Here is a 72,089-nt window from a genome sequence, read left to right as displayed (position 1 = left end):
CTGTGATATTCTCACCTGAAAATTTCTTGCTGTGATTTTCCCACCTGAAAATTTCTTGCTGTGATTTTCCCACCTGAAAATTTCTTGCTGTGATTTTCCCACCTGAAAATTTCTTGCTGTGGTTTTCCCACCTGGAAATTTCTTGCTGTGATTTTCCCACCTGAAAATTTCTTGCTGTGATTTTCCCACCTGAAAATTTCTTGCTGTGATTTTCCCACCTGGAAATTTCTTGCTGTGATTTTCCCACCTGAAAATTTCTTGCTGTGGTTTTCCCACCTGGAAATTTCTTGCTGTGATTTTCCCACCTGAAAATTTCTTGCTGTGGTTTTCCCACCTGGAAATTTCTTGCTGTGATTTTCCCACCTGAAAATTTCTTGCTGTGATTTTCCCACCTGGAAATTTCTTGCTGTGATTTTCCCACCTGGAAATTTCTTGCTGTGATTTTCCCACCTGACAATTTCTTGCTGTGGTTTTCCCACCTGGAAATTTCTTGCTGTGGTTTTCCCACCTGGAAATTTCTTGCTGTGATTTTCCCACCTGAAAATTTCTTGCTGTGATTTTCCCACCTGACAATTTCTTGCTGTGGTTTTCCCACCTGGAAATTTCTTGCTGTGATTTTCCCACCTGAAAATTTCTTGCTGTGATTTTCCCACCTGGAAATTTCTTGCTGTGATTTTCCCACCTGGAAATTTCTTGCTGTGATTTTCCCACCTGACAATTTCTTGCTGTGATATTCCCACCTGGAAATTTCTTGCTGTGATTTTCCCACCTGAAAATTTCTTGCTGTGATTTTCCCACCTGGAAATTTCTTGCTGTGATATTCCCACCTGGAAATTTCTTGCTGTGATTTTCCCACCTGAAAATTTCTTGCTGTGATTTTCCCACCTGGAAATTTCTTGCTGTGATTTTCCCACCTGGAAATTTCTTGCTGTGATTTTCCCACCTGACAATTTCTTGCTGTGGTTTTCCCACCTGGAAATTTCTTGCTGTGGTTTTCCCACCTGGAAATTTCTTGCTGTGATTTTCCCACCTGGAAATTTCTTGCTGTGATTTTCCCACCTGAAAATTTCTTGCTGTGATTTTCCCACCTGGAAATTTCTTGCTGTGATTTTCCCACCTGACAATTTCTTGCTGTGGTTTTCCCACCTGGAAATTTCTTGCTGTGGTTTTCCCACCTGAAAATGTCTTGCTGTGGTTTTCCCACCTTTTGCTTGTGTTGCAATCGAAACGTCGTGATTTATTTTATGTTATACCTACGTGACTTTACCGAAAGAACCAACGAGTATATAATGGTGATGTTGGCTAGGAGAGGCCTTCATCCAACAGTGGATTAATCATGGATGATTTTGATGATGATTAGTGTTACGCTATATTCCAGACTAATCGTAGAACTTTGCTGGTGCTGATTTGTTGTTGGCCTGCTTGCCATTTTGGGCACTTGGGCCTGTAGTCGGTGACTGTTAATCAAAAAATAAAATGTGGCACATTAGGAATGGATCACTCTTTTAATTATATCCTTGTGCAGCAAGGGAGTAAAGTGTGGTTCTGGGAAGGTCCTGATGTGCTGTGCAGTGCATCAATGCATGTGTGTACAGCAGCATGTGATGACTGAGTTGGGCCTGTAGGTGGCTGGTAGGGTTAATGAATAACCGCACGTGTAAACCAGCCACGTGGTTAATGGCGTCTCGGAAGAATTGCTGCGTGTAACACGCGTTGTTGCATTTTACAGAGTGACGGTGCGGTTCTTCACAAGATTAATATTAACCACAATAAATAAATGTGCTTGCCCTCGATTTGGAGCACCTGCCCACGTCCTTCATTTCGAGTGTGCAACAAAAAACCCTAGTGCAGGCAGAGCACTCGCAGCTTTGGCGAATGCCTGCAGCAACGGTGGCCTCAGAGGTCAGTAACGCAGCGGTGGCGTGCGTGCGTGCGTGGAGTACAGGGCAGGCGAACAAGAGCTCCGTGCTGGTGGAGTTCCACGAGCTGGCGTTCCGCTTCCGCTCCCCGGGGGACCTGCGTGACGAGGAGCACGACGAGCTGTGTGCCGCGCTGCACGGCCGCGTGCTCGCGCAGGAGCGCGTCGAGCTGTACCAGCTGCGCTGCTGCTTCACGGCCTTCCAGAGGTACCGCCACGGAACGGATGGCGGTCGACCGTAACCCTCGCTCGGTGTCGTCGTCGTCGCGATCGGCCGTGATCAATCCACCTGCTGGATGTGCCCCCCCCCCCCGAGCCGCTGCCACCTCCTAGCGACGTTGCGATGTAACGAGATCTGAGCCGCGCCTCGGGTCCGGGTACTCGTGGGTGACCCGCTAAGGGTTTAGGGTGCGCTGCCCATATTGAAAAAAAAAACAGAAACTGTGCAGTGCTACGTTTCAAACAACAATAAAAAAAATGTTTTTACCGAAACTTTCGTGAAGAAATTCAGTTTAGATTATTAGCTATGTAACAGCTACTATGGGGAGGATTAGCAGAGTAAATAATGTGTTTTACACGTCATTGCTTCATCACTACGAGAATAAGTCCAAAAAGTTAGGACCAAGCAGGACTCTGAAACAATCCCTCTGCCGTTATCGATTTATTCACGTGGATAATCGCTTGATGGAAGAAGGGACATTGCTATGTTTTGCTAAATTATCACCTGGGCAGGCGAGGACATGTTCGACTTACGATATTTTTGACTTACGATGGGGTCGTCGTAACGCATCTCCATCGTAAGTAGAGGACTACCTGTTTTCGGTTTATATTTATACAGTTTATATTTAGACAGTGGACATCGCACTCGGTCAAACGTGCCATAGACTATCACTGCTGTGCAGCTGTTAACTTGCGACTTGTATGAAATACGTTTTGTGGTTATTTTGCCACCCACCCTTGCAAAGCAGACGGTGGTATCGAAAAATTAATGAATAATGCAACGACTCTTCCTGTCTGTCTCGCCACATAAAACAAAACACAAGTATTTATTGCACATCCCATTGGCCGCACGGCCTTCTCGGAGTGCATCATTTCAACAGCATTGGTTCAACACAAGCAACGTTCTGGACGGGTTTCGACAATCAGTGTCTCATCAGCAGTGTCAGCCTTGCTTGAATGCTGGTGAACCGCCTGATGTTTATCAGCAAAGGCCATCTCTATTCAATATGGGTCCTAGTTTGATACAAAACGACACAATACACAACATCAAATAATCGTTGGCATCACTGTAAATATGGTAGGGTTCGTGATTACGTGGTTGAACATCGAGCGGCACCGATAGTGAGAACTGGACTTCAGGGATACGGCTGCTTCGGCCATGGCCTGTTCCATTGTGACTGAGCATTTCCCCGGTGAATCTTGCTCCTGTGCCGTTCGTGGCAACCGCCCGCCCGGTATGACTCTCTCTCTGCATGTTCAGCGTGGCCTTCGAAACATGCGGCCACTGTGTGGACGGCTCCGGTTTGGTGAAGCGGAGTGAGCAGCTGAAGCGAGTGCTCAAGAGCTACTTTGACGAGCACTGGGATCTGGAGAGCAGCATGACGTCCGGCGCAGGCGCAGCAGAGGAGGATCTCATCCCAAAATCGGTAAGAGGCTCTGGGCACGTGAACACGCGCACTGGCCCCACGCTCGCTCGCTCGCCAGAGGTCGCAACCGGGTACCCGATACCCGTACCCTACCCGATACCCGGCTACCCATACCTGGCTGGGTATGGGTACTCGTTTGCGACCCTGGTGCGGCCGGGTATGGGTACGGGTAGGCCGTGAGTCACTGGTGAGTCACCGTTTGTCACTCATTTCCCAACGTCTTGTCTCTTCTCACAATTCAAGTTCCTAGAATCAACCCACCCGCGCCTGCAACATGGCTTCATCCCAGAGGTCGCAATCAGGTACCCGATACCCGTACCCTACCCATACCCGGCCGGGTACGTGTAGGGTACGGGTACGGCCGGGTACGGGTACCCGTTTGCGACCCTGGTGCGGCCGGGTACGGGTACGGGTAAGGAATCAAAACCAGTTTGCGACCTCTGTCGCTCGCTAATGCCGCTGCTGGTGGCAGGACCTCCGCAAGAGGGAGCTCAAAAGGTTAATCCGGTCTAATCTTGAACGATGAACGAGATGGATTTGAAGAGTTGGCATACCCAGACTTTACCGCACTACACACGACCTGCCGATCAGCTCGCTGTGGTGAACCCGTTTGACGCTGTTGGGTGGACGGAGAGGGCGGAGGGGATTTAAGAAACTTGTGCTATTGTTTCAACTGCAGGGAGAAGGAACCGGCGACCTCCAAATCATATTCTACAGAGATTTCACAAACCTTGTCTTCAACGCAGTTTAAACCACCGCTGTACATGATGAGGGCTCATCTCGTGATTGTTTTGCGTTGTGTTATTGTCGTTTTTCTGAAGGTTGACTCGCATTGGTCGTGATAGCCTATGTATGAAATTGGAGTCTTGCATTGAACTCGGACCCACGTGTAACAGACTTTGACTTTTAAACAACTTTTATTGCCGCCAGCAGCAAAAGCACTGGAGGCGATTTCAATATGAAATACACAAAGTCACCAGCAAAGAAAATAAAACAAACGTTACAAATCCACGCGCTGTGGCGCTGAAAGCACCGCGCACAATACAAAAGAAAAGTCACGTGGTTGTGGTGTCATCACGTGTAACAGAGAGAGGGGGGGGGGCCTTGCTTGTGAATATCTGGCAGTTCGGCAGCATTTAAGCTAGCCTGGCTCTGCGAATGAGACAAATAAATATCGAAACCGTTTCAGAGTTTGCTTGTGATGAACCAATGCTGCTAAATGTATGCACTCCCAGTGGGCCGTGTGGCTGATGGTATGAGTACAAAAACAACAAATTTATATTTTTACATGAGAGACAATCATGGGGAAGGAGGGGAAAATTGTCTGCGTATTTCTTTTGTACTGATATCCTCTACAATGACACCCAAGGGTTATTTTGTGAGAAATGTGAGATCTTCTTGGTTCTTTCGGTAAAGTCACGTAGAAGGGAAATAATAAAATAATAAAAATAAAACATTAAAATACAATTCTCACGACATTTCGGCCACAACGCAAGCAGCCGTCCTCAGGTGAAGAACAGGTCTGTCGGAAAGACATTCAGACGCTGTCTTTTCCGACAGACCTGTTCTTCACCTGAGGACGGCTGCTTGCGTTGTGGCCGAAACGTCGTCAGAATTGTATTCTATTATGTTGTATTTTTATTATTTTATTATTTCCCTTCTACGTGACTTTACCGAAAGAACCAAGAAGATGAATCCCTGCAGTCACGAAAGCTTGAAATCGAAATGTGAGATCACCAGACATTTTAAGTTCGCACAACGAAAGCGATACGCGGTGATGTGTCCTGCAGATGAAGGAGCAGGTCAGCAGGGATATCAACACCTTCTTATGTCTGCATCATGACCGCAGCTTCTCTGCCCGTGCCATCGCTCGCATCTTCCACGGCATCGGTACGGTCGGGGTGATCACGATCCAGCACTCACCGTTTCACTTCACTCACTGGCAGTCAGTCAGTCATCCCCTTATCATTCTTCTATTGCTACTGTTACTGTTTTCGTAAACTACACTCACTCACTATGAGACATCTCCTTTACCAGTGGCAAAATATAGTCATAGGTTTTTACCCTTTCAACTGGTACAAAAACTGACACCTTTATACAAGGCATCATGTTTGCAATAACCACAACACAAGCAGTCAAAATGCAAACAAAAAGAAACAACTCTGATAATGATATGCACTGTCCTTGAAGTTGATTGGTCCACACCTGAGACAGCTTTTCTTAGAGCCTAGTCTCCATTGGTGTTGAAAGGGTAAAAACCTATTACTACACTCACTCATTCCTCCATCCATGATGAAGACTTGGTCTACCAGACCGAATGTCCCGTTTAATCCACACTGTTCAACCACCACACTGCAGGTCACAACAACTCACTCACCCACCCACCACACTGCAGGTCACAACAACACACTCACCCACCCACCACACTGCAGATCACAACAACTCACTCACCCACCCACCACACTGCAGATCACAACAACTCACGTACCCACCCACCACACTGCAGATCACAACAACTCACGTACCCACCCACCACACTGCAGATCACAACAACTCACTCACCCACCCACCACACTGCAGGTCACAACAACTCACTCACCCACCCACCACACTGCAGATCACAACAACTCACGTACCCACCACACTGCAGATCACAACAACACACTCACCCACTCACCACACTGCAGGTCACAACAACTCACCCACCTACCACACTGAAGGTCACCTCTGTGCTCTTTCTGCTCTTCTCTCGCTCTGCTCCTCTATAGAATGATCTCCCATCCTCTCTGTTAAGAGGCTCGTACCAACGTCGTTCAATTCTAGACTTTGATCTCAAAGCAATCACATCACAACCACCTTCACTCACCACCAACGCCAAAATATTACCATCACCACCATCACACTCAATACCATCACACTCAACACCATATTCCACTCACCACTAAACCATTAACATCACCATTCTGTGACCATAATCACGTTATTATATCAACATTCCAAGGCCCAAAACATGAAGCGGCCAGAAATAAACAAACGACATTTATGGCAATGGTGGTGATGGTAATGCTTTGGTGAATAGTGGTGAATGGCGATGGTTGCAAGTGACACTTGCTCCTGCTGATGCTGCTGATGCTGCTGATGCTGCTGATGCTGCTGATGCCGCTGATGCTGCTGATGCCGCTGATGCTGCTGATGCTGCTGCTGCTGCGCAGGGAGCCCCGCGTATCCTGCCAAGGTGTGGGGCCGAGACCGGCGCTTTTGGAGGAGGCACCTGGACGTTGACTTCTACTTCGTCATGGAGGTCGCCAAGCGGGAGATCCTGCGGCTCCGCTAAGCCGACACGCGCTGCTCACGGCGCTCCGCGTCTCTCTCTTGATCTCTCTCTCTGCGCATCTCTTGATCTCTCTCTCTCTCTCCATCAGCGAGCGCCACGCACACGGTGGGTGGGGGTCATGGCCATGGTTGCCCAGGTGGCGGCACTTGGGTTTTCGGCGCAAGGAGCTGCTCACGTGGAGTGGGGGTGCTAGGCTAGGGGGGGTGCCTGGGGGTTGTTGCACACGACGGAGGGGCACTCAGAGGTGGGGATTTAGGGGGCAAAGTTCACATCACCGAGAAGCTGGTACTTCCGCTTGTAGTTTAACACGGCAATGCACCCTTTGCATAGTTTAACACGTTCGCTTTCACGACCAATATCCATGAATGTGTTTTTTTGTGTTGTAAATGTGTCCAAATATAAATTAATGCTTTGTCATTTATATGACTATATTAACCCCTCTCTGATAGGCTCACAGTGATGACATCACCATTTCTCTTTTTAAGACTGAAACAGGACTCCTTTACATTTCTGATGAAGTTGCTTGTAATCACCAGCGAAACGTCGTACTTGAATTGTCAATGTTGTGGGTTTACTCTCCAACACACCGGTGTGTTGGAGTAGTAACTAATTAGCACGTTTTCTTTACGTGGCAGACCTTATTCATTGGCTGTCGGGTGGTGGCGGCGGGGTTTAATGACCCATTTATATTTACGCGATCTAACGCAAAAAAAAACCCTTTATGTATTATGGACTCCATGTATAGTTTTCAATAACCGAGAAACATGACCTGCATTGTTATTGTAAGTTTGCAAATAGAATTTTCATTACAAAAAATGCCGTTCAAAGAGTTTTTTTTGCACAAATGAGCACTGGAGCATTGCTGCTCATCTCGAGTTCCCAGCCGTGAGCCAGCGTTGTAAACGCTGCCTTCATATCGTGGGGGTGAGCACTGGCGGAGCCAGTGGGGGGGTGACACGTGCCCCCCCAATGATCCGATCGAATCCCTAATTTTGATCGGATCATTGAGGTTTATTCGTAATAAATCAGCATTTTGTGGCCCCCACTGCCACTGTGTAGCATATTATTATGTGCCAGTGACTCTGAGATAGGACAATAGTCTGAGTCCAAAGTTGGCAATAAGTAACGGCAAAGCAGTGATAAGTGACTCACATAATTGTGCGCAGTTGCGTCTACAGTACACGACTTCCCTGAAGGCAAACACCTTCAGCGAGCGCGATGCCGATCACACGTGGTTCGAATTCGACCCTCGATCGATGGCTGCGCCATCGCCACACACGCGTCAAAAAAAAAGCAAGGGACAAGTCTTTACTTACTTACAACTCCTCTATCACTTTTCATTGCTGGAGAGGTTGGCCCCCCCCCTCTACCTGAAAATCCTGACTCCGCCATTGGGGGGGTGAGTATTGCGTCACAACATCGTGGAAGGTGGCGGCAGCTTGGGGCGGCCCTCAATCAGCAGTGGATTGAGCATCATTGTCGGTGCAATGAGGAGATTGCAATGGGTGGGACGCGTGTGCGGGGTGGAGGAGGGTACCGAGACGGAGGCCGAAGGAGAATCAAATGATGATGATCTCAAAGATACTCTTAGGTTTTTTTGGTAAAGTCACGCAGGTAAATAATAAAATAAATAATAAATAATATATATATATAATATAAATAATAAATAATAGAGATAATATAAATAAACTATTTCTTTTATTAAAATAAATAAAATAAATAATAAAGATAGTAATAGAAATAAAATGTTTATTTTATTAAAATAAATAAAGTAAATGTTTTATTTCTATTATTATCTCTATTTATTATTTATTGTATTTTTTTACCTACGTGACTTTACCGAAAAAACCTAAGAGTATGAATCCTTGCAGTCACGAAAGCCTCAAATCTACCTCGAAGATAATGGTAATGATGATGCTCAAGCACACGTTCATGATCGGTGGTGACTTCACAACAACTGCGGTATCTTATTTTTATTGTTTTAAATCACGGTTGTTAAGCACAGGCCCAAAGCCCAAAATGTCAAGCGGCCAGCAACAAACAGCACTGTCACAGTTGAAATCGATAAAGGGTGAAACGCATTTCTTGAGTTGAGCGAGGGCATATTGTTGTAAGAGCCTGACAACGATGGGAGGAGAGAATTCCCAAGTGGAGTCGTGAGAGGGAAGAAGTTGAAAGATAATTGTGGTGACCTGCAGTGTGGTGAGTGGGCGAGTGTTGTGACCTGCTGTATGGGGCCGTCCATAAATGACGTCACGCACCGGGGGGCGGGGGGGTCAGACATTTGTGACGATGTGTGACGAGGGGGGGGGGGGGTTTGAGAAATGTGGCGTCATGTAAAAATGCGCAACTTTAAATAAATATAGCAAACACGTTCTACTTAATTAAATAGACTTTTCAATAAATGTTTTCTCCTACAACATCAGAGTGCAGCGGCACATTAAATACGCACTACAATGACAATAGTTTAAATCGATTTGAAGCATGTTTTATAATGGGGGGGGGGCAGAGCTTTGTGACGTCATATTTGAGGGGGGGTCTGACTTTTTGTGACGCCGTGTAACGAGGGGGGCGGGGGTCAAAAATAGCCCAAAATCGCGTGACGTAATTTATGGACGTCCCCTATGGTGCTGGTTTGAACAGAGTGTGGATGCGACGTGACAGTCAGTCCGGTGGACAGAGTCCTCAACATGGGTGAAGGAATCAATGAGTGCAGTTTACGGGGACGGTACCCATGGCAGTCGCGATAGAAGGATGACAAGGAGGTGACTGACCGTCAGTGGCGAGTGAATCATGGAGCGCGTGAATTTCAATGAAGCTCATTGCCTCGCGTTGACGGCGTGGTAGGAAGCGATGGTGACATGCGGTGACCTTGACCTGACACGTGGGAGTTGGAGATTCAACGTCCCGAGTTGGAGGACAGGGACACCGTGAGCTTGCGTCACGTGGGTCCTGCCGGGGAGCTGCCTCCTCTGGTGCCGTGTGAGATCGAGACGGAGCAGACTTGGGGTGATGTTCATGAAGTTGCAAAGTGAACATCACTGCAAGTCTTAACCGCCTCATCCTCATGGCCCTGTGCCTCGCGTCACTCGGTCTCCGACGCCACGAACCAGCGCTGGATCCACGAGAGGGATTTTAGGGGCTGCTGCTGCCGCTGCAGTGCCACGGAGTTTGAGACCCCCGCGGAAAAAAACAAGCAGCGTCACCTCGGTTAAACGCAACACTGCAAAAGGTTAATGTGCCACGATGCAATCGCTCGCTCCCTCGCGCCGCTGTTGGTGGGAGCAGGGCCGGATTAAGATTGTGTAGGCCCCTGGGCTACAGGTACTGTGAGGCCCCCAGTAATATTTTCAAAAGGAAAGAAAAGTTAAAGAAAAATCAAATGTATTTTTACAAGGCTAACAACAAATAAAATTTAGCATTCACAAAGCGAAATCACTTTTCAATTACATCTCTGGAGGCCCTCCAGCGCCCTGGGCTGCAGCCCCTAAAGCCCCGTGCCTTGATCCGGCCCTGTGGGGGAGGAACCTCCACTCGAGCGAACTCTGGAGAGCATTTGCTCCACTTTTCCAAGTTGACCAGACGTGTTTCAAGAGGTGGGGCGGTACCAACGCACAACGCGGGCGGAGCGAAGGAGACGCGCATCCGAGGGGAGCACATTGTAGCAGATGTGAGGGCTGCATCCGTCTCCACGCGTCTCTCCCCCCCACCTCCCCCCCACCCGGCGTCTCGGCGTCGTCTCCTTCACGTGTTTGAGACGTGGAGCACAGGGCAAGGTGCGTTAGCCGTGTTACCGCTCGCCGCTGTTACCCGAGACTCGTTTAAGGCTTCCCCCCTGTGTTAACTCTTCGTGCCAAGGTGAGTAAAATCTGTGTTATTTTTGTGTATCACCTTTTAAAGTATGGGTACGTGAACTGTTTCACTCTTTCAACATATCCGGTTACTGTGGAAGAGTAGACCAAATACCCTCTAGAGATCCTTTTATTGGAGGCCCCTTCTGCCAACAGTGCAATTACAGGGATTGCACCTTTCCGTTTTTCACGAAGAACCTCAATAACATCCCTCGTCATCGCTTGAACCGTTTTGGACCCACGTGCTTAACCTTTAACAATGCGAATTGAACCCCGATGAAGCTTGCAGAGCTGAACGGAGTTAAAAGAACTCGCAGACACACTCTGTGGAAAGGGCCAACGCAATAGAACCCTGTCCGTCATCTTCCACGAAGTTCACGGTCAACTCTAAATCGCATCCGCTGCACAAACCATGGCCGGTGCGCTCACCTGATGCACAAATGATGACGATTAAAAATTCTTCAGTGTGCGACTGTGGTCATCCAGAAGAGACGTTACAGCATTTCACGACGCAATGCCCGATCCACAAATACGAAGGAGACGTCACAGCGATGATACGCTCTTGACGCCGTCATCTGGCTTGACCACGTGAGTGCGAAATTGGAGTGGTCGCTCTGCATCTCCGTCAGCCAAACGAAAGAAGAAGAAGACTGAGAAACGACATCAAAGTACCACGAAGTGGCTTAGGCTGCCGTGCCGTTTGAAGGCCCATGCTTGCCAATCGGTATGTTCATGACTTACATTCCACTGGAATCAGTTACCGGCTCCTGGCTTTCGGAATTTGTAAACTGTTCTGAAAACCTCTTCTTGGTTCTTTCGGTAAAGTCACGTAGAATGGAAATAATCAAATAATAAAAATAAAACATAATAAAATAATTCTCACGACGTTTCGGCCACAACGCAAGCATCCGTCCTCGGGTGAAGAACAGGTCTGTTGAGAAGACAGAGTTGTGGCCGAAACGTCGTGAGAATTATTTTATTATGTTTTATTTTTTATTATTTTATTATTTCCATTCTACGTGACTTTACCAAAAGAACCAAGAAGGTGAATCCCTGCAGTCACGAAAGCTTTAAATCGAAATGTTCTGAAAACCGTTGCCTGTTTACCTGTTATAGTTGAACAACCCTCGTGAGGACTTACCTGTGTTCAATGGCGGAGCCAGGATTTTCAGGTAAGGGGGGGGGGGCAACCCCTCCAGCAATGAAAAACGATAGAGGAGTTGTTAGTAAGTAAGGACTTGTCCCTTGCTTTTTATTCGACGCGTGTGCGGCGATGGCCGAATTCGATCCGTGTGTGATCCGCATCGCGCTCGCTGAAGGTGAATGCCTTCAGGGAAGTCGTGTCCTGTATACGCAACTGCGCACAATTCTGTGAGTCAATTATAACTGATTTTCCGTTACTTATTGCCAATTATGGACTCAGACTATTGTCCTATCATCTCATATAGTCCCTGGCACGTAATAATATGCTACACAGTGGCAGTGGGGGTCGCAAAATCCCGATTTATTACTAATAAACCCCAATGATCCGATCGAAATTAGGGATTTCGATCGGATAATTGGGGGGGGGGCACGTGCTACCCCACCCCCCACTGGCTCCGCCAGTGCCTATGTTAGATCTCGGCTACGTTATGACTCCGCTATATTAGAACTCGCATGTGCGACTCCGTGACTGAACCGTGAGCTGTGCGACTCGGAAGCCACGGCGAGGGCCTCTCTCTCCTCTCGCACGAAAATGCGCCTCCGCTATTCTCAGTGGCGTTTGCGGTCGTTTTTGGACCTCGCTTGCGAAAGGCGCTACAATTTCGCGAGTGCAGAATGCCCAGTGGTTGTTTCGTGCGAAACCTCGTGATGACAGAGGTGCGATGCCCGCGTGCGAATGAGTGAGCGCGGATTTTGCGCCTTTGCGGGAGACGGCGGATTCTGGGCATCTGTGGACGTCTCACGTGGTGGGGAAGGCGGAGGGACGACGTCCTCTTCATGCTCAGTCGTTCTCGAGTGCAACCGACCTCGCGGCTGACGAACTCGTTGCGGATGTAGCCACGCGGTTTGCTCAGAGCGTCGGTGGAGTAGCAGGATCAGGCCCTCCCCCGCCGCCTTCACGTTAAACATTCTGGAGTCCATGGGTCTGGGAGTTGGTAGCCGCCGTTGCAAGCAGGAGAAGGAGGAGGCTTTGATTTGAAATCTGTTGCACGTTTCACTGTGGCCCATTAGGGGCCCTCAAATCTGTACCGCCAATGCAGCAGCCCTTCTTTGGCTCTATCGCCGAGAGGAACTCCAGAGGTTCCTTCTCCCTCCTCCGTGCCCCCCCCCCCACCACAACCACCACCATGATCTCTTGCAAGTTATTTCACTGGACATGCATCTTCAAAAAAATGAGCACGAATGATTGCATTCGTTCTGCGAGAGCAAGGATGTGTCGTGTGTAAATAGACAAAAGCCAGTGGTGATCTGCTGCTCGAATATGAATTTGAGGAGGCGCACTTCTGTTTATAGTCTTGATCCAGTGGCGAAAATCCCACACTCGCACGGCGGGGCGAGTCTATTCAATGGACAAACGCTCTGTCGCCTCGACGGACCTGGTTTTCACCTGAAGACGGCTGCTTGCGTTGTGGCCGAAACGTCGTGAGAATTATTTTATTGTGTTTTATTTTTATTCTTTTATTACTTCCCTTCTACGTGACTTTACCGAAAAAACCAAGAAGATGGACAAACGCTGTTAACTTTGACACAAAATAGTGCCTATTTTAATCGACCCCGGAAGGGATGATGTGCTCAATCCGTATTTAAACTCGCGACGTGATGATTGCGAGTCGCACGCTCCTCCCGCTGAGCGGGACGGTCGGATTTTTTTAAACGGTGCATTTAATCACGCGACGAGATGAGATCAAATCTAATTCGAGCGTGCAATTAACCCCCGGTGATGGTGGTGGTGATGATGGAAACACAAAATCCACACCGGAACGGGGCTCACAGCGCCCACTTGTTAGGGTTCGTGTATTCACCAGTTGTACGGCCACTCGCGAAGCTGAAAGGTGTAGGGCATAACGTGCATGCAATATACACACACACACGTGTACATACACACGTCGCAAAACAAAACCTACACAATATATAAACAGCGTATTTGGCTGTCCTGCAGCGGTGCACAGATAACAAAAACTTGCATTCGTCAATATCACTGTAGCCTAAAAAGGCAAATTGCTTTCAAAAAGGGCCATTGCCCGAAACGTCGCCGATTCGATATATCTGTTTAAGGCCACAGTGTTATGGACAAATACAAATGTTGCCAGATCGCCTGTGATAAAAAAAAAAGAGCGCATATGTTTAACCTGAACGCAATAAAAGTTGAGCTCATTTTGAATGAGCGAACGCGACGGGCAAAGATCGCGTCGAAGACGGACGGAGAGAAGCAGCAACGTCACCTCGGGGCGCGGCACGGGAGGGACAGGAGCGAGCATCTCCCCCGCAGGCTTCGCGTCCACGGCTCCAACTCCCGACGCGCTGCGGCTGCCGCTTCTTATACGAGGCGGGTGGGGCCCCTCCGCGCATTGGAGACGACGGCGGTGGCGGCGGTGGTGGTGGGAACGAGGGCCCGAGGGTTGAGGGCGGCTCTGGCTGCTCTCGGTGGGAGGGGAGTGGTGCGTGCCGCGTGTGCCAGGAGAGAGAGGAGGGAGGGAGGTATTTGTGTCCCGTGCTCCACTGCCTTCCCGTGGCCGGAGAAATGCGCTCCATACGGGCAACTTGCCGGGATTTCTGGCCCGATGGTCGTTCGTCAGTTGCACACGTGGAACGGAAGGTCCAAGTGGAATTACCGTCCAAATGAGCATTGACGCGGTGCCCATCTCCCGTTTACAAGACCCGAGCCAAATTTATAAAACCACGGCAACCACTGTTGACGTCTCCCCCCACCCCCCTGCCCCAGCGGTGTACTAATTTTAACGACCCTGGAGGGATGATGGGCTGACGAATCAACGCTCATCCGGGAATTGAACTCGCAACCTTTCGATGACCAGCCACTCGTTCTACGGCTGGGCCACCTGGACCATCACATGGGGGAGTCATGACTGCGTTTCGGAGCAGTGTGAATGGTAATTTGCAGCGAGGCATGAAAACACACCACGTGGTTGTTTTACAAGTTACAGAGTACTCATGGCCACAGCAGCATTGCCTTCTCCATCTGGTCTGGATTCTGCCCGTCTCGTACCCTTCCAAGCAATGTCCACGTGCTGTCGGAAACGTCCGGACGATGGCACTCTGGCCATATTCAACAAACAACACCTTGCACACGCAGCGTCTATTTATAACACGCGCAGTTCGCTTCCTTCGTGTATCTGTCCCTCCACGAGAAATGTAAAAGTATTTTTTTGACACGTACCAATCAGCCGCCACACGCCCTTCTTGGGTGTGACAAATTTCAGCAGCATTGCTTTTAACGCGAGCAAACTCTGTCCAGGAGACGCTGAATATCGAGACTGGTCCTGTCAAGTTTGCTTGAGTCAATGCTGGTGAACTGTCCGACGTTTATAGGCGACCACCTCGTTGGATGTGTGCCCTAGTTCGACGCAGAGCTGTATGATTCGTAGTAGTAATTGTTGCACTCTTTAAAATGCACGTGTACAGAGCGGAGTAAACAATGCGGTGCTTGAGAAAGGGGCTCTGCGGCGCCGCCTCCTATCGGTGCGCGGTTATTTAAGGGGGCACGAGGTTCTGGAAAGCCCTGGTCACGCAGCAGGCGCCGTGCCCTAATTTGGGTGGTGAATGTGCCATCGCTTTGTCTGCACCGTCCGCGTCGCGCGCTAAATGCGGCGCGCGCGCGCCTTTGTCACGGCCCAGACAATGGGGGGCTTGGTGCCGAGCCAGACGCCAAGGTCACCCGCCGGAGGCCGCCTTCTCCTCCTCATCATCATCAGCAGCAGCAGCCAACAGGAGCCTCGGAGATTGCGTTAACCGGACCCACGTGAACGTTCGGGGTGTCACAAATAGCCCCACGTGCACGCTTATTAAGGAGGCATCGAAGAAGCTTCGTTTTATACTCCGTTGCCAAAGCCTCTAAACTCCAAACGTTGCTGCTACTGCTGCTGCTGCTACACACTGCACTAATATGGCCCAAGTTGGAATCTTGCTGCTTGTCACATCTGGCGTGGAACACCCAGCTCTTACCTCACCGCACCGGGTAGAATTCAGCATAAAGCAGTCAGTGATGATCCAGCACCCACGGAATCACTCCAGTTACTCGCTCACCGGCGATCAGTTGCCTCCTTATCACTCTTCTCTCGCTATACAACCATGCTCACTTCTCCCGTGAACTTCACTCGTTGATTCTCCAGCCATGCTGTGTTCAACTACCACAACTGCAGATCCCAACCACTCACCTCGCCAACCACTGATCACCCTGGAGATGCAACATTGGTTCAATACAAGCAGACTGCAGCGGCTTTGACATTTAGTTTCTCATCAGCAGTCAGGCTTTGACCCATTGTTGGTCACCTACCAGATGTTTATAGGTACAGACCCTCTGTTAGATATGGGTCCTAGTTCAATACAAAAACCTTGTAATACACAACTCAATATTCATTCACGTTGTGCAGAATATTGTTACGTATGTTGAACTTTGTTCGGGCCGTACGTAGCCCACCGTGCTCATCGGAGGTGCAGGAGGACAACTAAACACAAAAAAGCAGTTCTAAAGAAATCTGTCTTCAATTTATATTTTAAAGTGCACAGCTCGTTGCTTCCTTATATTGTCCATGTCGACGCAAATGAGAACGCCGGACGATGTTTACGCATTGAGCAAGAGGTCTTCAGCTGTGGCTGTACCTAAGCTGGCGCGTGCAGCCTTCGCTGCTCACCCAGGGACCCGAGGGCTCGTTACGCACGGCGTGACACACGGGAACAAGGCCCCAAGGGCTCGTTACGCACCGCGTGACACACGGGAACAAGGCCCCGAGGGCTCGTTGTGCACGGCGTGACACACGGGAACAAGGCCCCGAGGGCTCGTTACGCACGGCGTGACACACGGGAACAAGGCCCCGAGGGCTCGTTACGCACCGCGTGACACACGGGAACAAGGAGACGAGGCTTGTGCACTCCCAGTCCATTTTCCTGAGACCCATTCACATGTGAATATTTATTTTGCACTCGCACCATTTTCAATCAAAAGTACATGCAATTAAAACCTACACATTGCACGTGTACTACATTCGTACATTAAAACCATATTTGCAAATCTCCAGAAAATAATATACTTATCGATGCCAATGATGCCCTAATTTATACGAGGGAGGTGACCAGATGGACAGTAACAAAAAAACTGGATAAAAACTGAGAAGCGGACAAAGATACTTAGAATTTAAGAATGAAAAAAAATAACCCGTAAAAACAAAGTTTTTCACTATAAATCCTTTATATGCGTGGCATCGGTTTTATTTTATTATTCATTTCTGTTTTTCTTGAGTAAGAGTTTCATTTTTATCACATTGGTATTTTAAATTAAATATGAATTTATTTTTTTCCTAAAAAGTGGAAAATTTTTGAATTTTTTTTCACGAAAATAAATTGTCACGCACAACGAGTCTGTGTGCAAAATGTCAGCTCGATTGGATCACGGGAAGTGGGTTAAAAAACGACCGAAAGATTTGCACGGTTGTAAGCGTGCAAGCAAGCAAGCAAGTGAACTTAATATAAAGGATATAAAAAGAGCGGGAGGATAGGGTTTCCCCTTTTTTCTGGCAACGGAGTTCCCATGATTAAAGGTCGGTATGATTATAGGACACACGGAGGCTAAGACATCACTGCAACATTTCAGACAACTTGGACAGGAACCCTAGCGCAGAAGGGTTCACAGCTAAGAATGATTAAGAAGTGGCAGCCAAGGAATGCAATGTTATTATTACAACTGGGTTCTAAGCTGTGAGGTGTTGAAGTCCTGGTCACCAAAGACTGCATAACACATTCCTGCGGAGGGAGCTGGTAGGAACGTTGGGTTGCTCGGTCAATGGCCAGGGTCAACGGCGGCGTGGTGTATTCCGCAAATATGGCCGACTGTGAGGGCGGGCACAAGCCGGCGTGAGTAGGTTAAACGTTGAGTTTTATAAGGGCACCACGGGGTGACCAGCCCCTCCCCACCCAGCCCCACCCCTCCCACCCCCCACCCAGCCCCACCCTACCCACCCAGCCCCTCCCCACCCTCCCCTCCCCTCCCACCTCCCACCCCCCACCCACCCAGCCCCACCCCCCCCACCCAGCCCCTCCCCACCCAGCCCCTCTCCACCCTCCCCTCTCCACCCAGCCCCACCCTTCCCATTTTTGGATGCACGATGGACAGACGGACACAATAATCCCCTGTGGGCTGGTGTAACCAGGAGGCTCCTACCAGTATAAACACAATCTTATTATATTTGTGTCTGCCCATAAATTGGCAAAACATAGCTCTGAGCAGTAAACATTGGTGTGACTGTCATGCAACAAAGTCGTGGCAATGTATTGCAAGGTTTTTTAATCCGTTCTTAGATTTATGACCGAATTCTAAGTCGTCTGACAAGACGGTGAAACCACACATTGGAAAAAATTATGGAAAAAAATAACCGACTAAATGTTGGTAAAATCATATTTGTAGTAATATTTGGATTCGTTTACCCAGCAGTCCAGACTTTTAGGAGGGTCCAACCAAGTTTTCACAGTAAAGGGCGGTTGCTCTGAGTATTCCCGACAGAGTGATTTGCAGGTGATGTTTCAGCATTGGCACGTTTAGTCAATACCAAGTTACGTTGTATGCTTTAAGCTTGGGAGAAGAAAACTGCAGAATACCCATGCAGACCAGGGGCAGAACAGACGAACCCCACACAGAAAAGCGCCCAAGTCAGGAATCGAACTCAGGTTTATAGCTACGAGGCACGAGTGTTGCCGGCACACGTCCAGGCAGACGGCAGGCGACAACGCCGCACTATCAGAGCGGAGCGGTCCACCGAAACGTGATCAGGTGCTCGGGGTAGGCCTGCGTATCATTGAAGATGATGAAGATGTCAGGGTGGGCGGTGTTGTCCACCACGCTGTGGAACCGCACAGTGGGGCCACCGTCGGTGACCGGAAGCCGGATGGGTGGCGTGAGCATGTTCTCACGGCCCTGCGCAAAATCGCCGGTGAGGACGCGCGCCAAGTACACGTGCTTGCGGCCCGCGGTATCCGGCGGAGAGTACTGGTCGCGCACCGAGATGCGAGCGCTCGTCGCAAAGTACACGCCCTGGCCATAGAGCGCCGCTGGGGACACGCGCACACATGCATGTGTCACACCGCCATCCGTATCGTCAGTTATTATTATTGTTGTTGTTCCTGCGCTTGTTGAACCAGGAAATCCTCACCCAGTCTCAAGACTATTTGGGGGAGGGGTTGGTGGGGGATGTGGGATGGAGGGACGCTACTGGGCAGTTAGGAGGAAGGTCGCCCTCCCGCAACAGCGGATGGCAGAGGAGCAAAGCTCATAACACCGTGTCGAGCGCTGGGCCGCTCATATGCAGCCAGTTGGTACAGGAGGGGGCACGGGTGGTGCATCTGGCAGTCAACCCATGGTACCTGGGTTTGTCCCATGACCTCCTGTCAGCGAGCCACCGACACATCACGTGGCCTCGGAGTGTACCTGGTCTGGCACAAGCATCGTGGTGGGGGTGTTGTTGTTGTTGGGAGTGGGTTGGAGGGGTGGGGATCGATGGTAACACGTGTACTACACGCTATACACTAAGAAAATTGCAAACACGTACAGCAGACAGAGTTGTTGTTTTACGCAAATGTTAAATACATCGGTAGCGAGCTGGACTTTTCAACTACCCGGGCCAGGATCCACCCGTCACGAGTCTGGCTAGTCGGGGTGGTGTTACTGCACCACACACGGCACTCACCATTTTTCCCACAGAAACTGCGGTTGAAGCCGTGCAAATTGATCTCGGAGCACGCTGCGTCGGCTGTGCCGTGGAACAGGATCCTCTCACAGGGGGGCTGCGAGCACTCGCGCTCAATCTGCTGCTTCTTCAGCAGGAATTGCCGGTAGAGGACGCTGTTGTCCACGCGCTGGATCTGTCAGGCACAACACACGTGCGATGTGTGTGCGCGTGTGTGTCGTCATACACGACGTGCGCATGCTGCAGAGGGTTCTGGCATCATTCTGCATGCCACAATGTCATTGGCAAGCTTCATGCAAGGCAGGTAAGCCTTCGTCAAGCACAGCAGTGATTAATGTGATTGGTTTGGATTTTGGAAGAGTGAAAGGGTTTTCGAAAAGTAATATGCAGTACAGTAGACTTACTCTTGCACCAGTAGAAATCGTTTGAAGCATTTCTAAGTGCGTCTCCACTTGTGAAATACATAACCAACAACGTCTCACATGGCATCATGCTGTTTTCATTTGGAACCTTGCAGCACACAATGCTGCTGCAGTCATTTCATCTCCTGTAATAAACAACCCCACCCTCGCTGCACAAGAGACCCAAGCACCAACGCCACCATCCACACTGCACTAGATCCAAGCACCAACCACACTGACACCACTGCACTTTAAGTAGTCGCATTAATCTGCCACGGAGAGGAACTAGAATTCCAAACAGTGAGAGCCTAATCACTCGTATCAGTGCAAGAAACACGTCGTAAAAACCTCCAATAGAGGGACATCTCCAGAGCTCCTCCAGAACGCGTTGGGTCTACCTCTTCCATGCTGGCCAGATGTCTCGGAAGAGAGCGTACCCACACTTATTCCCTTCCCATGCGACCGGCCGATCGACTACCTTGTGGCGTGCTCATCCCACTGGGTGGACAGGTGGGGGATTTAAAAACATTCCCTATTGGTTTAACTGCCGTGCCGCGAGATTGAACCGTCAACCTCTGGGCCTGCATGTCCAGTGTGCTGACCATCAACCATGTCCGCAGCCAGAACGATAAAACTTTTAAAATTGTCACCTGAAGAATTTCAACGTTCACGTTCTCCAGCGATCCAAGAAACTGATCTTTGACTGTTTTGAACTCCTCGTCGTCGGCGTCCAGATCCACTAGAGCGACGCACTCAGCGGAGGCCAGCGACCCGTGCTCTGTGGCGGAGGCACGCGCATCGAGACGGGAGGCACACACACACGGAGAGCGCCACTGAGCTGGGAGTGCAAGCGTCCCGCCTGTATGCCCGCAGCGCCTATACCCACGCAGCATTGCCCTCTCTACGCAGAAACGGGGACGTTATTGCAGCAGGTGCAATATCAATTCTAGATTTGAAGCTTTCGTGACTGCAAGGATTCATACTCTTAGTTTTTTCGGTAAAGTCACGTAGGTAAAAAATTAAAATTAATGCAAATAAAATATCTTCTTGGTTCTTTCGGTAAAGTCACGTAGAATGGAAATAATAAAATAATAAAAATAAAACATAATAAAATAATTCTCACGACGTTTTGGCCACAACGCAAGCAGTTGTGAGAATTATTTTTATTATGTTTTATTTTTTTTAGTTTTATTATTTCCATTCTACGTGACTTTACCGAAAGAACCAAGAACATGAATCCCTGCAGTCACGAAAGCTTTAAATAGAGAAATAAAATAATAAAAAACACGACGTTTCAGAGGCAACGCAAGTCTCCGTCATCAGGTGGGACCGTCAAACAGGTCCACGTACTCCTCGTCCTCTCTTTTAGCCCCGCCCTCCCCCCTTCCAATACGTCATCATGTGCACCAACAGGGGCTTGCGCACAAACACGTCCACGTCTACGCACTCATCGTGCTCTTTTAGCCCCGCCCCCCCTCCCAATACGTCATCATGTGCACCAACAGGGGCTTGCGCACAAACACGTCCACGTCTACGCACTCATCGTGCTCTCTTTTAGCCCCGCCCCCCCCTCCCAATACGTCATCATGTGCACCAACAGGGGCTTGCGCACAAACACGTCCACGTCTACGCACTCATCGTGCTCTTTTAGCCCCGCCCCCCCCCTCCCAATACGTCATCATGTGCACCAACAGGGGCTTGCGCACAAACACGTCCACGTCTACGCACTCATCGTGCTCTTTTAGCCCCGCCCCCCCCTCCCAATACGTCATCATGTGCACCAACAGGGGCTTGCGCAAAAACACGTCCACGTCTACGCACTCATCGTGCTCTCTTTTAGCCCCGCCCCCCCCTCCCAATACGTCATCATGTGCACCAACAGCTGCTTGCGCACAAACACGTCCACGTCTACGCACTCATCGTGCTCTCTTTTAGCCCCGCCCCCCCCCCTCCCAATACGTTCCATTCATTGGCTACCACATTCTGATAAGATCCCCCCCCCCTTAACTTGTATTTAAGAACTTGCATCTTGGAATCCCTGCCTCACTTGATACAGCAAATCTGCAATATCAATCACAACAATAACGATTGTTTTGGTGTTGTGTATTATAAAGTATTGTGCCAAAGCAGGACCTATATGTAACAGAGGCGGTCCTTGCTAGAGAACATTTGGCAGTTAACGAGCATTGCCTCAAGAAAGTCTGATTGCTGATGAAACCTTTAATGCCAAATTCTGTCCAGATTTGCTTGTATCAAACCAACGCTGCTAAAATTATGTTCTCCCAGAAGGCTGCGTGGCTGATGAGATGTGTAAAACAATTGTTTTTTTTATATGGAGGGACAGATATGGGCAGTCGGTGCACTGCAATATCTGCTTATTTATCCTGTTACCTGTATTTGTCCTCAAGTGCTCCACATGGCTAAATTTGCATTTACCTTTCAGGACGATAAACTCGTTTCCAGTACGGCACTTGTAGTGTTCGCTATGAGACAAACCGTGAGGACCTGTGCCTCTTACCTTGACCGAGATCTCTCCTGATAATCTTCACAGATCTTTCGGATCCTTCCCTCAGCTCCTCCATTTTGCGGAAATCAACGGTGTGCAAGTGACCATTGAAGTGGACCCTGACGCGAGGTTTCTTCTTCTGCCACGCTCTCTCCAAGTAGACGGTGGCGTCGGGGGGGTAGGGCACGGCCACTCCTGGCTCGGGGCCCCACAGCCACTCCACTGAGCGCCCAATCAGATCCCTCTCGGTGGCGTCGAGCTGCTCCTGCACGGCCCTCCCGAGCAGCTCGTTGAGGACGCACAGGGCCTCCGCTGTGAACACCTTGCAGCCGTACAGGCTGAGCCTGCTCCCCTCCACGGTGAGCCGCACCCCGTGCTCGCGCTCCAGAGTGCTTCTCGTCGCCAACGTGAGCTGTTTAAAACATTCGTTTTCCAGTTTTATCTCGTGAAAGTAACCGTCGATATTTTTGACCAAATGATCTTTGATTCGGTCGATGCTGCCGCTTGCGTCGGCACAGATGATGAGCTCAATATTGTCAGAGAAGCTCTGCGGTTGGAGAGAGAGTCGGTCCGTGTCGGCTTTCGTGGACATTTCAATGGCCTTTTCAAATTCACAAGTCATGGGATTTGCTGTTTCTGACACAGAGAGACTGAGCGCCAACTGATAGACATTCTCGTTCTCTCTATCCAGGTTCTGCGTGGAGAGCTGCAATACTTCCTCCAGTAGCTCCTCTTCACTCCGCATCTTCTCCTCCTGTACGAGGGAATTCTGAATGGCCATCTGAATCTGCTCCTCCTCGTTCAGAGTCACATTCGATTGGAAATGTCTGAGTGACAGCTCCTTTGCCCGCTCAAAATCACGCTCCTCTGTGCTGGCATCTACGCCAGCTGATGTGTTTTCCTGATCATCTTGACCTCCGGCTTCCATGAGAGCGAGGTTACCTTCTTCACCGAGTGCTTCTGGTCTGTCAGCCTGTTCTCCGCACACCTCCCCACCGATGCTATTAGGCTGGGCGGATCCCCGTTCAGTCTCCACACTTATTTCCACCGAATCATTGCTGCCGATCATGCTCGTAATCTCAGCCGTTTCACGTTGAGCGCCACCTAGTGAAAACACATTGACATTATCAGATGTTCTGCGCATTACAGGAATCGTGAACAATAATTACTGCTCGATTCAATTCCCTGCAGGGCAAGGCCAAGAATCGCATCTACATTGCACAATAACGTAACAAAACGTCTCCGAGTGGATTCTCTTTTTGTTTTTGCACAGGGGACCCATTCACTGATGGCAACTGTCCCTGTGCTGCACAAGGTGACTCAGCACTACCCTGCGAGTGGCATTAGTCTTCCAGTAGGGGACGATGATTGCTGTGCAATCACGAGTCATTTATGGGTCATTTTTCAAATTTGTACCCTGACCCCGGCACACAACGGCCAACTCTTTTTGAACGACGTCAGGGGACCTCTAACATGCACTGTGAAGCGGACAGCGTGTAGTTAAAAACTCTTGAGACAAACCTGGACCACGGGGCATAGAATATGAACGCCAGTTATCCTGTGTCCCGCGGAGTTCATATTCTAAGTATTGTTTTACCAGTTCAGAAAAACTAGCTCATCAATGCAATCAACCCTGTTTGTTAATGTGTCCCAAAACCCAACCGGATTTTTTTGTCTTTCCCTAATTTAACTCAAAACTATCCTTGTGAGATTCGTTAAAACCTTTTTTAAAAGCACCTCCCTGGTGACCAAGATAAGAGCACTGCACTGCTGTAATCCTTGAACTCTGCGTGAAGAAAACATTGGGAAGACTTCATTGCAGACTTGGAGCTAACTCACTCCTGCTGTAACACCTGATAACTCCTCCAAAACCTCGGTTCCTCAAAACCAACAAAGCACAGACCACAAAAGACGACAGCGAATGTTGTGGCTTCCCACATACTGTCCTGTTCAAATGCACCAATCAACAAGCTTACCAAACCAGTTGTCCAGCAACAACTCTGTTAATAATTATTGCAAGCAGCAGGTCTAACAAGATCGTAACACTGTCGATTAGCACTGTTGGCTACATACGCCGCGAAATAAGTTCAACTACATACATACGAAGTGGCCCAGAGGGCCACCAAGTCCAACAAGGCACAGGGATATGATGGCCTGTATCCTGAGTTCCTAAAGAACCTGAGACTATATAGACAATAATAATGGCACCAATACAAATTACACTAAATCATGATCATTGCAAATGAATCCCATTGCTGCATTCATCCCCTGTACGAACCCAGCAGCAGTGAAGGGAATGCACCATCCTGCATCTGTACGAAGCGTTACCTGCAGGGAGGCTCAACCTGGGAGAGTTGCAGCTCTCCGTGCGCACAAAGCGAGGTGCGGCCTCCTCTCCTCGCGCCCCCGCGCTCGCCTGTCGCGCTGGTGTGCAACAGCTCTCCAGGAGCCGCAAGTTGGACCAGCTGGTGTCTTTGGGCCGGATCTTACAGAGGAATTGCTGCTCTGTCTGGGAGAGCAGCTCCTGGCCAATGTGATGGCACAGCAGGCGGGTGATGCCCGGCCTGGGCACGGAGACGGTGGTGCACAGCACCGAGGAGGGCGACACCAGGCTCTGCAGAATCTCCCGCACATTTCCGCAGCACACCTCCGTCCCATACATCTGTGGAAAGGCATCGATGCCAAGAGAGGACACTTGGGTCAGCAGGGTGGCACAGTGGAAACGCTCGTGCCTCACAGCAACAATCGCCTGGGTTCGATTCTTGATTCGGGCACCTATGTAGATATTCATATTCTTAGGTTTTTTCGGTAAAGTCATGTAGGTAAAAAAAAAAGTAAAATTAAAATAAAATAAAAATCACGACGTTTCGGTGGCAACACAAGCTTCCGTCTTCAGGTGGAACCGTCACAGCACGATAGCTGTATCAAGTGAGAGAAATTCCAAGAACACAGTATTTGTATATATACCGGTTGAGGGTGGGAGGAGCCAAGGTAGGCCCAAAAATAATATTCAGGGCCTACCTTGGCTCCCCCTACGTGACTTTACCGAAAAAAACCTAAGAATATGAATCCTTGCAGTCACGAAAGCTTCAAATCTAGAATTAACACCGATGTAGAGTTGAAATGTCCTCTACTGTGATGCATGGGTTTCCTCCGGCATCTCTGGTTCGTCCCATAGCTAATAATATCATGCAATGTAACTGGCATTGGCAAAACATCCCAAAGCTGAAACAAAACCCCCTGTAAATTTCGCAATTGGGATTACACACAGAACAACATCACCCCCTACTGCAAAATCTTGGCAAGATCTACCTGGGAAAAAGTATTCACTCAGTAAGGCTTTCCTGGGTAAACACGCAGAATAATAACTTAAAACATGGCTTGACAAACTTACACTTGGATATACACCCTCGGTTATAAATTACCTGTTAATTACCATTCATCATTACTGAGGCGGTGTTCATTTACAGTTTACAGCCCTGAGCCAGTGGTGGAAATTCCACATTCTTATGCCGGGGAGCGAGTGTATCCAGAGGAAGGCCACTTTTGATTTCCCTAAAAAGTAGAACTCATCTTATCGACCATTACTTGACCCTGCACCTCCGATCAGCATGGTTGGCTTCGTACGGTGCAAAAAAAGACAAATATGTACGGTGCAAAAAAAAATTCTACATCATGGATCCAGACATACTAAAATGGTATCTCTAGAGAAACAAGATGGTGAACCGGATGTCATTCCTATTCCTATAGAGTGGCATCATCGTAACTGAAGATGTTGAAAGTTCAAAGTTAAACAAAAGAGCACACAATGCAATTGGATCCATTCCGATCTTTATTTAACCAGCAGGTGGAAATGACCCATAAAGACACACGCATGTAAACGTGGTCTTGCTTGCTCACAAGGGCGAAGCAATAGATTTGAAATCACATTGCGGTGAAGTCGATGAATGATAGGAAAAGAATAAAGCTGCCCAACAAAATGCAGGAGACGCAGAACTATTGGGTGAGGAATTATAGAGGCATAAGAAGACACACACATCATCATACATGCAAGCAGCAACAAGAAAATTGATGGTGGCTCTTAGACAGCCATGTGCAGCTGTAAAAGTTTTACAGACCAAATTAACGTCGGCATTTCTACCCAGAAATTAGGCCCCTAAAATGTGAATAATTTCCCATTCATCTGTTAGAAAGGCATGAGCTGACTTTAACGGTCACACATCCACGGGACATCACACGTGCCAATAAATTGTTCACACAAATATAGGGGAACCAAAGTTATTGGATGTTTAGAGGTCAACTAATCGCATCGGGTGGATTTGTGAAATGTTTCCACCAAGTACCAACCAAATAGCATAAACAAGATCCCATAGCAGGCGCATGAGAATTAAATATCAGCATTGTATTTATTGTGAAAAGGAATGTCATTCAGTGGAAACGGTCACATCAAAAGAAGAAAGCTCATAGAAAACAGGTCCCAAATAAAAACAGACATTGTTGAAATAAATATTTCCACGCAACCACAGAATTACAAACGCATTGAGAGAGCAGCACATTCACAAGTCAAGACAGACGTCGGGGATTCGAACGGTGAACCTCTGCAACAAGCGATGAACGCGTTACCACTGTGCCGCATCGCCTCCATCGGCCACGTGGCCAGCCTGGAGCACAATTGCAAAAGAGGCATCTTTGTTATATTCCTGCAAGTACTCAACGATTTCACAATACCTTCAAGCCAATGACGGGAGGCTCCATCACAGGGATGAGTGTTATCTGCTCGCTGATCTGCTGCAGGATGCTCGTGTAATGCTCCTGCAGGAAATCCAGCACGGCTTCCTCCATGGGGAACACGCTCTCCACCACGGCGTGCTCCCGCAGGAACGTTACCACCTTCGCCTGGACACAAGCTTGCAGTTCACGCAGTGCGGTCACCTCCATGTGCCCATCCCCACATTCAAAGTGGACTGGCCCTGCCACCTCAAGGCCCTGCACAAACTCTGACCATTCCTGCGTTGACATGACCGCGGCCTGGTCGGATGGCAAAGGCAATTGGAAACTGTGCACCCTGTCAGAGATGGCTTCCTTCAGGGAGTTGCCGCTTTCTTCCCCAAACGAGCCAATCTGCACGGAGGAATCGGTCACCCTGTAAATGGCATTAATCTTCTCCTCATTACAAACGTTTCCAATATATTTAGACACGTTGCTCTTTTTCAGAAATGCCAATAATTTGGAATCGACTGCCCAAGGTATTTCAATTACTTCACTCAACAGTGTCAACAGGCGACACTTGGCTTCCATAATGTCACTGCGATTTGTGCCGGTTATCTGTATCTCATTTTGCGAAACCTTGATTTTCAGGCCTTCAAATCCATTTTCCATTGAGCCGATGACTTGCTGTAGCAAAGGCGACAAATACGCAAGGCTCGCTTTGAGAACAACGGTCTCCGTGATTTCTGCCGAAGCTGTGCCGCCATCTCTCGGGCCGGCGTTCCCATTGCGCGTGTCCCTCTCGCAGTGCGCTGTGCCGCCACCTCTCGACCGCTCGTCCATTCCCGCTGCAGTGTCGTCCATGCTTTCGTCCGAAGGACCCTCCTCCAGCTGCAGGAAATACGGTTTCACCTCGAGGCGACGATTGTGAAGGGTGTGAGTTTGTCGGAGCACTTGGTCCACCACTGCACGCGAGAATCACACCACAATCATATCCACTCACATTTTAAACCTTCTTTTTGGTTCTTTCGGTAAAGTCACGTAGAAGGGAAATAATAAAATAATAAAAATAAAACATAATAAAATAATTCTCACGACGTTTCGGCCCCAACCTTGCAGTTGTTTCTCTCTCAAGTTTAACAGCAATATCAACTGGTCAGGTGACTCAGGCTTTCGTCCCTTTTTGGGTTGATAAAATAAGTAGCAGTCGATGGGGAAGTTAACTGCGGTTGGCCTATGGATATTTCTCACCCACGCCAATGAAATGGGGAATTTGCACCACCAGCTCTGGGCTGTAAACAAGAGACGATCACCACCTCAATACCCATTTGAGCAGGAAATACATTTGATGTTTAGCCTCCTGAAAGTCTGAAGGCCAGCTGGGCCATATGTCCTGTCAGGAAATTACCCAAAATGTGAGACCTCAAAAGTGCTTCTTCGAACAATTGAACTGCTCTACAATTTTCTTGGTTCTTTCGGTAAAGTCACGTAGAATCTGTCTCCTCGACAGACCTGTTCTCCACCTGAGGACGGATACTTGCGTTGTGGCCGAAACGTCGTGAGAATTATTTTATTATGTTTTATTTTTATTACTTTATTATTTCAATTCTACTTGACTTTACCGAAAGAACCAAGAAGATGAATCCCTGCAGTCACGAAAGCTTTAAATCGAAATTTGGTCTACTACTTTTTAGACTGCTTCAGAGATGAAATGTGCTGTTTATTATGGATTTTGATGTGCTGAGTTCAAATGTGACAATAAACTCAACTGATTGGCTACTGTTCCCAAGATATTAAAGTTTTTACATTTTACGTCTATGTATATTGTGTAGATAGAGTTTTACTCATACATTGTAACCCTCGGACTTTTAATGTGTTTATGGTTGCTTAGCATGATAACAGGTGACCTGTTCGGTTCATGCAACACTTTAAAAAACAGCAAAAGGGTTATATAAATCAAATGTATTATGAAACAAAAGGCAAAAAACTATTATGTATATATAAGTACATAGTTTAGTCCTTATTCAGAGTCTACTCAGCGCTTCCTGGCTTGTCTCTTCTATTCATTAAATGGAGCCCTTCTTGTCACTGTCCAGCAATAGTCTGCAAGCATTGATGGGCTCCATTTGCCCTGATAGCGTTTCTCCATCGTCGCAATGTCCTGGTGACATCGCTCGCCATGCTCACCGCTCACTGCTCCGCAGTTCGCTGGGAAAAACATCGAGATGAGAATCTAGATTTGAAGTTTTTGTGACTTAAAGGATTCATACTTTTTGTTTTTTTTCGGTAAAGTCACGTAGGTTAAAAAAAAAGAAAAACAAACATTTTTTTTTTACCAATATTAATCCTCAAAACTGTGGATGACTGAATATCAAGTCACAAACGAAATGTATACTGGCCGGCAGGGTGATGGTGGTAGTAACACTCGTGCCACACAGCAGGAAGTACCCAGGTTCAATTCCAAACTATGGCGGCCTTCCTGTATGGAGGTTGCATGGTCTCTCCGGTTTTTCATGGGTTTGCTGTGGCTTTTCTGGTTCCTTCCAAAGAAAAAAAAACCACTACAAATTACCCGTGAGATGATTTAAAGCAACATCGCCCCCTACTGTCAAAGCTTGGCAAAAACCCCCCAGAGTCTTTAGGCTTGGTGAGGCTTTCCTGGGTAAACAAGTGTAATAAAACAAGAGAGACTTTGTGCTCTTACTTGACTGAAATAAGACGAGCCTGGTTAAACCGAGCCTGGTTAAACTGCCCGGATTCGAACCAGAGGTCGCAAACGGGTTTTGATTCCTTACCCGTACCCGGCCGCACCAAGGTCGCAAACGGGTACCCATCCGTACCCGGCGGTACCCGTACCCTACCCGTATCCGGCCGGGTACGGGTAGGGTACAGGTATCGGGTACCTGATTGCGACCTCTGGAATGAAGCCATGTTGCGGCCGGGTACGGGTAGCCGGGTATCGGGTAGGGTACGGGTATCGGGTACCCGGTTGCGACCTCTGATTCGAACCCTGGCTTCTTATGGCACGACCTTAGCACTGCTTAGTGCATTACATAACCTGGCGAAGGCCGCATGGTACTGCTGCTTTACTGCTGTGTGGACATTCAGACCTTTCATCTTCTTGGTTCTTTCGGTAAAGTCACGTAGAAGGGAAATAATAAAATAAAAAAAATTAAACATAATAAAATATTATGTTTGATTTTTATTATTTAAAAATAAAACATAATACAATATTATGTTTTTATCTTCTTGGTTCTTTCGGTAAAGTCACGTAGAAGGGAAAGAATAAAATAAATAAAAATAATTATGTTATTTTATTATGCTTTAAAATAATAAAATTATGATATTGTATTGTCATGTTTTATTTTTATTCTTTAAAATTATTAGTATTCAAAATAATATAATTATTTAATAATGCTTTAATTTTATTGTTTTATTATTTCCCTTCTACGTGACTTTACCGAAAGAGCCAAGAAGATGAATCCCTGCAAGCACGAAAGCTTTAAATCGAAATTCAGTTTTTATTTTTATTATTTTATTATTTCCCTTCTACGTGACTTTACCGAAAGAACCAAGAAGATGAATCCCTGCAGTCACAAAAGCTTTAAATCGAAAAAATGTTTTTATGTTTATTATTTCCCTTCTACGTGACTTGACCGAAAGAACCAAGAAGATGAATCCCTGCAGTCACGAAAGCTTTAAATCGAAATCCAGACCTTTGTCGCTGTAGAAGGTGACGACGGCGTGGCCTCCAAGTGGCGACAGAGCCACGTCCTGTACCGCACCGCCGCCGCTCTGCCGGCTCTCAAAGTACAGCATCACCAAGTCCTGGCACACGGTGGGGTCCAGGTTTCCTACCCACAGGCGTGGGGTGACCGGCACCCACTCGGCACGCAGCCGCGCTCCCTCCAGGCAACGCTCCTCGCATCGACGCACGAACAGCTTCAACTCTGATGGGAAATCGAAGTGCGCGCCATTATCAGCGCTTCACGCAGCCGTCCGCCGTAGAAACGAAGCTTTGACATTTCTTGAAATGCAAATATAGTTCACAAATGTTATTCTGTTCCAAGAGCAAAGCACTGTATCCTCTTGGGACAGTCAGAGAGAAACCTGGACAGGCACACTCTTGCTCAGATGCGGAGCTGCATCAGCAACGAACGCATTACCAGACTCACGAAACTATGCTGCCAGTAAAGTCACCTAGAAGGGAAACAATAAAATAATAAAAATATAAAATAAAATTCTCACGTTTCGATTGCAACACAAGCAATCATCATCAGGTGTGACATTTATTTTTACTGTGGTTTTCACACCTGATGATGATTGCTTGTGTTGCAATCGATACGTCGTGATAATTTTATTGTTTTATATTTTTATTATTTTATTGTTTCCCTTCTACGTGACTTTACCGAAACAACCAAGAATATGAATCCCTGCAGTCACGAAAGCTTTAAATCAAAATTTATGCTGCCAGTCTCTACTAAATACGTCACACAGCACGACTGTTACAGGTAGAACACAGTCCATATGAACCAGGCGGTGTACACCGTTGAATTGTTGATGTGTTTGACTGGTGTAACAGGACCCTGCGGGGTGGGCTGGTAGGAACGAATAACCAAAGAATATAAACATAATGTATTATTACACTTATTTAGCCAGGAAAGCCCCACTGAGTCTAAAGGTTTTTGTAGGGTCCTGCCAAGTGTTTGCAGTAGGGGGCGATGTTGCTACACCGAATCGGACAATACGAAGAGAGAGTGTGAGACCTAGTTCTAGGCTTTAGGCCTAGCTGTAGGCGTTAGGCCGCTGTGAGTTAATTTGTAATTTAAATGTTTTAATTATTTATGTAAAAGCTTTGAATGTAAGTGTTTCTATTTAAAACATCAGGGAATGTAACATTGTAAAACATTAACTCCCTTTCACACACGCGGGGGTATGATACGAAGGGAGAGGTTGAGGCCTAGTTCTAGGCTTTAGGCCTAGCCGTAGGCTTTAGGCCGCCGTGAGTTAATTTTACAATTAAATGTTTTTATTATTTATGTAAAAGCTTTAAATTTAAATGTTTCTATTTAAAAGCATCAGGGAATGTAACATTGTTAAACATTAACTCCCTTGCACACACGCGGGGGTACGATACGAAGGGAGAGTGATAGGCGTAGTTCGAGGCTTTAGGCCTAGCTGTAGGCTTTAGGGCGCTGTGAGTAAAATTTGATTTTAAAAGTTTTAATTAAAAGCTATCTCAGAGAATTATAAGGGAATGTTACACTTGTTTAGCCAGGAAAGCCTCATTAATGTAAATGTTTTAATTAAAAGCTATCTGAGGGAATTATAAGGGAATGTTACACTTGTTTAGCCAGGAAAGCGTCACTGAGTCTAAAGGTTTTTGTAGGGTCATGCCAAGTGTTTGCAGTAGGGGGCGATGTTGCTACACGGTCGGACGGACGGTCGGACGGACGATATAATCTATTCTAGGCAGGTCCACTTCGTTCCTACCAGTAAAAACGTAGACTGTGTAAGCTTCAGGTTTGAATGTGTACTCGTGTCGTTACGTGTGTCGTGTGTGCAAACTGACACCCTGGACACGCTTACAAACGGGACGTTCTACTGGAGGGGTTCGCCAGGTGAAATATTTGAATACAAAATACATGCACATGTATTTTGTAGTTGTTGGCAGTTACAAGTAATGCTAGATACCACTGGAGAACACGCGTGGGTTTTAACCAGGTACTTTGTTTTCTCCCACGCGTATAAACACTGATTACTGAAGTTGGCCAAAGATCCCAGTATAGGACCGTAGAACTTGGACAATTGATGGGGCCAGTTCTGGCTGCCTTCCTGCTTGTCGCCCCTGAATCACTCACTCTCCGAGTGAATGAAAACCGCGGGTTAAAAAGTGTACGTCTTTAGTATCATTGTTATTTACAGCTCCGTGTGTGTGTGTGTGTTTTAGGGCACATTGACCGTCGAGGGTGACGTCACGGCCCTCAGGGTCTTGCTTTTATCAGCGACCCACCAAGAGGTGGCGGCCCCTTGTGAAAGTGCACGAGAGCCGAGGTTCTGCCGGCTCCGTAGTGCAGAGCGAAGTCCTCGGCGCTGGCCCCGCTCAGAGCCTCCACGTACAGCTGGAGCACCTCCACCTGCGTCGTCGGCTTCAGGCCCACAAGCAGCACTTTGGTGGGGTCGAGGGGGAGGCACTGTGACACCCGCAGAGGGACGCCACACAGGCTGTGCTCCGTCTGCCTCAACACCGCCCGCATGTCTGCACACGTCACCAGAAAGCGCCACAGCTTAAGCGAGGTTGCTGCTGCTGCTGCTGCAAGACCGGTTGGAGTCGCGGCTGTATTTTGGTATTGTTCTGATTGTTCATCCAGGAAAGCATCACTCTTAAGATTTTTTGAGGAGGGTCCTGCCAAGTTTTCGCCGTCGGGGTCGACATTGCTGTGCGAAATCCCAGTTGAGTCGTTTGAGGGTAAAACTTTTCAGCATGGGATGTTCGTGGACAATGCGAGTTTACATTGCGTGTAATTGAGCTGTGGAAGAAAACCGATGCAGAACAGGGAGGAAAACCCATGCACAACGGGGGGAGAACACACAAACCCCACTAAGATAATCTCTCAAGTCGGGAATCGAATCAAGGAACTTCTTTTTCGAGGCACAAGTGTCAAACTACAGCGCCCGCCCTCCACCCTGCCGCCCATACTGACAAAAACTAACAAATTGTCACGTTCTGTCCACGTGACAATCCTCGCTAATTGGCTGTGTCGGCTGGTGGCGGGTTTAACGACGCATTTATATTCATATTCTTGGATCTTTCGGTAAGGTCACGTAGAAGGAAAATAATACAAATAAAACGTAATAAAATTCTCACGACGTTTCAGCCACAACACAAGCAGCCGTCAAGCTCAGGTGAAGAACAGAGCTGTTAGAGCTGTCGGAAAGACAGCGTCCTAACGAACACTGACACGTTTATAATTTACGCGATCTAACTCCCCCAAAAAAAGACCCCTCCTTGTATTATGAACAAACGACGAGGCGGCATCGTCGTCGTCATCATCGTCGTCGTCGTCATCGTCGTCGTCTTCATCATCGTCTTCATCATCGTCATCATCGTCGTCGTCATCATCGTCGTCGTCGTCGTCATCATCGTCGTCGTCGTCGTCGTCATCATCGTCGTCGTCGTCATCATCATCGTCGTCTTCATCATCGTCCTCATCGCCTTTGTACCTTCCACACTTTTGAAAGTGACTCGTGCCTCTCGATTGGGGGTCACGCTGACGTCGGCCACGGGCCCCCCTCCCGACCGCTTCTTGTTCTCGAAGTACATCGCCAGCAGCTCCGACGACAGCGCGGCGCCCTCCAGCCCCGTCACGGTGACGCTGAGCGCCACGGCGTCCTCGCCGCCACCGTCGTCCTGCCGCAAGTCCACCTCCCCCCCCATGCCCTCGTCCTCGTCCATGCTTCTGCTTCCTCGTCAGCGTGCCAGCAGCAGCGGGGTGAAGGGGGGGGGGTGAGGGGGGGGTGAGAGGGGGGTGAGAGGGGGGGGGCAAAGATCGACAACATGTGGGGTTGTGGCCACTGCTCTCAACCACAACTCACTCGCTCTCATACTCACCACATGGAGTCACTACACTCACACTCACCACTCTCACCACCCTCAGCACTCTCACCACCCTCACACTCACCAAACTCACCACTCTCATACTCACCACCCTCAGCACTCTCACCACCCTCACACTCACCAAACTCAAACTCACCACTCACCACTCTCACCACTGTCACACTCACCACACTCACCACACTCACCACTCTCACACTCACCACTCTCACACTCACCACACTCACCACTCCCACACTCACCACTCCCACACTCACCACTCTCACACTCACCACTCTCACACTCACCACACTCACCACTCTCACACTCACCACTCTCACACTCCCCACTCTCATACTCACCACTCTCACACTCACCACTATCACACTCCCACCCTCACCACACTCACCACTCTCACACTCACCACTCTCACACTCACCACACTCAACCACTCTCACACTCACCACTCTCACACTCACCACTGTCACACTCCCACCCTCACCACACTCACCACTCTCACACTCACCACCCTCACACTCACCACTCTCACACTCACCACCCTCACCACTCCCACACTCACCACTCACCACACTCACCACCCTCAACGCTCGCCTCTCACCACACTCACCACTCACCACCCTCACACTCACTACACTCACCACACTCACCACTCCCACACTCACCACTCACCACACTCACCACTCTCACACTCACCACTCACCACACTCACCACCCTCAACGCTCGCCTCTCACCACTGTCACACTCACCACTCACCACACTCACCACCCTCAACGCTCGCCACTCACCACTGTCACACTCACCACTCACCACACTCACCACCCTCAACGCTCGCCTCTCACCACACTCACCACTCACCACCCTCACACTCACTACACTCACCACTCCCACACTCACCACTCACCACACTCACCACTCTCACACTCACCACTCACCACACTCACCACCCTCAACGCTCGCCTCTCACCACTGTCACACTCACCACTCACCACACTCACCACCCTCAACGCTCGCCTCTCACCACTGTCACACTCACCACTCACCACACTCACCACCCTCAACGCTCGCCACTCACCACACTCACCACTCACCACACTCACCACCCTCAACGCTCGCCACTCACCACCCTCACACTCACCACTCACCACACTCACCACCCTCAACGCTCGCCTCTCACCACACTCACCACTCACCACACTCACCACTCACCACCTTCACACTCACTACACTCACCACTCACCACACTCACCACTCCCACACTCACCACTCTCACACTCACCACTCACCACACTCACCACCCTCAACGCTCGCCTCTCACCACTGTCACACTCACCACTCACCACACTCACCACCCTCAACGCTCGCCACTCACAACTCACCACACTCACCACTCACCACACTCACCACCCTCAACGCTCGCCACTCACCACCCTCACACTCACCACTCACCACACTCACCACCCTCAACGCTCGCCTCTCACCACACTCACCACTCACCACTCACCACACTCACCACTCCCACACTCACCACTCACCACACTCACCACTCTCACACTCGCCACTCACCACACTCACCACCCTCAACGCTCGCCACTCACCACACTCACCACCTTCACACTCACTACACTCACCACTCACCACACTCACCACTCTCACACTCACCACACTCACCACCCTCAACGCTCGCCTCTCACCACTGTCACACTCACCACACTCACCACCCTCAACGCTCGCCACTCACCACACTCACCACTCACCACACTCACCACCCTCAACGCTCGCCACTCACCACACTCACCACCCTCAACGCTCGCCTCTCACCACTGTCACACTCACCACTCACCACACTCACCACCCTCAACGCTCGCCACTCACCACTCACCACACTCACCACTCACCACACTCACCACCCTCAACGCTCGCCACTCACCACCCTCACACTCACCACTCACCACCCTCAACGCTCGCCTCTCACCACACTCACCACTCACCACACTCACCACTCCCACACTCACCACTCACCACACTCACCACTCTCACACTCGCCACTCACCACACTCACCACCCTCAACGCTCGCCACTCACCACACTCACCACCTTCACACTCACTACACTCACCACTCACCACACTCACCACTCTCACACTCACCACACTCACCACCCTCAACGCTCGCCTCTCACCACTGTCACACTCACCACTCACCACACTCACCACCCTCAACGCTCGCCACTCACCACACTCACCACTCACCACACTCACCACCCTCAACGCTCGCCACTCACCACACTCACCACCCTCAACGCTCGCCTCTCACCACACTCACCACTCACCACACTCACCACTCACCACCCTCACACTCACTACACTCACCACTCACCACACTCACCACTCCCACACTCACCACTCACCACACTCACCACTCTCACACTCGCCACTCACCACACTCACCACCCTCACACTCACCACTCACCACTGTCACACTCACCACTCACCACACTCAACGCTCGCCTCTCACCACACTCACCACTCACCACACTCACCACTCTCACACTCACCACTCACCACACTCACCACCCTCAACGCTCGCCTCTCACCACTGTCACACTCACCACTCACCACACTCACCACCCTCAACGCTCGCCACTCACCACACTCACCACTCACCACACTCACCACCCTCAACGCTCACCACTCACCACACTCACCACCCTCACACTCACCACTCCCACCCTCACCACTCACCACACTCACCACCCTCACACTCACCACTCCCACACTCACCACACTCACCACCCTCACCACTCACCACACTCACCACTCACCACACTCACCACCCTCACACTCACCACACTCACCACCCTCACACTCACCACACTCACCACTCTCACACTCACCACCCTCACACTCACCACTCTCACACTCACTACACTCACCACTCACCACCCTCACACTCACCACCCTCACACTCACCACACTCACCACTCACCACCCTCACGCTCACCACTCTCACACTCACCACACTCACCACACTCACCACCCTCACGCTCACCACTCACCACTGCCACACTCACCACTCACCACACTCACCACCCTCACCACCCTCACACTCACCACTCTACCCACTGCCACCATCACCACTCACCACACTCACCACTCACCACCTCAACGCTCGCCTCACCACCACAGCTCCGGCACGCGGAAATTGTCGTCATCCGGGGTTTCCTCTTCTACAAGACGTCACGAGGCGGCGGGATATGTTCGACGCGGTCCCTTGCAACTTCGCGTGATGCCGGCGGCGAATGGGGTGCGGGGGTGAGGCTCAGGGCTCGCAGTAAAGTTGTCACAGCAGGGGAACGCAGACGGTAAGCATCGGTCAGTCAACTCGGTCGACCCGTGGCACCCGCTGGGTCTGTCCCGTGACCTCAGCGTGCACCTAGCCTGGCACAGGCGCCGTGGTGACGTCACCGCCACTTAGGGGCCGTCCATAAATGAGGTCACGCACCTGGGGGGGGGGGGTCAGACATTTGTGACGATGTGTGACGAGGAGGGGGAGGAGTTTGAGAAATGTGACGTCACATCAAAATGCGCAACTTTAAATAAATATCGACAACACGTTCTACTTAATTAAATAGACTTTTTAATAAATGTTTTCTCCTACAACATCAGAGTGCAGCGCCACATTAAATACGCACTACAATGACAATAGTTTAAAGCGATTTGAAGCATGCTTTATTTTCAAAATGGAAATACTGTATGGTTTGGGCGGGGGGGTGCAGAGCTTTGTGACGTCATATTTGAGGGGGGGGGGGGGTCTGACTTTTTGTGACGCCGTGTGACGAGGGGGGGGGGGTCAAAAATCGTCAAAAATCGCGTGACGTCATTTATGGACGGCCCCTTAGTGGAGAATGGCGGTTGTTGTTGGTGCTGTTAGGATAATGTTATGGGGTTCTTGTTAGGGTTATGGGGTAGCAATAGGTCTGGGTCAAGAGTGGGTCCAAAAGGGTGGAGGTCCCGGGGGGGGGTGGGCGGGTCCCAGGGGGGGTCCAGGTCAAGGAGGGGGGCCCGATCCAGGGGGGGGTCCGGGGGGGGGGTCCATGGGGGGGGGGGGGTCCAGGATGGGTATTGTGTGGGGGTTAAGAGTTAGGGTTATAGGTTAGGGCTAGAGGGTGGCTATATGTGCAGTAGGGTCAGGGCTATGGGGTCAGGGCTATAGGGTTGAGTGTGTCTATGGGTGCACTTTTGGGTTTGCACAAGCCACGTGATGCCCTCGCGTGGACAAACGCACAACTACAGCTGCTGCCCTGCAAGGGACAGAATAAGCGAGCAAGAACGACAGCCTCCACATAGCCGCCTCTCCACGTCAACAATGCGAGTGGATCGACTCTCATCTCGTCAGCAGCACGACCTTCCGAGAATGGTCGTTAGATATTAAAATAAATGTTTAAATACGTCCCCACCCTCCGCTGACCTTCGCACCTGATTGACTCACACGTGGTATCGCCGATCCTGTAATCCGCGGCAAACCGCGTCAGTTCGACAATGCACAAATATTTTAACACTTCCAACAGGTCGGCTAATTAAAAAAAAATGTCATATAAACATTCCTGCGGAGGGAGCTGGTAGGAACGTTGGGTTACTCGGTCAATGGCCAGGGTCAACGTCTGCGTGGTGTATTCCGCAAATATGGCCAACTGTGAGGGCGGGCACAAGCCGGCGTGAGTAGGTTAAACGTTGAGTTTTATAAGGGCACCACGGGGTGACCAGCCCCTCCCCACCCAGCCCCACCCCTCCCACCCCCACCCTCCCCACCCAGCCCCTCCCCACCCTCCCCTCCCCACCCAGCCCCTCCCCACCCTCCCCTCTCCACCCAGCCCCACCCCTCCCATTTTTGGAGGCACGACGGACGGACGGATACAATAATCCCCTGTGGGCTGGTGTAACCAGGAGGTTCCTACCAGTATAATGTGCATGCTATATATTTCTGAATGGTATGCCATATATAATGATATACATTCATTGTTATATTATGTAGAAATCACATTATATGTATAGTGCAATCAACGTACTTACGTAGAGTATGGTGCGGAGGGGGTGATAGGGTGGGGGGGCTATGATGCTAAATTAATCACGTTTTATTCATTCTGTACAATGAACACATACACTATGCAAACGAATATATTTACAGAAATATACAGCCACAAAGAGGTTTTACGAAAAAACTGCATATTTATTTTTACTGGAAGAATCCGATGAGCTATTAAGCTCTTTTTCACAGACGTCCAGTCTTGATTTAAAGCTTTCGTGACTGCAGGGATTCATATTCTTGGTTCTTTCGGTAAAGTCACGTAGAAGGGAAACAATAAAGTAATACAAATATAAAACAATAAAATTCTCACGACGTTTCGACTGCAACACAAGCAATCATCATCTGGTGTGAAAAAAAATATAAAAAAAATATTGCCGTGTTTTTCACACCTGATGATGATTGCTTGTGTTGCAGTCGAAACGTCTTGAGAATTTTATTGTTTTATATTTTTATTGTTTCCCTTCTACGTGACTTTACCGAAATGACCAAGAATATGATGTCCAGTCGTTTCACAGGGTGGTCCAGATGTCGTGTAACCCCCATTTGGTTCTCTAAAACTTTCCATTTTAAAGGTTTATTTAAAACAAAAATGAATATGCAAAGGGAAAATAATGATAAGCCACTTTGTTGAGCTGTTATTTTGTGGCCAATAGCCCAGTCGGATTTACTTGGAAGATTTAAAATAGTTTAGTTTTATTTGTGTATATTTTTTAAGTGAATTGTTTACCTTTCCCATACTTTGCACTCTTGTCGTCTTTTCGTATTATTGTTGTAACGTGCTGACCCGCCCTTCCTGGACACCTGTGAACAAGAGCTTCATAGCTCATCGGATTCCTCAACTGTAAATATTTTGATTCCGCTCCCATCACGTGACCACCACGCCTCCTTCCTTTACCAAGATGGCCGGCAAACTCGCTCGCGTGACGTCACAAGCAGTTAAAAAACCCCACGCGTGACATGACGTCATCCTTCCTGAACAACTTCACAACGGAGACCTGGATTTCTCCACTGTAAATATTTTAATTCTGCTCCAATCACGTGTCCACCACGCCTCCTTCCTTTACCAAGATGGCCGGCAAACTCGCTCGCGTGACGTCACAAGGACTTTGAAAAAACCCAACGCGTGACATGACGTCATCCTTCCTGAACCACTTCAACAACGGAGACCTGCGCCGCGCCATTGACACCCCCGTCCTTCACCACCAACAGCAGCAAATGTCGTTGAAGCTCACGCCGGAGAACTTGAGGAAAGGCCTCGCCGTGATGTACGCGTTCGGCACGTGGACGCTGCTGGGCGGCATGGCCTTCGTGTACTGGGGCAGCAACAAGGACGAGCCAAGCGCGCTGACGCCGACGTATCAAGGTCAGTTGCAGACCACCACCAATCATCATCATCATCATCACCACCATCATCATCACCATCATCATCACCACCATCATCACCATCATCACCACCACCACCACCATCATCACCACCACCATCATCATCATCATCACCACCATCATCATCATCATCACCACCATCATCATCATCACCATCATCATCATCACCACCATCACCACCACCACCATCATCACCACCACCACCATCATCATCACCACCACCATCATCATCACCACCATCATCACCACCACCATCATCATCATCACCACCACCATCATCACCACCACGATAATTCAACCGTGGGCATTCCGCTGCCGGACGAAGGCCCCCTTCCTCTCCATGCCGCCGCCGCAGCAGCCTCTTGCGATCCAGCCACGTTGCCGTATTGTCCCGATTGTAAGACGCCCCGGGAAGTAAGAAGCGTGCCCCGCCACGTAAACGTGTCACTACCCCCCCCGTCACCCCCCCTGTCACCCCCCCCCCCCGTGTAACCCCCCCCCACTGTCACCCCCCCCCCCGTGTTACCCCCCCCGTGAACCCCCCCCCGTGTCACACCCCCCACCCCCCCCCGTGTCAATAAAGTTACAGGAATCTGGTGACACGCACCGACTTGAGTAGAAGACGCACCGCCCTGTTCCCCCAATCAGGGGGGCACACACACACATGCCTTTTATAACGCGGGGTAAACTGTACTAACAGGCCGCCAAATCGCAACCACGTGAGTTTGTAACCACAGTTTGTCCGTGCCAGCCTAGGTGCACTTTGAGACCATCACGTGGAAGTGTAAGGCTCGCTGATAGACCACGCACGGTACAGACCCAAAATGTGTTTACGGGTTTGAATTGCAATGTGCAATTATCGAATTAAATATGTAAATACCCTGCGTAGGTTTTCTGATCCACGTGTTCCCATTATCCAGAGTATGCGTCTCTCAATGCTTATTCAGTTTTGGTTCCATGTTTGTTAATTACCACGTCTGATCCGTGTGTCATGGCAGGCAGTGCGCACCGATTGAAAACGTTCTTCTTTGGTAGTGCGACGGCATTCTGGAGGCCTTCATCCAGCAGTAGACAATGTAAAGCGACGTTGATTAGAGGGTCTGAGTGTAACAGCTTCGAAAGTCACTCCAAAACGAATGGGACGATTGACGTGAATGGGAGTGGTGGAGTCAGATAATGTGGGAGTGCTGGTGAAAGGCGATTAGCATGGTTGGCTACGTAAGGTGCGAAAGAAGTTCAACATACAAAGGTTGATGATGGTGACAATACGGGACAAGGGCCCACGGGGTTTAATCGCAATGACTTCCACGTACTGTGGCATTGCAGCAGTTTTACATCTATTCGAGGTCGCAAATATGGGCCTCGATGCCATCCAACAATCGATTCGTTTTGGTATCGTTTGTTTCAGTACTTTCTGACTCCTTTAAAGCGTTTGGTCTCGTTTGTACTGCTTTTCTGGCTCGGTTGTGTTTATGCAGTACAGGTACGGTCTAATTTCGATTTAAAGCTTTTGTGACTGCAGGGATTCATCTTCTTGGTTCTTTCGGTAAAGTCACGTAGAATGGAAATAATAAAATAAAACATAATAAAATAATTCTCACGTTTCGTGTAATAATTCTCACGTTTCGTGAGAATTATTTTATTCTCACGACGTTTCGTGAGAATTATTTTACAATGTTTTATTTTATTATTTTCATTCTACGTGACTTTACCGAAAGAACCAAGAAGAAGGTACGGTCTAGTTACGTCTCGTTTGTATGCTACGTGGCGTTTGTTCTGCCTGGTGATGACTGTGTTTTGTTTCGTTCCGTGTCGTTTGCACTGTTTGTCTTGTTCTGTCATTCTCGTGTTGCACTGTTTGTCATGTTTGTGTTCTCTCGTTCTGGCTGTATATACTTTTGTAAACCCATTTGTGACGCCTTCTTTTGCAGATCCGAATTACAAGAAACATGTCGTGGAGCTGAACAGTCCCATGTACAGTATTCAAATGTCTTCAACAGTTCCCGAGGGCTGGGTGCCTTACTCAACACGCATCTATAACAAGGTCCAGGAATTGTTTGGAAGTGGAAAGTGAACGGATTGATCGTGGAATATTTGCAACGGACCGTGATGAAGTCAAGATGTTGATGAAACGCAAAGAATCGGGAGACATCTGTGAGACTGCCTGTGCCCTACATTTTTCACCAAAGTTTTATTCAAACCGTGCTGTCGGTGTTACATCACGAGATGAAGAAATTGTCATTTGTAACCCTTGCAGAAAGCAGTGCATCAACTTGTCGTCATAGGCTTCATTATTTCTAGATTTGAAGCTTTCGTGACTGCAAGGATTCATACTCTTAGGTTTTTTCGGTAAAGTCACGTAGGTAAAATTAATAATAAAATAAAATAAATGAAAATAACTAAATTGTCCTAGGCTTCTCATATGCCCTGTAGAGAATGTTCATAGCATATCACCAACAGTTACCTTGTTGGAGCCTTACGAAGACAAAGTGAAACCGCTATGTTAATGGAACGTTTTTGTGTGCAGTCATTGGTGATTGGACTGAGATAACTAATTTCACTTGAAAAAAGTGTGTTTTGTCACGGGTGATTTATCTGCAATAAAACTCACGATTCAAGCGATGCTGACTCACGACTATAACCTGAGCCACCACGCCACAATTAAAGTACTCTACATTTGAATACAGTACTACAAAGGTGACTGCTTATTGATTTCAAGCATACATCAACTTGTAAAACGAAATAAGTAATATTTATTTTATTTTCTATATGCTGACATGTACATTTAACATGTCGGCTTTTGCGGCCAATGTGAGTCATATTGATTTTTGGGTAAGATCGCGTGAGTAAAGTGTGCGCCTTATACCCTTCTACAGCTGACACGGCCAATTAATAAAGTCATGTGACCAGACTTGCAAATGTATTACTGCTTCAGCACACCGGTATGTTGGTGAGGAGCAATCCACATACATTGTACCAATTTTTTTTTCGTGTTGTGAGTTTGCTCTCCAGCATACAGGTGGTGCTGAAGTAGCAACCAATTGGCACATTTGTTCACGTGACAACTTCATTAATTGGCTGTGTAAGGTTGAAGGGTCTGTGACAAAAATGTAACTTGTGCAGTCTGACCCAAAAATGTATTATGAATCATGTAGACATGGTCTTGTGCAACCTGGTCTCATTGACAAATGTGTTCTGTTGGACAGATGAACAGCTAACTTGTGTTTAAACGGGAACCAAACGTTAAGAATGATCTCCACAAATTCCCTGAAAAACAGTTGCATTTGAAAGAAGTTGAAGTGTATTTTCCTCACGTCAAATGAACAGTGATGTAATGTATTGTTAAATTACACTAAAATGCGATGTATGTTTATGCAGAAAAGCATTAATGATTTGGAAAGATTGTTTCCATTGCCAGTCTTGCATTTGGATGTTTGACCAATGCCATGAATGATAATTTGGCATGTAGAGGAAATTGTAGTGCCGGTGAAGACATGCATATTATGGGATAACACTCAAAGCCCTACACAGATGGATTCAAGGAACTAGTTATCACGCATTGCAAGAACTTACGCGTACGAGGGAGTTAAATTCAACACTCATTTCCTGGCTACCTTACATTCTCTTGCAATAATTACGGTATGTAGGACAAATAAAAGGATGGTATATGGTCTGCAAACAGATCACTAGATTGTCTTACCTGTGCAGGTGATTGTTGAAAGATCACTAAGTCAAATACTGTAATAATTTTTGGGTTAAATCGCTCAATGGTAATTCAGTAATACCTCGATATGTATATTAATACATAAACGAAGTTTTGGGAAAACGCACTTTGGATTTTGTTACCATTATTTTACACACACAGCAACAAATTAAGTAAAATCAGAAATAAACAGCAATTAATAAATATATTTGTTGATCTACAGTACTATATAAATAATAATAAAATGCTTAGCTATGTTGTTTAATGTCAGTTTTTAATTGTAATAATGTACAGTATAAAACATTTTGAATATAAATTGTCTTTGTTTACAATATGAATGGTAAGTTGTGCAGTGTTTATAGTAGTAAATAAATGGGACGTTATGAAGGTTGGGAACACATTCTCGGTACAAATGTTATTCAACATGCGACGTTTCAATATACGAATGAAGCTTCAAGAATGCATCTACTACGTATATCGAGGTATGACTACTGTACCTTTTAAATGAATACTGTATTCCCCAGACGTGCTTGGCATTTTGTGGGATGTATTTTAATTGGAATGCAGTTTAGCATGTTAAATCACGCAGGCACACATGCACCCGCACCGTCTGAATACTAATTGAAAGTTTGTCCTCCGGCTATAATTCTGCTTACGACCAAGGATTTAAGAAGAGTGGAGCTGCCAAAACCTGCTTTTATAAGATTAGCTTGTTATTGCCAGTATTTGCTATATATATTTAAAAAGATATCCCCCCACTTAGATTGTGTCGTTAAGAGGATGCAATTTCTTTATATAAGATGCTTTCAAATGGCTTTTTCCCTTTTTAGTTAATTCCTACAGTATAAAATGCACCTATTTGTAATCATTCAGGTAATGAATACCTTAATTTATCTTTATTGTTTAATACAATTATCAGATTGTTTACTGTCACTGGATGAGCCTTGGTGACGGCCCGTCTCCTTACCTGACATCCTCATTCGCTATGTTTTATCCTCTGTTGGATGAAGGCATCCATATTTCGTAACCATCCATTATGGTCCTCTGATGCCACAATCCATCTTTCTGCTGTACATAATGATCTCAACACTATCTCCATGTCGTTTAACCTCTCAGGAGTGAGTGTTCCCATGGCTTCCATCCCGTCGCCAATTGTGGTGAATAAATGTGTTTTAGAATTAGCGTTGGTTTCCTGATGCAAGTATTGTCACTTTCCCATGGTAATTCCAAGCATGCATCTCTCAATCGGCATTGCGTTTGCATGTTAAGCAAACATGGCCTGCAATGCAACGCGGTTGGACTACCACCCCTATTATCGGAAGTGTTTTGTGTGCTTATTGTGCGTAAAGTACAGATTTGCCTAACTCTTGTTATTGTCCCGGAGAACTGCTAACGTTAAAGAAACCACACACAAACAAAAGCCCTCTCTGCGTGACACATTTGACAAAAAAACGCCGCAACACATCAAACCCGCGTTTGCTTTTGGATGCTCACAACCAAAGGCGGCAGAGCTTTCCAGGCGGGATTAGGCGTGGGATTTGACGACTGGCTGGGAAAGCAGTAACGTGAATAAACACAGATCCAGCGTGAATCGTGTGGGTGGGAGGACACCCACTGCATCATCATAACACGCATCATTGGAAGGGACGTCCGTTCTCACCGCTTGCCACACGACCTAACGCCCTTGGCTGATGCTGTGTGAGTTGCCTGGCTGTGTGGACAACTCACGCAAGCAGCCTTCTTCGGTGCGACCACACGAAAGGTATTGGAATGCAATTCTCTTCTCGTCTAAAAGTCAGCACCCAGAGTGAATTCCTTAAACCACCTTCGCAGGTGATTGTGCTTGGTGTGCGTACATTAGTACCTGGTGCGGTGTGTAAACAACATTTAGGGAGACCCAAGGTGGACGGGAGTGGGGGTTTTGACCACGTCGACCACCCTCATAGGTGCGATGTCCCTTTCTTAAGAGGTGCTCGCTAATAGCACTTGCCCCAGCACTATATGTAGGTTTTACGGGGGGCCTTTGTCTTTGTTAGTGGTCCCCATAGCCGTGGCGCTGTTATGTAACGCGGCTCCTTGGTACTGTAAACACGTGGAGGCTCGTGTTAGCGTGATGTGTCGACACTACGATATATCATGTGATATAAGATCCACGATTATGGTATCGTTTTATAATAGTTTATTTTTAAATACATACAGCAGCGGGATTAACTTCCGTGGTCTTCACGTGGCATTTGGTGACCGCAATTGTGAGCACATCATCGGACATTATAAAGATAAAAACAAAAAAAGCGAGAACATTTACGAAACTCTACTTAAAATTTCTGAAAGTGCGAATTTTAATTATCCGAAACTCGCCCCTTTAAAGTCACGAGAGCAACTTTGAAACCACGAACCCCACGCGTTCGTACAGAGTACAATGCATGAAGTATTACGCGTTTTATTTTGTGTGTCATTCATGTAGGTTTTATTATGCGTTTGGTGTAATGTGTTGGGGTTTAATTAATGTATTATGCGTTCACGTGTCGTTTTTATTATTACACGCTTTTATTATTTAACTCACTCCGTCTGTTGTATCTTCAAAAAATAAATCTTGTAACTCAATTTTTTACCCACTTCCCAATGTGCTATCGACTGCAAACTTGAAATAGCTATGTCATACTGATGACAATACTGTATTCTATCATAAAAAAAATCCTAAACATTTTAAACATTTTACACGCTTTTATTTAACTTTGTGTCTTGTATCAAAAAATATTGTAACTCAATTTCAACCGTCTTCCCAATGTCGTATCGACTGCCAACTTGGTATAGCTATGTCATGCTGATGACAATACTATATTCTATCATTAATTTTTTAAAATATATATTTGTAAACAATCTTGTTTACGGCTCGAATTGTCCACGTTTACGTCTCTAATTGTCAACTCACGTTGCCTGTAAATCACCACGTGGTCCTTTACGTCACGGCAAGCCTCGGGGAGCCACGCCCAGGGGCGGGGCATGTGGAAGGAAGGGAGGGGCGATGGGGTAAGGGGGCAGGGGCAACTCGGACAGGACATTTTATACTGAAGGGAACGAAGTGAACCAGCCTACAATAGATTATATCGTCCGTCCGTCCGATGTCCGATTAGGTGTAGCAACATCGCCCCCTACTGCAAACACTTGGCAGGACCCTACAAAAACCTTTAGACTCAGTGAGGCTTTCCTGGCTAAACAAGTGTAACATTCCCTTATAATTCCCTGAGATAGTTTTTAATTAAAACATTTAAATTAAAAATTAACTCACAGCGGCCTAAAGCCTACAGCTAGGCCTAAAGCCTAGAACTAGGCCTCAAACTCTCCTTTCGTATCGTACCCCCGCCATTTCATTTTATTATAGCCATTCATTTGTTCGTTCCTACCAGCCCACCCCGCAGGGACCTGTTTAAAGCGTGTTTTTAAAAAAGTATTTTAAAATATTTTATTATGTTGATGAAGTAGCACACCCCGGTTTACATCAGAGATGCGTTCGTGAAATGTGCGACGACGAACATCGAAACGACGTCGATCAAAGCGATGTACAGGTCAAACATCATAGTGCAAAGTACAAGGAAGGTAAACAAAACACCCAAACACATAAAACTTAACCACCCTCTCCTACCAGGGAAAGCCCAGACAGACACGAATCCACCCAGGTTATCCAGGCAGAAAACTTTTTTTTTCTGAAATATATAGTTTGAAGTATGATAATGTTCATTGTGTGTATCGCAATGTATTGTCTGGTGTTTTATGGATACCGTTTTATAAACGGTGTTTTGCGTGTTGTATGGATTGTGTTTGTTATGGTTATGTAATATATTAAGTGCAGTGTGTGTGTTATTGTACCTTAATATGCATGCTTATCCTCTGTCTCCCAGGGTTCCATGGTTACTCTGAGCCAGCCTTACAATTCTGAGCACCAAGGCTGGCCTGTGTATAAAAGAGAAACTATCACTGGCTGAGATTGATCACTTGTGAACAGAAGAGTTGCTTTGACACATAAACCCACCCCCACCTCATCTTAAATGAGAAACAGTGTCGTTGCCAGGTTGAAAATATTCCCCGCTGGTATCCGATTAATGCAACGGAAAGGCCTCACGTGGCAATCCCCAACCTTAAGTCATGCTGCACGTCTCCCTTATTCCTCAGGAGTTATTCTGATCAATTAAGACCCCGTGGGCATCATCTGCTGCTTACGAGCATTCACGTGCAGGAAGAAAAAAGGCAAACTATATCTTCTTGGTTCTTTCGGTAAAGTCACGTAGAAGGGAAATAATAATTATTATGTTTATTTTTATTATTGTATTATTTCCCTTCTACGTGACTTTACCGAAAGAACCAAGAAGACGAATCCCTGCAGTCACGAAAGCTTTAAATCGAAATTTAAAGGCAAAATATAATAATAATAACCTTCACGACTCTCATGGTGTGGGGAGGCCCTCATCCAGCAGTGGATTGGACAAAAGCCATGCATGTGTGGTGGGTAATTGTTGGGCGTAATACGCCGCCACCAATTGGTTGAGCAGCTACTTCCAGCCAGCGGTCAACAGGAGGCAATAGCGAGTGCGGCCGGTGCTACGCAGGACCAGAGGTCGCAAACGGGTTTCGATTCCTTACCCGTACCCGGCCGCACCAGGGTCGCAAACGGCTACCCGTACCCGGCTGGGTACGGGTTAGCCGGGTATCGGGTAGGGTACGGGTATCGGGTACCCGATTTCGACCTCCTGCGCAGGACTCGCGGGTCAGGTATCCCGGGAGGACGGTTGGGAACCGGAGGGGGACTCCCCAGGGCCCCGGGTGGGGGGGGGGACTGGGGGGATTGCGCTACAATCCAGGTCCCTCGAGAAGGTTCCAGATGGGGGGCGTGGCCAGGGGCGGGGTGACCCTGGGAGCCCCATAAAAGCCGGACCCCAGAGTGGCGGAGTTCAGTTCGCCTCAAGCCGAAGATCCGAAGCCACCTGAAGATAGGACCCTGGACCCCAAGTCCCGCCGTCCTTACAAGGGCCGGGGCTCAGTGAGGTCAGTGGTCAATAGGCTAGGACCCTGAGGAACCCTCGACTTGACGCCCTTCTCAGGGCCGGGTCTGTGTGGGCCAGCGGTCGAGACCCGAGGACCTTGGCTGGGTCGGGTCAGTCTCCCCTAGGTCCCGCTAGCCGGAGAGCTCAGAGTAATTAGCGCAGTGGTTAGGGCACAATAGCCGGGAGGCCGTACCTCCCTAGGCTGTGGGTAGAAGGGGCCATTACACCTTCGTGGTAGGGACCTAGAGTTACTGTTGTTATTGTTACAATAAATACGTGTTGCCTCCAAAGAAGACTCCGTCTCCTTACAAACCCACTACACATGTATATATATACACAGACATCGCAGCGATACACTCCGCTACTCCTGACACAGTTGTCTGGCTTGACCACCTGAATGTGAGATTGTAGTTGTTGCTCTGCATCTACATTAGCCATACGAAAGAAGAAGTATTGTATTACAAAATGTGTAGGGATATTGTCATGCCTGGCCCATGTGGTGTTGTGACAGCTCACGAGAGGTGTCGCGTAGCCCACGGAATGCTCGCCGCACTCGTACTGCCTGTACTGGTGCTGGGTTGGACCATGGCGGATGCTTCTGGTGCCAAGGTGGACGCTGCCAAGAAGCCATGGTTCTGTCATGATTTGGATTGTCCTACATTCACTCTGGTGGCTGAGCATGAAGTAAGTTTCTTGAGATCGTGTACAAACGTGTGTGTGTGTGTGTAGTAAGTACCAAGTTTGATTGATGATACAAAATAGTGTGACCTAATACTGGAGTTGCCACAATATTGATGATGCTGGGAATTAAATTTCAATTATTGACCACAGCTTATCAATGAAAAACCAGTTCGCATGAATTTAACTTATTTAATTTTGTCACAAGGACGGTTAATCCCCATCCTGGAAAATCTGCCCATGGGTGGTAACAGCGTTAACTGCGGTTTAGAAATGTACCCCACCAAAAAATGGCATTCAAGGGAGTTCGTAAAAATATTACATTTAGCAAAAGAAAGGGAAAATTGGATCTAGTAAGCGTTACTTTTTGTTTTTGCAGATTTCTAGACATTCCGGCTGTGGGTCAAAAAAAAGTTCCTTATTTGCTGATTACCTCGGGCACTTTTGGGAAAAGTACCCAAGAAATATGGTCATCAACAAAAAAATACGAACGAAATTAAAAGTGCAGAAGAATTGTGGAGAACAGTTCTGGATTATCCTCGCAGAAAAAGTAGCAAATGCTACGGGCCCCGCACTTTAAAGGGCCCCGCGCTAAATGCTTTCAATCTATCAATTCCGGTTCAGTGATTCTGCACTTGCTCTATTACTATAGTACTATACTGCCTTCAACTTTTATGAACAACTGGGTGTTGAAGGTTAGTGATTTGTCGTATTATTTGGCTGTATAGCAAATACAAAAATTCCATTTACTCTGCAAGTTAAACATTTGTGTTTTAATATTTTTTTTTAATTTAGGGCCCCTTTATAACATATGCTACAGGCCCCGCACTAGGGTAATCTGGCACTGGTGGAGAGGTGTATGCTTGGAATTAGAGAGAGAAGCAGAAAGAGGAACACGATTTCTAGAGCATACACAGGTTAAATACACATCCCTGTCAACCCCTGATCAGTGCCCTACCTTATTACAGACCAATTTAGACCTTATTGGTCACCCCGTGCCCTTTTAAATCTCAGCGTTCATCCTACAAAGTCCCATCACAAGGGAGAACACACAAACAAATAGACAAAAATGTGTGCCCGTATTGAAGCGGCTCTACGTCCGTATGGACCTGCAACTCAATTTCCCTGTACAAGAATACGGGTAAACCGTATGGGTTGACAGGTATGAATATGTAATTCAGACAGTACATGTCAATAATGGCCAACGGTCAAGAATAGTGATGGGAGTGGCAGCCAAGGATGAGACATTTCTGAGAAGACGCTCAACTGAAGAGGCACCGCGATCAAATCAGTTTGCGAGCAGATGCTCTGTAGATTATGAAATCGCAGGATCGGGAGAGATGGTGGCAGCTTTGAGGGCGAGGCCCTTGATCCAGCAGCAGATTGACCGTGGCTGACCATGGCCGACGATGACGAGCCGTATTTGACTCAAAGTGGATGTGTTTTTTTAAATCCTTTATATTAAGTTCACTTGCTTGCTTGCTTGCGCGCTTACGACCGTGCAAATCTTTCGGTCGTTTTTTAACCCACTTCCCGTGATCCAATCGAGCTGACATTTTGCACACAGACTCGTTGTGCGTGACAATTTATTTTCGTGAAATTTTTTTTTCATAACTTTACACTTTTTAGGAATTTTTTTTATATTACCAATTGCTTAATGGTGGCAGGCAATCATCTGACCCATAGGTGGCAGCCATCTCAAGCCAGAGGACGAGAGGACTCTAGCCGCCACGCATATAAAGGATTTATAGTGAAAAACTTTGTTTTTACGGGTGAATTTTTTTCTACCTACATGACTTCATCGAAAGAACCAAAGAGTATGGATTCATGCAGTCATGAAAGCTTCAAATGAAGATTGGATGTGTGTTGCTTGTGCAGGGCTTCCAGGAGAGGGCGTATGAGGCCAGCCAATGGGTGATGACCAGAGTGGAGGGCAAGGCGTACGAGCGAGCGGTTTTCGATGGGTTCATGCGTCTCTTCCGTTACATCGGTGGCTACAACAAAGGAGGTACTCGCCGCATTTCCCTCCCTTACCCTTCCCACCCCCCCCCCCCCACTGCTTCTGGGGCCGTCCATAAATGACGTCACGCACCTGGGGGGAGGGGGGGGGCAGGCATTCGTGACGATTGTGACGAGGGGGGGGGGGAGAGTTTGAGAAATGTGACGTCACATCAAAATGCGCAACTTTAAATAAATATAGACAACACGTTCTACTTAATTAAATTTACTTTTTGATAAATGTTTTCTCCTACAACATCAGAGTGCAGCGCCACATTAAATACGCACTACAATGACAATAGTTTAAAGCGATTTGAAGCATGTTTTATTTTTTTTGGGGGGGGGAAGAGCTTTGTGACGTCATATTTGAGGGGGAGGGGGGGGGGCTGACTTTTTGTGACGCCGTGTGACGAGGGAGGGGGGGTAAAAAATCGTCCAAAATCGCGTGACGTCATTTATGGACGGCCCTTCTTCTCGTGCACGCACGTTCTCTGCTGTGATTGTTGCAATGGGTTCAATTAAACAAACACAAAGAGAGGTGCTCGCACAAATCGACAACAACAAAAACGACTCTGTGCCCCCCCCCCCGCGAGCAGATGGTGTTGTTCAACTCCCAAGTCAGCCCTCATCGGATTGAACAACTTTCGCGAGGCACTTTTTAAGCAAATAGGGGCGGGGGGGGGGTAAAAAGCTATCTTTCAATGATATATTCATCATTACGTAATAATGTGTACAGCTAAGGTATAACTCATGAAATCATATGCTCATATTTGATACTTGCGCCATGCTTGTAGAGCAAGGCTATTGCGAAGGAAGCCATCGTTGACAGACGATGACAGTCTGCAGTGGTTTCACATTAGGGGGCGATGTTGTCACGTGGCTTCACCCAAGTAGGAAATGTGTGAGCAGTTTTCAAATATGCCAACACACGTGGCCTGTATCAAAATAAGTATAGCCATATTTTTCAAATTTGGTTAAACAGAACTCAATATGTCAAGAGCCGCAGTGCATGTGAATATTTCAGTTTTCAGTTTTCATTTATTAGGTATAGCCCTGTGAGCCATTCGACTCTTGAATCGGGTGCAACCGCAACAAACAAAAACATGAACAAGAAAACATCTTAAAGTGACTATGTGACTATGTGCAAACAGAAAATCCAGGAAAAAACAGCAAAATATTCCAGAAAAAGCACCCTACACCAACGCTGTGTGCAAAAATCCCAGTGGGATGCAAGTCAAACAACAACGACCACAAGACAACTTAGATTAAGGCCATTAGTCTAACTCCGTACTACTACAGTCCTTACAAGAGCCACTTGTTTTGTCCGGAGCCGCAGGTTGCCAGCCCCGGGGCCTAGACCGTTCCAATAACTTAATGGGATCTTTAATGTCCGCTGATAAGCAGACGATGCACACTTTTTTTTCTGTTAATGCCCCCGCAGTATTATCCAGCGCGGCCGCTGGGCTCAAACCGCGAACCTCTGCAACAAGCGGGCAAACGCGCCGCCGTTCTGCGCCGTCCGTGTATCTCATCGCCGTGGTCATGCGCGTTCGGTCCGTCCGCTGCAGGCGTGCGTGTGCCCATGACGGCTCCCGTGCTGTGCCAAGTGACGCCTAAAGGCGCGCGGGCGGAGCACAACCTCACCGTGTCGTTCTTCGTGCCGCCCGGCTCCCGGGAGCCACCGGCGCCCTCCGACCCCCGTGTCGAATTCACCTCCCTGCCTGCGATGACCGCATTCGTCAGGTAGGCAACGTGCCACCCACCACTTTGTTAGGTGTGCACGTCCCACGTCCCACCCACCACCGTCAGCACCGTCCTTGGCCACGGGCGCAGCCGCACTGCGGAAATTGGGGGTGGGTCTCCTACTCATCAATGGTTCCCCGGCGGTGGTTGGCGGGTGGCTACATTGCAGAGGCACAGTGACCCTGCAGAGTGCAGGGGAGTTGTGCGGTGAGCGTGTATGACATTAGGCGTGTGCACGCACGTGGCTTACCGTTCAGGGCAGCCGTGCTCCGTGCAGACTGCGCATATTTAACGGGCAGCACATGCACGAGTGCATGAATGAATGCAGGAATTGATGAATTAACGCATGTATGAAAGTGAAAACTATAAAATATTCGAATGCGTAAATGGATGCAGGTATCAAGGAATTAAAGCATAGAAGATTCAGTGAATTTCAAATGTTGTGGTTATCGCTTAGGCCTGTATGAGAAGTGCTGGGGGTGTCTGGACACCCACAGTGGCGGTGCCTCCTGCCCTGGGCCCAACTGAGATCGTTCGACCAGTGCAGATTGTGTCACTTGTAGTTGACAAGTCATTTTGCTTCTTGTCGTCTTGTGTTGCGCGTGCTTCACTGGTTAAAAAGCCGCATTTTATTCCAATGAAAAAAAACGCTGAAATGTACACGATCGATCGATACCTTTACGTTGAATGGATTGTACTTATCCAATTGAGATCTAGTTTACTAAGCATTTCGATCTCAAATCAGTGCCTGTGGTGCAATGTGTAAATATCAGCACTGGGGGTAAACGAATTAGGCGAGACGTGAGTTTGGCAAGGCCAGCTCCTCGGGTGCCACGCTGAGTGTCGGCACTTACTAGCAGCACTCGCCAAATGACGATCTTGGTCTTACGTGCATGCTATGCACATCTATATATGAGGTGTATATATTTTTTGTGTTATTACATTTTAAAGCAGTGTTTTTGACAAATGTGTTGAGTTGTGTTGTTATTCATTGTGCTTGGGCACCGCTGCCTATGCGCGAGAGAAAAAATATGACGTGAGGCGTTTGTTCTGAGTGTCGTCGCAGCTCCTTCGATGGCTATGCAACGGAGAGGGACTGGCTGCATCAATCCCAGCTGCTGGCGAAAGCCTTGGACGATGCCAAGCTTCCGTACCAGCTTGGGTCGTTCCACTCTGCGGGCTACGATCCGCCGTTCCGCCCAATTAACCGTCACAATGAGGTTTGGATCATGAAGGCTGAGTGAGGGGGGCGAGACACTGCTTTTTAAAAATCCCCCCGTGGGGCGGTGTGCCACTTTACTCGCTTGGTGATCGTCTCACATCGCAGCGCTTTACACTAAAATTGCTGCCCCTCAACCCCCAGTCCTCTTGGCATCCTCAAAAGTTCAGCGTTTCATTTTAGTTACGTTTAACTTGCAGACCCGCACCTCCGATTAGCGCCGTTGGCTACTCACGGTGCGAAAGACGTTCAACATACATACATAAATACGTACAGACCAAGCACTATAAATTCGGAAGTTATATGCAGTAAATTTTTGTACAGTTGGTTGAACTTCTTTCGTACTGTACATAGCCAACCGCGCTAATCGGAGGTTGTGGGGGAAGGACAACAAACTAAACAAAAAAAGCAGTTCTAAAGATATGAGTTTTCAATCTAGTATTTAGAAGTGCTTAGCTCTGGTGGCTTGCTAATATCGGAAGGAAAAACATTCCAGACGGCCGCAGAAGCACGCAATGCCACATCTTTATTCGATGGCAAGCCAAAAGCCGCTGCAAATACATCTGCATTTGGCCTACTGTGTTTTTCTTCAGTTATACCCAGTGGCAGTGGGTGATTAAATGTTGATCGGGATGGGAACCACTAGTGGAATATTAATACAAATTTAAACCTTGAACACTTTTGACCTGCTCATGATAAAGATTTTAAACTGCATAACCACGCGTGCTCCTCTTATACCCTCACTCCCCATTCTGCCTCCCACCCTCTCCCCCAACCCCTACAGATTTCTGTGCCCCACCAATATATTTATCCCCTGGCTGCCATTAATTTTAACCCGATTTGTGTGATCTCAGTGGATCGTGAAACCCATTGCAGATTCTAGAAGTTGTGTCACGAGGATAAATGGATGCTGTGAGAGACACGCAACACAACTTGCTTATTCTTTCTCTTTAAAAGGGCTCCCTCGCCATGACCAGAAGGCAGCATTGCCTTCACTGTGCAATTTAATAGCTCGTTTCTTATCTTTGAACGATTTCATATAATATTTACATCTGGGATAAGCTCAAATGCAGCATCAAATTACCAAGACCTCATGTGATGATTCATTCACCGAGTCAGGCTGACTCATCACACTCTGTAGCCGTGAGATGCCTATTTTTTTTTTATCTCATATGCTCACCTGGGGTTTACATATTTTGGCTCTTTGAGGTTCCTGATTGAATGCTCAGATGTAGCTGTTGTGAGTTCTCTGATGTTGCGAGACATTTTTTCCCCACGGGTAGACATTTGCTAGACGAGAAAATATAAACTTTTGTGGGAAGTTGCGGTGACTCAAATTGAGATATTTGACGTTATGTAAAACATTACTATTGAACTCTGTCTCAATTCAAGGCATATTGTTATTTTTAGGTGTATGTTTTTCGTCAGTTATTTTTATCACGTATGACAAAATTAACTGACAAAATGAGTAAATGTTAAATATTCTTAAGGAAGGAAAATAACCAAGCATTTAGAATGCACTAAGCAACAACATTAAAGTAATTCAGTGCTGAGGTCATAAGGCCACTGGGAAAGGTTACGCGGGTGCATGCTTCCCGGGTAGTATGACGATGGCGCCTTTTTTTGAGAATGTCATTACTTTAGTATGTGCACGATGCAATTTACCCTCTTTCCTAGCAGGCACGTTTTGCATAGGTTATCGGGACAATATATAGCCTTCTGGTAATTGAGCAACGCATGCTGGTGTGCTTTCACATATTTTATTAAAACATTGTGCAGCCTAAAGTAGCAGGCATGCCGTTTTGTCATCTTTCCACGTAATGGCGTTTTAATTTGAACGATATACCGTGGAAATATTGTACTGCAGAAATGTTAACCTTGCAGAACTATACCATGGGGATATTAATGTTGACTTAAAGCTTTCGTGACTTGCAGGAATTAATATTTTTGGGTCGTTCGGTAAAGTCACGTAGATAGGTTCAAAGAAAATAACAAAAAATAACAAAAAACTACGACGTTTCGATCGCAACGCAAGCAGTCGTCTTCAGGAAGACGTCGTAGTTTTTTGTTATTTTTTGTGATTTTCTTTGAAACGTGACTTTACCGAAAGCCCCAGGAATATTAATTTTCGTTGTACTGAACGCTACCGGCAGATTCGCTATTGCGCGCGTTCATACGGATTGAAAATCTAAATCTGTCAGTGTATGAAATAAAAAATTGATAACGCACAATTCTTGAACTAATTATCTGCACTCACTTGGCAGGGCTCCGTCTCACGTTTATAATTACCCGTCACTTGTGGAGTTGCAGGGTGCTCCTGTGTGTATGAGAAATTTGACTCGATGCATGTCGTGTTATGACTGTTATTCTACCCTGTCTTGACTGGATCTACGTTGCTTTTTGTGTGGCATCTTGGCACGGTTGCCGTCCACAACTGAATTCGGCCAGTTGCAGACCGCATTCGGTTAATTCTGTTCACGAAAATTCGTGCCGAGAATACATTCGCGTCGACGAAGATGCTTTGTACTTTTCGATTTAAAGCTTTCGTGACTGCAGAGATTCATCTTCTTGGTTCTTTCGGTAAAGTCACCTGAGGACGGCTGCTTGCGTTGTGGCCGAAACGTCGTGAGAATGATTTTATTATGTTTTATTTTTATTATTTTATTACTTCCCTTCTACGTGACTTTACCGAAAGAACCAAGAAGATGCTTTGCACTTTTCAGTCAACGATGACTGAGCGGACACCTACGACCACCCACCATTGACCTCAGCTTGACTTCTTTGTGACGGGGATTAAATTAGATAATCTAGTGGCATTTATTTGAGACTTCAGTACACTGAACAAGACAAACCCAAAATAGTAATTGGCTTTTGTATATAAAAATACTCATTGAGTTAATTGATTGGCTGGCTGGACAATATTTGAGGATTGAAAAGGGTGGAATTGTGCAGTCTTCACACCAACATTCAATAACTAAGGGTGGACTATATAAAAAAAAACTACTTTAGTCAACTATACTACGAGAATGACGACATGGCATCCACGGGCTGTAGTCGGCAAGACTTTGACTTCAATAAATAAATGCACAGTTATCCATCAGCATAGTGGCACAGTACACAGTATAGAACATGTTCGACTACAGCCACGAATTCAAGATTGAAAAAGTATGCTGTATATATGCGTATTAGGTTTTAAATCGATGCTTTGATGTTTTTCAATTAGTAAAATAATCCGTGATACGTGAACATTTGAAGAGTAGACAACATGATTTCACATTGCGAAGGCATTTTCCTTGCAAATATTTTCGTCGCAATTTTCCCGTGTACTTTTTTCAGTATAAAGTCCAAGCGCCTCCCTGTCCCAAGCGCCCACATGGGGCGATGCGAATATTTGTGGCTGGCCTCGATGCAGCGGTGAAATATTCTCCAACATTCCTATGGCAAAGGCTATTTTATCAACAGGACCGCCATTATTATTGACTTCCCAAGAAGCAGTGCTCATTTTATTGACCGAGGAGATCATGGACTGAGCTGACTCTTGACCATGCACTTTGAACTCCTGACATTCCAATTGAGATCTGTTATGTAATCGGTTGTGCGATCCGGCATTTGCGATTTGGGACAGCAGAAGCGGCGTGCTCAGGGATTTTCCCACGTCTGGGGACAGCGGAAGTGAAACGTGCAATATTGGGCTGTGTCAGCAGCTCTCACTGTGGCATGATGGCGATGCCTTCGTTCAAATCTCCAGTTTGCGAGCGCAGCCACACAGACACATCTCCCGCAATTGTCATCTATCCCCCAAACTCATGCTCTCCCCCCCCCCCACCGTAAACGCATGCTCCATAATGGTGGGTGCTACAATGACACTTTAGAAATTATTTTTTCTCTCCCCTACAAATTGTATCCCGGTTGTGCTCTGTCATGGCACGAGACGAAGTATCGATTCGGATCTCGACACAGAGAGTTCAACTCTTTATGTTATGAGAACGGTCCACCCAAGCAAATGTCTCAGAGCTGTCTCTGATAGTCCTTCGAGTGTCCTCTCATCCATGCGCTCGAGGATATCACGTTCTCACCCTCCGAACCACCCAGAGTAATATTTGTTATCGCTGGAATTTAGCCATGATTGCTATATTAAGCGAGACCTTGACCTCACTACACTCGGGAACTCAGTTTAATCACAGGCAGTGGCCTGGATTCGAACCCAATATCTCAGAAGTGGCAGCTCAGCACTCTGACATCTGAGTTACCACCACCTCGGACATATTAATTAAGCATTGAGGACACGACCACCGACACATAGCTTCGACAACCTGCACTCACCACTGACCGGCACGGTGAAGTTTGGCCAAAACGACACCCCCTTTATCCAGCACTGGAGTGACAAAGGGCTGTGAATGATTGTTTTATTATATTAGATCGGAGGAGCAGGCAGTTTCTCCATCATGATGAGTGATCCGATGACTGAGGAATGGGGGTCAAGGGTGAGTTTGCATCAATCGGAGGCCATGCGACGTGCTGCTTACAAGCAGCAAAAATCGCTGTGCCCAGGAGGGCTTCTGGGACGGATGTCACCTATCGTTCACCTCCGCTTTTGTTTGCGCATGCGTCAGAACCGCGGAGAATCAGAGGTCGCAAACGGGTTTTGATTCCTTACCCGTACCCGGCCGCACCAGGGTCGCAAACGGGTACCTGTACCCTACCCGATACCCGGCTACCCGTACCCGGCCGGGTATCGGGGAGGGTACGGGGACGGGTACCCGATTGCGACCTCTGGGATGAAGCCAGGTTGCAGACGCGGGTGGGTTGATTCTAGGAACTTGAATTGTGAGAAGAGACAAGACGTTGGGAAATGAGTGACAAACGGTGACTCACCAGTGACTCACGGCTTACCTGTACCCGTACCCGGCTGCACCAGGGTCGCAAACGGCTACCCGTACCCGGCCGGGTACGGGTAGCTGGGTATCGGGTAGGGTACGGGTATCGGGTACCCGATTGCGACCTCTGCGAAGAATTCAGCGGAGGCGCCTCGACTGTGACGGTGGTCTCGCGTGTAGTTCTGGCGAATGAATGACGCGCTGCAACTGACCTTCAAGCAAGACCGGCGGGTGTCTGTTGATTGACGCAGGTTGGGTATTCATCTTCTTGGTTCTTTCGGTAAAGTCACGTAGAAGGGAAATAATAAAATAATAAAAATAAAACATAATAATAAACGTCGTGAGAATTATTTTATTATGTTTTATTTGTATTATTTTATTATTTCCCTTCTACGTGACTTTACCGAAAGAACCAAGAAGAGGTTTAAGTCGCAATAAGCTACACATGATGTATTTCATCAAATCACAGACAGTAACAATCAGCGCACAGGAAGTAGTAGCTGTTAGAGAAACAATTCTAATTTGTAAAATGTTAGATTAGTGAATAAAACTGGGCAATTTTAATTCTAATCAATGTACTCGTTCACTTCTCTACGGGAAGCTCAGTAAAACTTTAATACTTCCTTCACAAGAATAAAATATTTAAACAGCCAATGTTTAGGACAATGGTCCTTCTTTATAGCATAGAGATAGGGCACAGAGATTGAGTGAATAATTTAGTGAATTTATAATCCACTGCCAGTGTTATTGACATACGTATTGAGTTACCGTGTTACGTGTCACGATGCGTTTTGTTCTATACTTGCGTCAAAGCGATGACTGGAATCATTTGCGACTGCAATACCTGCTGTCTATATTGTGTGTGTGCATAATGCATTAACTGCTTTACATGCATAAATAGTAGCAATCGTCGCTAATTCATCAGTGGGCCGTTTAGAATGTTGTTCCAGGTGTCATGATCCATCGCCCCTTGCCAGACCTCTTGGATGGGCATGGTCTGCATTGTCGAGCGCGATGATCATGCCCACAAATGTTCGCTCAACGAAGTGGCTTATCACGTGGAAATTTATAGGAGCCAAATGATCTAAAATCATGTTTCTAATGTGGAGGGAAAAACCGGAGGACCAGGTGAAAAATCCACGCAACCACGGGGAGAACACGGAAACTCCAAATATACAGGCGTTGGGCTCGGGATCAAAGCCATGATCTCCTGTATACCAGGCGAGGTAGTTAACATCTCGCCACCATCTCGCCACCGATCTCCCCAAGCATGATGAATAATGTAGAAAGGCTCTGTGTACCTCACACATGCTAAGCATGCCCTGACCAGCTGAAATATCATTCATGAATTTAGCATTTGACCCTCCCTGTGATAATCAAGTCTGGTCCGAGTTCCTGCTGTGTTCTCTTTGCACCACAAACTGGCCAATAAAGACTCTTGGGATAAATTGTGGTGGGCATTTTCCTGAAATTTGTGCCGTAGATATTCACAATCTTTTCACTGTTTTCCTGTCACATCGGCAGAAACTGCCGTTTGATCAGCACGTAATTTAAGACCTTTAATAACAATCGGTTTTAGCCTTTCTGGTAATACAACAGGAGGTTAAAACACCAAATAGAATCCCTTTTCAAGGAATCCTGTCTGCATTAACCACACGTACTTGTGGTGAACATGCAAACAAAAAACATGCAAACAAAAAACATGCAAACAAAAAACATGCAAACAAAAAACATGCAAACAAAAAACATGCAAACAAAAAACATGCAAACAAAAAACATGCTCTGAGAGTACACGCATTGTCTGTCCACAGCAAGCACGTGTGGTGAATGCAGACAGGATTCCTTGAAAAAGGATTCTGTTTCGTGTTTTAACATCTTAGACCTCCTGTTTTATTGCCAGAGAGGGTAAAACCTATTGTTACATTTTGATATTGGAAATAAATGTCCCATATACTGGTAGGAACCTCCTGGTTACACCAGCCCACAGGGGATTATTGTATCCTTCGTGCAGGGAGGGGCTGGGTGGGGAGGGAGGGGCTGGGTGGGGAGGGGAGGGTGGGGAGGGGCTGGGTGGGAAGGGGCGGTTGGGTGGGGAGGGGAGGGGCTGTGTGGGGAGGGTCTGGGTGGGGAGGGGCTGGGTGAGGAGGGTGGGTTGGGTGGGGAGGGAGGGGCTGGGTGGGGAGGGGAGGGTGGGGAGGGGCTGGGTGGGGAGGGGCTGGGTGGGAGGGTGGGGAGGGGCTGGGTGGGGAGGGTGGGGAGGGGCTGGGTGGGGAGGGTGGGGCATGGGAGGGGTGGGGCTGGGTGGGGAGGGGCTGGGTGGGGAGGGTGGGGAGGGGCTGGGTGGGGAGGGTGGGACTGTGGGAGGGGTGGGGCTGGGTGGGGAGGGGCTGGTCACCCCGTGGTGCCCTTATAAAACTCAACGTTTAACCTACTCATGCCGGCTTGTGCCTGCCCTCACAGTCGGCCATGTTTGCGGAATACACCACGCCGCCGTTGACCCTGGCCATTGACCGAGCAACCCAACGTTCCTACCAGCTCCCTCCGCAGGAATGTGTTTTAAGATATTTCATTGGACAAGAAGAAGTGCTGCCAAACTGTGGTTAAGAACCACTGTTTTATATAATGAGAACAGTTGTTCTATACAATAGCTATTGCCTATTTAAAAATAAAGTTTTCCGGAGAAATTGACATCATGTCTCTACGGCCTGATCTTTTTTCATATTAAATTAATCGGTGATGCTGCATTGGCAATTGTTCACGAGCACAAATAACAAGAGTTTAATTCGTAAACACTTCTAAATACTTCTTGATTATTGTCTGTTGAAGGACAGCAGCTGCTAGTATGACAACTTAAAAACTGGTCATCACAAAACATTTTAAAAATGTAAATCTCATCAGGCCCCATCGTGTAGAGTGCAAGTCTCCAACTCTCATTTTCCAACCTATCTCTCTGGCCTGCCGTGCTATTCAGAATGTCCATTGCCCAAAACGTCACCTTCTATACCGTTTTCCTCTATTAGGCTGCGTGGTTGAAAGCCTCACCGAGTCTCACGACTCTTTTTCAGCAGGGTCCTGCCACGTGTTCAAAGGTGGTGATTGCGATGTGTATTCAAATCGAGTAACTTGCGGGTAATTTTTCGGATGCAGTAAATTTGTATAATAACGCCAGCACACAATGGCCCACTCTTGCCAATGATGCCGTGGGTTACTTAACGTCCGCTGTGAAGCAGACGGAGCGTAATATATTTTACGGTTTAAACACCCGCAGTATTAATCAGGGCGGCCTGCTGAGAGCGGCGAACGCTCTCAACGCGAGTCCACACGAACCACCCCAGCTGCCACTGGGGACCCTTGGCAAAGGGGCGCTTCAAGATGTACTGCACGGGAGACGGGGCACAAATATTACGGGGCGATGGGGGACGTGGACATAGCCGAGGAAGTCCACGTTGTTTGTCAATTTGTTGGAGAGATTCGCCGTTTGAATCCAGCTGCCACCGTGGATGTTGCGCATGTGTACGAGCCAAACGTATAAGCGCCACTCCTGCTGTTTCACAGCGGACAGTAAAAACCTGGACGTTATTCGAAAAGGAGTAGGCTCTGCTGGCGTCGCAGTCTAAATGTTAAAATTCCACAAACAATCACCCAATTAGGTAAAACCGAACAGCAACATCGCCCTGTAACTGAACAAAATGCAGCAGATTATACCCGACTGTGACCCCAGCTTCAAGACAAGCCTGGCGTCACGAGAATGGCGCGAATAACCACATTTACTCGGTTGGTATTTAAGTCATGGTGACGAACCACATTTTAACTTTTTCAATTGTACCCGTCTTCTGCAGAAAAAAAACCACATCTGACCCTCGAGTCAACTGCATTTTGCAGCCGCTTGCCAGTTGTGCAAGTCCCAGAGGCCCCTGCCGCGAAATCGAAGCTGCGGCACTTTTCCTCCGCCGATCATCAGAGCTGTGGTAAGTGGCTTCGTGGAGGTGTCGGGCAAGGTTGCTAGGCAGTAAACTACGTCGCACACGAGAAGGTAATGGCCATCACATAGCAACGCTTCCTACCCTCTTAGACGAGACGTGATATTTTGTTTATAATAGAGCCCTCATCTTTTCTATTGTACCCCGTTTATATGATGGTCTCTGTAAGGGGTGTCACTTTTGTATCACGTTGCTTATGCCATTTTAAGTTGTAGAGGATATCTATACTTTACTTGTACTCTGTTGGAAAGACGCCTGTGATAATGATTCTGTTTTGTTTCGAGCAATGCTTCTTTTCACTGTTGGGATAATCATTCTATATTTCCTGCAGCAGTTGGGTAAATCGCCTTTAGAGCTTGATTGAAATACCATGAATTACTTTGTTCATACGGGACAATTTAATCAACACGTTATCACATAAAAGTAAGGAACAGTTGGGCTCCTGGTATTTATTCATCATGATAACAAGTAAAACAAAAGGACCCACCTGAAAGAGTTCCAAAAAAGCAATGTTTATTGATAACATTTTCCTGCCTCAAACAGAAAATTTTGCGAGAGACTGAAATTCTGTTATTTTTTGACAACACGGCTAGAACCTATGAAGTGCAATTGACCTATTACGCTAAAAACAACTTTGTATGAAGCACGCTAAAAACATAATCGGCAGGTGAGTGGTGGTGCAGTGGTTCGTGCACTGCACGAGGAATCTCATAACCCGGGTTTGATTCCCGGCCAAGTGAGTGATTCCGGATTAAACTTGGCTCTCCAAACGTAGTAAGTTGATGGATTTATCTCAGTCACAAATGGTTTTCACTTGATGTAGCATATTTCTAGTTTGGGGCAATAATTTGTGTTTACTGCCATTCTCTGAACATCTCTGAAAAAATTTAGAAGATGTAGAAAAACTACAATCTGAACAACAGGAAAACCGAAGGAACTTCAAAATTGTCAGATAAAAAATTATTAATAGGACATTTGATAATTTTTACAGCACAAGACTAGCACGAAGATGCTATGTTTCACAGGGGGGTATAGTCTTCCGGTAGGGGTTGGTGTTACGACGTGGGGTTATCCCAATTGAGTCATTTGCAGGCATGTTTTTTTCAAATTTGGCTAATTTTAACCGTGGCCTACTTTTTTTTTCAAAACACGTTCCTTCGGAGTGGGCAGGTAGGAACTTGGTTGGACAGCGCATTCGTGCACGACAGAAAGCTCGCGGTCACGTGACGCACTTCAAACAATCCGGGAGCATACTACATGTTTGGGAGGGGCTATGCACGACAGACAAATAATCCCTGGTGGGCAGTGTGGAACTGTTGTTCCTACCTGTATAACGTCGTCACAGGATCTGTAAGTGGCAGGATTAACCAGGGCAACCATCAGGTCCCAACTGCAAACGTCTGTGCCGAGCGGCAAAAACGCGCTACCGCTTGGCCAAGTCACATTATCCAGGGTCGTTATTCTCTTGTGGAGCGAGGCACAGATTTTGAGAGTTCCAAATGGAAATTAATTTCTCTTAGGACATGATGACGATAGCATTATTTGAATTTAATTGGATTTTTTTTTAATTACCCATTTAACGCGGCCACCTTTGCCTGCATTTTGTTTTAGTTATCCATTGACTTTAATATGATGCCTCATCCATAATTAAGATTACCTCTCATTTCCATAATAAGAAAAAATTATCTCCACCATCCATCTCATCCTTTCTATAAGAACAATTACTTACAAAATGTGATTATTAATATGACCATATTATAACACGGGTTGGCGTGGTGTTGTATGCTATTCAGATGGACACTTCCTATGACTACACTGCCCTAAGTCCCTCATGTTATTAAACTGGAGGGATTTTTGCAGAGAAGTAATATTCCTATATGCTGTTGAGAAGAAAAACGAGTGTGCTTGTAATGGAGTGTTCACAGTGTATAATTACATGTGAAACATCTAATATTCAGCCCTTTCTAAATCCACTTCTGGATGAATGCCATCTCCACTTTTTTTGGTTGTCATTGGAAGTTGTTTGTGTGAGTGAATGAAGGTGGGGAACAACTCTGGGCCAGTTCAGCTATCACTCACCGCTGATGTTAGCTGTGGCGAGGAAATCGAACTAATTTCGCCGGGTGTAATGGTGCAGTTTCAGAACTACTGCACCACCACGGTCTCGGTCAGTTATAAAGGTTTTGTCTTTCCTTCAAATGTCTGTGTCTATTGAGTCATGGACATTGCCATTGCATTTCACGTGAGAATTTTCGAAACGAGCACTTGCTGGTTTTGTTGAATTTTTGTTGAAGAAGCACATGTTCCTGCGAGCTGAAGCTATGCTTATGGTAAAATCATGGTGAAATCATACGAGAATGATGAAATCAAACGTATGAAGCTACCAGCCTCAACATCAGGGATGTAACTCTAATTACTGATACTAATTTACACTATGTTAGCTAGTTACTTACAATTTTCGTGGGAGCTGTAATGTGCTTGTGACCTATTTAAAATATTGTTTTTAATGGTACGATAACCGTGTCATAACACGACATCCATTCATGGCACTAATTGGTGCAATTAAATATAAAGCCCTATCATTCACTCAAAACATACACAATGATAATTATTCGTTCTTATATTTAAAAGAGTGTTTTGCTTCCAAATATATTGAACATAGTATCAACACCAGCATTTGAGATGTGGTGGCAGAAATTAATTTGGCACAATTGCTGATGTGCTGACAGAACAGGGCAAACATAACAGGGTAGCCACGTGTCTGGATTTGACGTGGACTGTCCGGGAATTGGCATCCGTGTTTGGTTGCCAAGAATTGATTTGTAGCGAGATCGTTCTAGATTTGAAGTTTTCGTGACTGCAAGGATTCATACTCTTTGTTTTTTTTCGGTTAAGTCACGTAGGTAAAAAATTAAAATAAATTAACTCACGACGTTTCAGGTGGAACCGTCACAGCAAAATTACTGTTTCAAGCTTGTGTTGCCTCCGAAACGTCGTGATTTAATTAGATTACATTTTTTTACTTACGTGACTTTACCGAAAAAAAAACAAAGAGTACGTAGCGAGATCGGTTTGAACTTAATTGCAGTCGACTGAAAAGTTTTCATAGACCTACGCTGACTTGAGCCTCGTTACAAGACGCACACTACCGGGGTATCGTCGGCAGAACACTGAACGGATGACCCGGTGTATGGGAAACACTGAGGTTGTGGAGGAGGGAAGCTTGACAACCGCACACACAAACACAGACATTGCAATTGTTTCTAGATTTGAAGTTTTTTCGGTCAAGTCACGTAGGTGAAAACAACATAAAATAAAAATAAAACAACCAAATTAAATCACGACGTTTCGGAAGCAACACAAGCAATCCGTCATTAGGTGTGACTGCTCCAGCAAGATTCATACGCTACAGTCATTTTTTACCGAAAAAGACAAAGAGTATTGCAATTGTCGTAGTGTTCCTTCACCCACAAACCTGGAGGTTGCCTTGAAGAGTCCGTGGCACCACAGGCCGTGTTACGCACCTGGTCAGAGATGCCAAAGTCAACCGAGAAGGCGATGGACAGACGACGTGAAGCGATCGAACGGGGCAAATGCAGTCACAAGTGCAGCGAGACAGCCCGAGGGCATGGAGAGGTGGCGGGGGGAGGTTGTTGCATGCTGCCAAAACCTCTGGAGAGAAAATGGCACTCGATGATGACGACGATAGCGCAGGCAAAGGAATATAAAGAGCATAGGGGACAATTGTTTTTTTACCCTTCTATCTGGCAACAAAACTGACACCTTTTTTACAAGGAGTCATGTTTGCATAGACCACAATACCTGCAGTCATAATGCAAACAAAAAAACATAACTCTGATAATGAGTGCATTCTCCTTGAAGTTGATTGGTCCACACCCGAGACAGCTTTCTTTAGAGCAGTGGTTCTTAACCTTTTTGGAGGTACCGAACCCCACCAGTTTCATATGCGCATTCACCGAACCCTTCTTAATTGGAAAAATAAAATATGATTTTTTCAAATTCAAAACATAGGTTTATGTTTTACTGGTGCACAATCATATGAGTCGGGTGTGTGTCTTAACCTCCGCCGAACCCCTGAGACTGACTCACCGAACCCCTGGGGTTCGATCGAACCCAGGTTAAGAACCACTGCCTTAGAGCCTAGTCTCACATGGGTTGGACCAGATGACACCACTGGCATATGAGGTTCCAATGGAGCATAGGGGACGTTTATAACGCCACAGCTTTGGATTCTTTAAACAAATAACGGCGTCGCTCTCTGAGATCTCACATTTGCCGTCACGACTGGGCCCTTTTTACGTCAAACAAGCGGAGCGGGGAATTGAGTAGGTCGCGTGCACGGCACGTGTGTAATTTACTAAGGGGTGAGGCGTCAAGAGCTGCGATGCATTCAAACTACATCGAGCTCCTGTGCAAAGTAGGGGGTGCCGTTATGAGCCGATAAGGGGGTACGCGCCAACTCGCCAATGCGTTCTAGATTTGAAGCTTTCGTGACTGCAAGGATTCATACTCTTAGTTCTTTCGGTAAAAGTCACGTAGGTTAAAAATGAAATTAAAATGAATAAAACTAAAAACAATAATGCGTTTCCTGGCTGTGCCGCCGTGTTGTTCGCCATATGGACGCTCTTTAGGAACTGAAGCTTCATGGCACTCGGGAGCGAAACGTCGGACATCGTGCCAATCAACACGCGGCGGCGATAGTAACGGCAAAAACACGGCAGCACAACCGCGAAAACCTACGCGGCGAGAAGAAAGCGTCGAGTCGGGATTCTAACGTTGGCAGGCGGTCAGCAGCAGACGGATGGAGCTGCAGTTGGTCGATGGGGGGGGGGGGGGGGGTGAGTGACCTTTGATTGAGCGATGCACTCATTCTCCCTCCTGCTCTCTGCTCTGCGGATCCCATCAATCTCTGCACATGCGGAGATGGGTGTTCTTGGTGCCCATGTAGCCCGAGACAGCCTTGCTCTTGATATCTTCTCTATTGGTGGCTCTCTCCCTCTGTTTACATCTTTACCCAACGCGTAACTTTGATTTGTGTTGCACTTTTCCTCACTTTGCCTGCCCTCCTTCCCTATCTGGACATATGCTGCGCACTATATATAGATGTGTTGTACATTTTGCGTACGTTCTCTTTCATTTGAGATATTTTCCATTTTTATTAAGCAACGTTGTACGAATTTAATAGGATCCATACTCTTTGGTTCTTTCGGTAAAGTCGCGTAGGTATAAAATAAAATAAATCACGAAGTTTCGGGCGCAACACAAGCGTCCATCATCAGGTATAAAATAGATCGCATGAACAGATACTATTAAATCAAGATTTAATAGTATCTGTTCATGCGATCTATTTTGGGGTAAGAAGGGGGGGGGGGGGGTGCACTGGTGCAGTGGTTAGTGCAAATGTGCTTTGAACCCGGTCACCTGAATACGATTCGTGGGCATGGGTGAGTATCAATGAGTGACCAGTGAATGTCCGATGAAGGAACAACGCTAGTCCATCTCCGATGCCTCGTCAACATTGGCGACCGCTCTCAGCTGTGCCCCAACAACAACAACAACACTTAGGAAGCAGGTGAAGAAGGTGTGGATATTTCCTCCGTAAATGGAAGACCAGCGGCTCCAGCAACCTGTGAATGCGGTGCGGCGCAAACCACCAGGTGTTACGTCACTGATGGCTGCCCAATACAACACGCTGCACAGTCTTCTTCTTGGTTCTTTCGGTAAAGTCACGTAGAAGGGAAGTAATAAAATAATAAAATAAATAAAAAATAAAAACAAAACATAATAAAATAATTCTCACGACGTTTCGGCCACAACACAAGCAGCCGTCCTCAGGTGAAGAATTACTTTATTATGTATTGTTTTTATTATTTTTATTATTTTATTACTTCCCTTCTACGTGACTTTACCGAAAGAACCAAGAAGATGAATCCCTGCAGTCACGAAAGCTTTAAATCGAAGTTTACACTGCACAGTATGTGTGTTGGACTTCTTTCGCGCCGTACGTCACCAACCGGGCTAATAGGAGGTGCAGTAATTCCTCGATATGCGTGTATTCGATAAGCGAAGTTTTGGTATCACGAACGTTTGATTTTAATACCATTATTTTACGCAGAAATCTGAAAAAAAAGTAAAGTAATAAATAAATGCACTGAAATTAATAAATTAATCGATCTACAGTCTTATATAAATAAGAATAACATTACGTTTCATTCCTATATTTTCTTTATTTAAATCAGTTTTTAATCTTAATACTGAAGAGTATAAAATATGTTATGATTTTCCATATAAATTGTCTTTTTTTACAATATGAATGGTAAGTTATGAAGTGTTTATGGTATGAAATGGTATGCTACGAATGCTGAGAAACGCATCCTCACGGTGCCAATGTTATAAGCTGTTCAATATACGAGGTTTCAATATACGAACGAAGCTCCAGGTATGCATCGACTTCGTATATCGAGGTGATATTGTAATCTGGTGAGATGGCTCACAAAATGTATGATACAATTGTAGCCTGTTCTTTTTTTCTAGCAAACGCCGTACGAAATAAGAAGTAGCGAGTGACATCTTAACCAGTTCCAGATCCGACCCCCCCACAACTTCACCAGCTTGCACTAACCAGTGTGGTGAAGTATGGTCACACCACCCATGCTCCATGCCGCATGGGGAGGCCTTAATCCAGCAGTGGACTGAGAATATCATTTAAATTATTTTAGTTTATAAAAAAAAAATAGGTTAAGTATTTTTTTCCACAGCCTCATTACATATTGCACCAGTCCTCAATCCGCTCATTGTAGTGTCCTCGTGATATGCTATGAACGGAGCGCTTGGTAATAAAATAAAGGCAATTGGTTTCCATTCGTTTCAGATATGATTGTAAAGTTCCCGACTGCGCGGAAATACATCCATCGCTGTAAGTAAGCGAGCGTGGTGGTCCTTTTGACGATGCAATATCCAGGCCACACAAATGTGGCCAAGCAGCGGATGCAAACGACTGTAGTCCCGAGTGAATGGTCCCGTATAAATGTGCCGATGATCAGCAATATGCCACGTGCGATGCAGAACGGCCAATTGCCCGAAACGTCGCCTGCTATATATTTCTCCTTCCCATCGTATTGTTGATTTTCATAAATGTGTCGCGAATAACAACGATGATGGAGTGGCAGCGCAGGCATGGAATGCGGCGGCTGTGAGAATATGTTTTATTATTATTATTATTTTATTTCCATTCTACGTGACTTTACCGAAAGAACCAAGAAGAAAAATATACACCGAGTGAAGAAATCGGCTCGAGTGCAGCTCCTAGCCGGAGCGTTACGCCGCGGGACCACGAGAGATGACGACGAGTTGGCCGAGGCCTTCATCCAGCAGTGGATTGTTCATGGCTGGCGGCAGAGCCGGCCCAGCCACTAAGCGACCCTTGCAATTGCAAAGGGCCCCGTGGCCAGCAGAGGGCCCCCTAGAGTCACTGCTAGCTTGTGGGTGAAA

General features: G+C 47.1%; 3 protein-coding genes and 1 long non-coding RNA gene across 8 annotated transcripts in view; 3 read left to right on the top strand and 1 right to left on the bottom strand.

Moving 5' to 3' along the window:
* Window positions 1–6,968, top strand: part of RECQL4 (RecQ like helicase 4) — an 18,910-nt gene extending 11,942 nt beyond the window's left edge. Inside the window, exons 12-15 of the mRNA XM_078868355.1 lie at window positions 1,946–2,126; window positions 3,399–3,564; window positions 5,355–5,454; window positions 6,777–6,968. Coding sequence (XP_078724481.1) covers window positions 1,946–2,126; window positions 3,399–3,564; window positions 5,355–5,454; window positions 6,777–6,898 — 569 coding nt within the window. The 3' untranslated portion in view covers window positions 6,899–6,968. The remainder of the gene's footprint in view (window positions 1–1,945; window positions 2,127–3,398; window positions 3,565–5,354; window positions 5,455–6,776) is intronic.
* Window positions 6,969–18,058: 11,090 nt separating this feature from the next.
* PARP10 (poly(ADP-ribose) polymerase family member 10) lies at window positions 18,059–38,174 on the bottom strand. 5 transcript variants are annotated; one of them, XM_078868042.1, is made up of 10 exons: window positions 38,030–38,174; window positions 34,482–34,717; window positions 33,271–33,516; window positions 30,974–31,207; window positions 27,279–28,222; window positions 24,879–25,212; window positions 22,563–23,654; window positions 20,695–20,822; window positions 19,644–19,818; window positions 18,059–19,008 (listed from the first exon to the last, which is right to left on the bottom strand). In XM_078868042.1, exons 2-10 carry the CDS (start codon window positions 34,711–34,713, stop codon window positions 18,698–18,700), a joined length of 3,696 nt encoding a protein of 1,231 aa, XP_078724168.1. In that variant the 5' UTR covers window positions 34,714–34,717; window positions 38,030–38,174; the 3' UTR covers window positions 18,059–18,697. The 5 variants fall into 5 exon arrangements, with proteins under 5 accessions (XP_078724168.1, XP_078724167.1, XP_078724166.1 ...); XM_078868041.1 differs by having other exon boundaries at window positions 34,482–34,720; window positions 38,023–38,132; XM_078868040.1 differs by having other exon boundaries at window positions 38,023–38,132.
* A 2,935-nt stretch (window positions 38,175–41,109) lies between these two features.
* On the top strand, window positions 41,110–46,158 carry LOC144941679 (uncharacterized). The gene is made up of 2 exons (XR_013639256.1): window positions 41,110–41,320; window positions 43,272–46,158. It is a non-coding gene; the product is annotated as an uncharacterized LOC144941679 (long non-coding RNA).
* A 398-nt stretch (window positions 46,159–46,556) lies between these two features.
* Window positions 46,557–56,965, top strand: LOC144941676 (heme-binding protein 1-like). Its single transcript, XM_078868039.1, has 5 exons — window positions 46,557–46,805; window positions 50,594–50,766; window positions 52,639–52,768; window positions 54,327–54,501; window positions 55,568–56,965. Exons 2-5 carry the CDS (start codon window positions 50,623–50,625, stop codon window positions 55,743–55,745), a joined length of 627 nt encoding a protein of 208 aa, XP_078724165.1. The 5' UTR covers window positions 46,557–46,805; window positions 50,594–50,622; the 3' UTR covers window positions 55,746–56,965.
* Window positions 56,966–72,089: the final 15,124 nt, after the last annotated feature.

Source organism: Lampetra fluviatilis, chromosome 25, assembly GCF_964198595.1.
Source record: "Lampetra fluviatilis chromosome 25, kcLamFluv1.1, whole genome shotgun sequence".
NCBI lineage: Eukaryota > Metazoa > Chordata > Hyperoartia > Petromyzontiformes > Petromyzontidae > Lampetra > Lampetra fluviatilis.
The sequence above is the reverse complement of the archived record's forward strand: the minus strand, read 5'-3'. Positions and strand labels throughout refer to the sequence as shown.

What these genes read in the sequence shown, in the direction of transcription:
- PARP10 (XM_078868042.1), bottom strand. Translation starts at nt 34,713, where the DNA reads ATGGACGAGGACGAGGGCATGGGGGGGGAGGTGGACTTGCGGCAGGAC. An exon ending in CACTTTCAAAAGTGTGGAAG is followed by an intron (nt 33,517 to 34,481) that starts GTACAAAGGCGA and finishes TGACGTGTGCAG; the next exon opens with ACATGCGGGCGGTGTTGAGG. An exon ending in CAAGGGGCCGCCACCTCTTG is followed by an intron (nt 31,208 to 33,270) that starts GTGGGTCGCTGA and finishes ATTTCCCATCAG; the next exon opens with AGTTGAAGCTGTTCGTGCGT.
- LOC144941676 (XM_078868039.1), top strand. Translation starts at nt 50,623, where the DNA reads ATGCTCGCCGCACTCGTACTGCCTGTACTGGTGCTGGGTTGGACCATG. An exon ending in CTCTGGTGGCTGAGCATGAA is followed by an intron (nt 50,767 to 52,638) that starts GTAAGTTTCTTG and finishes TTGCTTGTGCAG; the next exon opens with GGCTTCCAGGAGAGGGCGTA. An exon ending in GCGATGACCGCATTCGTCAG is followed by an intron (nt 54,502 to 55,567) that starts GTAGGCAACGTG and finishes GTGTCGTCGCAG; the next exon opens with CTCCTTCGATGGCTATGCAA.